We start from the raw sequence: 70,445 nt of genomic DNA on the forward strand, positions 1-70,445 counted from the left end.
GGTGATCCATCCGCCTCGGCCTCTCAAAGTGTTGGGATTACAGGTATGAGCCACCATGCTTGCTGAGAAATCTATTTTCTTACAAAAAGAAGTCTGGAGATAGGACAGTTTCAGGGACAGTTAATCCAAACCTTCAACGTCTTTAAAAACAATTTTACTGTTGTTTTGTTTTGTTTAATTCTGCTCACCTCAAGGTGCTGGATTTTGTTCTCCACTTTGTGCCTTCATAGTTGCAAGATGGGATAGATACAGCAGTTCTCAACATTATAGTTTCAAGTAAACAACATTCAAAGACAGCAAAAGGGAACAATGGCACAGAAAAAGTACTTTCTCTCTCTCTTTTTTTTTTTTTTTGGCTGAAGAGGTTTAAATTTTTTTTAAAGAGTTTTATGTTTACAGAAGAATTGAGCAAAAAATACAGAGAATTCCCATTCACTTCCTTCTTTCCCCTTACAGTTCCCCTATTATTAATATCTTGCATTGGTGTGATACATCCGTTACAGTTGATGAACTAATATTGATACACTATTATTAGTTAAACTCCACAGTTTACATTAGGGTTCACACTTGTTTGTAGAGTTCTGTGGTTTTGACAAATGTATAATGTCATCTATCCGTCATTACTGTAACATACAGAACAGCTTCACTGCCCTAAAAATTCTTTGTACTCTACAAGTTTACCTCTTTTTCTGTCTTTGCTAGCCCCCGGCAACCACTGATCTTCCTGTCTCCATAGTTTTGACTTTTCCATAATAATATAGTATGTGGGTTCAGATTGGCTTCTTCCACTTAGCAATATGCATTTAAGATTCCTCCATATCTTTTCATGGCATCACAGCTCATTTTTAAATTACTAAATAATATTTCATTGCATGGTGTACTGTAGTTTGTTTATCCATTCATATATATTAGGGATATTTTGGTTGTTTCTAAATTTTGGCAATTATGAATAAAGCTGCCATAAATATTTGTGTTAAGGTTTTTGTGTAGGCCTAAGTTGTCAACTCATTTGGGTAAATACCTAGGTGTGTGATTGCTGGGTCATATGGTAAAACTATGTTAGCTATATAAGAAACTGCTAAATTGTCCTCCAAAGTAGCTGCACTATTTCGCATTGTCACCAACAGTGAAGAAGAGTTCCTGTGGCTCCACATCTTCACCAGCATTTGGTGTTGTCAGTGTTTTGGATTTCAGCCATCCTAATAGGTGTGTAGTGATACCTTATTTTTTTAATTTGCAATTCCCTGATGACATATGAGGTGGTGGTTGGAGCCTGGGGTTTCTGAAACTATGATTATGGAAAGTGGAGTTATTGGTGATAAGGTAAAGGAAATACCAATGAAAGTGGGTGGCTGTCATGGGGTGGGGGAAATGTTACTGGGGGAGAGGAGGCTTAAGAATTGAGAGGCAAACAAAGACCAATTAAAAGTAAGAAACAGGCTGGGCATGGTGGCTCACAACTGTAATCCCAGCACTTTTGGAGGCTAAGGCTGGCGGATCATGAGGTCAGGAATTCGAGACCAGCCAGACCAACATGGTGAAACCCCATCTCTACTAAAAATACAAAAATTAGCTAAGTGTGGTGGCGCGTGCCTGTAACCCCAGCTACTCAGGAGGCTGAGGCAGGAGAATCGCTTGAACCTGGGAGGCAGAGGTTGCAGTGAGCCGAGATCGCGCCACTGCTCTCCAGCCTGGGCGACAGAGCAAGACGGTCTCAACAACAACAACAAAAAAGTAAGAAACAGTGAGAAATTTATTTTCTTAATAAAGTTCAGATTATCAAAGAACCAAATTTCCACCAATTGAGTTTGAAAGATCTAGTTGGCTTTTATTAGACCTCATCTCTACAAAAAAAACAAAAAAAAATCCAAAAATTAGCCAGGCATGGTGGTGTATGCCTACAGTCCTAGCTACTTGGGAGACTGAGGCGGGAGGATGGCTTGAGCCCGGGAGGCGGAGGTTGCAGACAGCCGAGATCATGCCATTGCACTCTAGCCTGGGTGATAAAGCCAGATTTTGTCTCACAAAAACAAAAATGAAAAATTTTGTTGCATCAAAAGATACTATAATGAAAGTGAAAAGACAGACCACAGAATGGGAGAAAATATTTAAAAATCGTATATCTGATAAAAGTCTAGTATTGGGAATGTATAAGGCACTCTTACAATTCAATAACAAAAAGACAACCCAATAGTTTAAATGAGAAAAGGACTTGAATAGATATTTTTCTAAAGAAGATATACAAACAGCCAACAAGCACATAAAAGGATGCTCAATATCATTAGTCATTAGGAAAATGCAAATCAAAATCATAATTAAATACCGCCTCACACTGACTAGAATGGACATAATTTTTTTAATGGAACATACGTGTTTGTGAGGACGTGGAGAAGTTGGAACCCTTGTACATTGCTGGCAGGAATGAAAAATGGTGAACCACTGTGGAAAACAGTTTGGTGGTTCAACATCGACTTACGATATGACCTGGCAATTCTACTCCTAGATATACACCCAAAAGACTTGAAAGCAGGGACTCAAACAGATACATGTATACTGATGTTCATAGCAGCTTTATCACAGCAGCCAAAGGTGAAAACGATCTAACTAGTGTTCATCAACAGGTGGATGGAGAAACAAAATGTGGTAAATCCATGCACAGAAATATTGTCCAGCATAAAAAGGAATGAGGTACTGATGCATGCTACAGTGTGGATGAACCTTAAAAACATGTTCAGCAAAAGAAGTCAGACACAAAGAAGGCCATATATTGTATGACTCCATTTATAAGAAATGTCCAGGACAGGTGAACCCATAGAGACAGAAAGCAGATTAGTGATTGCTAGGGACTAGGGGGAAGGGGAAAAGGGGAGTGACTGAATAAAGGGTACAGAATTTCCTTTGGAAGTAATAAAAATGTTCCAGAACTACATAGTAGTAAAGGCTGCACAAAATTATGAATGTACTAATGTCATTGAATTGTACACTTTTTTTTTTTAGACAGTCTTGCTCTTTTGCCCAGGCTGGAGTGCAGTGGCATGATCTCAGCTCGCTTGCAACCTCTGCCTCCCAGGTTCAAGCAGTTCATGTAGCTGAGATCACAGGTGTGCGCCACCATGCCTGGCTAATTTTTGTATTTTCAGTAGGGATGAGGTTTCACCATGTTGACCAGGCTGGTCTCAAACTCCTGACCTCAAGTGATCCGCCAGCCTCGGCCTCCCAAAGTGCTGGGATTACAGGTATGAGCCCATAATCAGTGTACATTTCATCCTAGCCTGAATTGTACGCTTTTAAATGGTTACATGATTAATGTTATATTATGTGAATTGTACACACCCCTCCTCCAAACACACACACACACACACACACACACACACACACACACACACAGAAGGGGCATGGCATGGATTCTGAAACAGTGAGGGGAAATTAGCCAGCCCAGGAAAGCAAGGAGAAGTGCTTCCCTTGGAGCAGCCCAAGCCAAGGTGAGTGGACTGGGCTGGGGCACCTCAGCAGTAGAAAGATACCTGTGGCCAGAGATACAGGAGGGCAGAGGCTACTGCTCCCATAGGACAAGGCAGTGTAATCCTTAGGCGATTAGCACAAAGCACATCAAAAGGCTTCAACAAATACCCATTTAAAGGCTGGAGATATGAATGAAAAGAAATTGCAAGCCTTTGCTATGAAGAGTGGTTCCCTCTCCTTCCCCTGCAACAGAACAAAGCCTTCCTTGGTGTGAGAATTCCAAGTGTGGTCTGGAGAGTCTAAACCTGTCTGTTGAAAGAATGGCTCTTAGAGGGTGAAAAGCAGGGATGTTGTCGCCCTCCTCTGGTCACTGAGCAGCTTTGGTGTCCCCCCCTCTGACTGAGGTGGCCACCACTGCTGTGAGTGCAGAACCCAGGGCTGGAGATGTTTGGCAGCCAAGGTACCGGGGCTGTGAAGGCAGCTGGCCCTCCACTCCCCACTCACCCCTCTACAAATTCTTTCTCAGTTACTCAGGAGGCTGAGGCGGGAGAGTGGCTTGAGCCCAGGAGGTGGAGGCTATAGAGAGCCATGATCAAACCACTGAACTCCAGCCTGGGTAACAGAACGAGATTCTGTCTCAAATTAATTAATAATATAAATAAGTTTTTAAAAATTAAAAAGGCAGCATGTAGACCAGGCGTGGTGGCTCACACCTGTAATCCCAGCACTTTGGGAGGTAGAGGCAGTGGATCACTTGAGGTCAGGAGTTCAAGACCAGCCTGGCCAACATGGTGAAACCTTGTCTCCACTAAAAATACAAAAATTAGCTGGGCATGGTGGTGCACACCTACCTGGGAGGCTGAAGCAGGAGAATCACTTGAACCTGGGAGGCAGAGGTTGCAGTGAGCTGAGATCGTGCCATTACACTTCAGCCTGGGTGACAGTGAGACTCCATCAAAAAAAAAAAAAAAGCATCATGTAAACGTGTAATGTTTCCACATCGATGTGAAAAAAAATACCTATATTCCAATGTGCTTATAAGTGCATAGAATATGTCTGGAAGGATAATGAAGAAACTAGGTAATGTGAAACTGGGTAATATGATTTTTCTGGGGAGAACTAAGGGACTAGGAAGACAAAGGCACACTTTAGTCAACACCCCCTTTTTGATTGTGGTAAAATATACATACATAAAATTTACCATTTTAACTGTTTTTAAGTGTACAGTTCAGTGGCATTGAGGACTGATATGGTTTGGGTGTGTGTCCCCGCGCAAATCTTGAGTAATCCCCAATGTTGGAGGTGGGGTCTGGTGGGAGGTGATTGAATCATGGGGGCAGATTTCTTCTTTAGTGCTGTTCTTGTGATAGTGAGTGAGTTATTATGAGATCTGGTTGTTTAAAAGTGTGTAGCGCATCCCCCCACACCTGACTCTCTTTTCCTCCTGCCCTAGCCTTGTAAGATGTGCCTGATTCCCCATCGCTTTCTGCCATGATAGGAAGTTTCCTGAGGCCTTCCCAGTCATGCTTCCTGTAGAGCCTGTGGAACTGTGAGCCAGTTAAACCTCTTTTCTTTATAAATTACCTAGTCAGGTATTTCTTTATAGCAGCATGAGAACAAACTAACACAAGCACACTCACATTGCTGTGTAAATATCAACACCACCCATCTCCAGAACTGTTTCATCTTCCCAAAGTGAAACTCTGTACCTATTAAACAATAACTCCCCATCCACCCTCCCCCCAGTCCTGGAAACCACCATTCTATTTTCCATCTTTATGAATTTGACTACTCTAGGAATCTCGTTTAAGTGGCATCATACAGTATTTGTCCTTTAGTTTCTGTTTTATTGCTTTTAGCATAATGTCTTCATCAATACACTTTGATAGATTTTTAAAGCTCTTGGGGAGCTTTTCTAAAAATATTGATACCCAGATCTTACCTCTAGAAAGTCTGATTTTTTTTTTTTTTTTTTTTGAGATGGAGTCTCGCTCTGTCACCTAGGCTGCCTAGGCTGGAGTACAGTGGCGCAATCTCGGCTCACTGCAACCTCCACCTCCCGGGTTCAAGCAATTCTCCTGCCTCAGCCTCCTGAGTAGCTGGGACTACAGGAACACGCCGCCACACCCAGCTAATTTTTTATATTTTAGTAGAGATGGGGTTTCACCGTGTTGCCCAGGCTGGTCGTAAACTCCTGAGCTCAGGCAATCTGCCTGCCTCGGCCTCCCAAAGTGCTGGGATTACAGGCGTGAACCACTGTGCCTGGCCAAAAGTCTGATTTTATAGGTCTGTGGGGCAGCTTGGGCATTGGCTTTTTAGGTGATTCTAAGGTGCAGCCTGGACTGTGAACCACTGCTCACTCCCAAAGCAGGCTGTGCACCAAACTCACCAGGAGCTTTTCAAAGCTCACCCTTATAGACTCCCTTGTCCCACCTCTGACCTACTCATTCAGAATTTTCAGGAATGTGCAGTTTTAACCACCACTCTGAGGGATTCCTAAGCAACCAGCCTGGCCTGCACTGCAGAGAAGCCCCTAGGAAGCCGTGTCCTGGATAAAGCTCTGGCTTTCGATGCTAGGAACTGTAAGTGCAGCCTTTTACTCAGCTGCAGTGATTGATGCACATGGGGCGCTGTCCCCACCAAGTACTGAGGAAACAGAATAAAAAATAATTGCTAATCAAAAGAGAAGAAGTTCCTAATTTTAAAAATAGTAATAGGCCCGATGCGGTGCCTCACGCCTATAATCCCAGCATTTTGGGAGGCCGAGATGAGTGGATCACTGAAGGTCGGGAGCTCCAGACCAGCCTGGCCAACATTATGAAACCTGGTCTTTACTAAAAATACAAAAATTAGCTGGGCGTGGTGGCAGGCGCCTGTAATCCCAGCTACTCAGGAGTCTGAGACAGGAGATCCACTTGAACCCAGGAGGCGGAGGTTGCAGTGAGCCGAGATCAGGCCACTGCACTCCTGCCTGGGTGACAGAACAAGATTTCATCTCAAAAAAACAAAATAAAATAAAAATAAAAGTAGTAATAATGACTATTTTCACACTCGCCTGTGATAGTCTTGGTTCTAGAATGATTCTACTTAGAGAGGGAGGTACAGGAAGGGACAGCCTGTTTCTGGTAACCTCACACTGAATGAGTGGGCAGAAGCAGATCCATTAAGGACCTTACCCTCGACCATATAGGCCTAGTGGGCTCCATACAGCAGCTGAGGGCTAGGAGAGGCACGTAAGTGCATTGCCAAAAACCCTCACCTATATATTCTCTCCCCATTCCTGCACCCATCAGTCATTCTAGAAACAGCTGCTGCTCCACGGGCGGCTGCGGGAAGAAGAAAGAGGAGCGTTCCGTTCTTCAGCTCCCCCACCAGTCCCCTCCTGTTCAGTCCCCCCACCGCCCCGTTCCCACACACACCATTCGGTAACTCCTTGGTTTCTAGTCCCAGCTCTGCCACTGGCCTTGTCCCAGTTTGCCCAGGACTGTCCCAGTTTATTACTGAAAGTCCTGTGACCCAGGAAAACCCTCAGTCCTGGGCAAACTAGGGTGATGGGTCCCCTCAGCCTGGAGGTTAAGTGTTCAACTTTGTGAGAGGTGACACAATGATGCATGCACAGTCGGAGGGGTGGGGTCTTTGAACAGATTCATCTCCCTCAATTTAAGATCAGCAAAATGAAGCCCAGGGAAGAAGAGCACCCTGCACAAGGTCACAGAGCTGGTGGCAGGGGCACAGTGCCCCAGCCTGGTTCTATCCCCACAGGTGCCAAAATGACTTAGCTGATATTTTCCCAGGGGCAGAGGGACAGATTAGTTGAGCTTTCAGGCATTTTCTTGCACTACCAGCCCCCGCCCCCAGTTGATGAGGCCCACCATGCGTCAGGGCTGTGACTGTCCCATCCAGGGGCAGGAATTTCGGCCTCTGCCAATGACTTAGCTTTCTCTTTTACCTCCTCCCTCCTTGCTCACCCCACACCTCACGTTACAGGACAGGAGACTACTGCAGTAGCTCACGCCCACCAAACCCCCCATCAAAGCCACCCTTATTCTTGGAGGGAGCCAGTAAGCATCGTAAAAAAAATGTGCTTTCTCAGGATCCCTGCTCAAAATCTCTCCCCAGCTGCCTGGCTATTTATTTATTTATTTATTTATTTATTTATTTTGAGGTGGAGTCTCCCTCGGTCACCCAGGCTGGAGTGCAGTGGCACGATGTCTGCTCACTGCAACCTCCACATCCCGGGTTCGAAAGATTCTTGTGCCTCAGCCTCTGGAGTAGCTTGCCTGGCTTTTCAAACATACACTAGGGCAGCACTGTGTGAAAAGGAATATAATGCAAGCCACAAACATAATTTAAAATTTTCTAGATGCTACATTAAGAAACACTAAAAAGAAACAGATGAAATTAACTTTGAATATATTTTATTTAACCTGATATATGTAAAATACTGTCATTTCAAAATATAATCAATATAAAACATGATTAATAAGATATTTTTACATTCTTTTTTTGATAGTAGGTGTCCAAAATCCAATGTGTATTTCTTTTTTTTTTTTTTTTTTTTAGATGGAGTCTCATTCTTGTTGCCCAGGCCGGAGTATAGTGGCTTGATCTCAGCTCACTTTTACCTCGGCCTCCCAGGTTCAAGTGATTCTCCTGTCTCAGCCTCCCAAGTAGTTGGGATTACAGGCGTCCGCCACCATGCCCAGCTAATTTTTTTTTGTCCATATTTTTAGTAGAGATGGGATTTCACCATATTGTCCAGGCTGGTCTCAAACTCCTGACCTCAGGTGATCCACCTGCTTCAGTCTCCCAAAGTGCTGGGATTACAGGCGTGAGCCACCATACCCAGGCTTCCAGTGTGTTTTTCATATGCTTACAGTGCTTATTAATTTAGACTAGCCATCTTTAAATTACTCAGCAGTCACCTGTGGCTGGAGACTACCATATTGGACAGCATACACTAGAGGCCCAGGAAACAATGCAAATATCCTTTGGAAGGATCCTGCGCAATCACTGCACACACACACACACACACACACATTTTAGAGATAGAGTCTTCTCTGTCTTCCAGGCTGGAATGCAGTGGTGCTATTATGGTTCACTGTAGCCTCGACCTCCTGGGCTCAAGTGATCCTCCTGCCTCAGCCTCCCAAGTAGTTGGGACCATAGGCATGTGCCACTGGGCCTGGTTAATTTGTATATATACATATATATGTGTATATATGTATACATACATATATATGTGTATATATGTATACATACATATATATATATATTTAGACATGGGGTCTCACTGTGTTGCCCAGGCTGGTCTTAAACTCCTGGCCTCAAGAAATCCTCCCACCTCAGCCTCCCAAAGTGCTGAGATTACAGGTGTGAGCCACCACACCCAGCTTCACTGCTCACGTATAATGATCTGACAACTCTGTCTCCTTGGAGGTCAGGGTGAACAGGGCCCTCAGAAAATAGGATGTGGAATTATTGATTATTGATTACAGCAGAGAAAAGCCAAGGCCAGGCCAAAAAGAGCAGGTTCATGGAGGGTTGCTGCCACCCCCAACTCTGGGCAAGGGTCCCCCACACTGGGAGCTCTCCGCCTGCTCCGTGGTATAAGGCAGCAGGCTAAGGGGCTGCAAGGGGTACATGCGGGGCTGAGGTCCCCTGGTGAAAGGAAGTTTCAGAAGGGGGAAGTGAGAAGGGGAGTCGCAGGGTTCTACAGAGAAACAAGGAGTGCCACATGCATGCGCCATCCCCATGAAGCAGAGGCCTCCTCTGGCTGACGTCCCTGTCAGCCATAATTGCACCTAGAGCACCTGTCTCCCAAGGAACATTCCACAGCAGCTGAAGAGAGATGTTAGCTCATGCCAGGCCAACCATGCAAGTGGAATCTTTCAGACAGTCCTTCCAAATGGGGGTCCCAGGAAAAGATCAGCAGTTCTTAATATAGAACGCCTCCTCATGCAGATCAAAAGAATGCAAAGTCCTGGTGAGTCTCCAAGGGACTGAGTTCTTAAGAATGTAATTATGGATTGGAAGAAGATAAGTCCCTAGAGTCCAAAAGTTAGTTGTCAAATTGTAAGTGCCGAGAGAGAGAGAAGAAAGAAAGGAATCCTAGCTAGATTGGACTATTTGTCATGGTGGGATGGAAGTGGTTTAACAGCTGCTTTGCTGGATTTTCTAGCACTCCTTGAAATACAGGTTCCTTGAGAAGTAGTGTGTATTTGGAAGAGTTTCTCTTTCTGCAAAAGCATTACTTAAACCCTGTATTACACACACACACACACACACACACACACACACACACATAAAAATATGTACTCCCCAAATTTTTGGAATCAATGGCACCTAACAGTGTTGAATAAATCAGTCAAAGAAATATGCTTAAATTTGGTAATAAATGAGTCTCATGGCAGGAGGGAGATGTACAGCAATCCTAATTGACTATGATAATACAACTCATGCTGTTAAATTGTTCTAGAGAGGGCACAACAGCATGAGGTACTTGCAGTTCTTCCGGCAGCCTTCAAACCTGCTGTAACAGGCTATGGGCAGATAATACCCCAGCAGCAGAGCATGAAGACTAAGCTGAATAGTACATGTCCACCTAACAGAGCTTACCCCAAGTGAAAGGGCTTTATTAAAAAGAGCAAGGGATGTGCCTGATAGGCTCTGGGGGTGGCTATATTCACAGTAGGGAAAGAGGGATTACGTTTTGAGATGAGAAATGATTTCCACCTCCTCACCACACACGCCCTGCAGGAAATCCCATCCTAGCCAAACCCTCCATTGGGAGAAACCAGCTGAGATATCTTGCCCACTGCCTCTTTCTGCAAGACTCCACATGTCACACAGGCTGGATTTACTTCACCCAGTGGAGCCAGGGCAGGACCAGAAGGGGGAAAGCAGAGGAGTGAACTAGAGACTAGGCAATGGCTTTGCCTGTCTGTTTGTTGCTTATTTTTGATGATTGTTTAAAGCCCATCCATGAAAAAATACTGACAGTATTTCTTCAGTTAAGAAATCATCATGAACTGCTCTCTTATCTAAAGAACTTTGAAAGTAGAAGCTCTAAAGCTCAACTTTCTGCCACAGGCTGCCTGCCATTGGCCACACCACAGGCTCCAGCTCCAGAAACACACAGAAGCAGAGAGGGCAAGATTTGAACACCCCTTAGAGATGGATGAACCAACCCCACCAGCTCAGACTCCTCCCCATCCTATAGCCAGTTGGGGGCAGTCACACAGCCAGTTGGAGACAGTCTTGCGTCAATGCTGGGGAAACCAGAAGTTATAGGTTTTAATTTCTTAGGCAGACCTCATTTGTTCACATCTAAGTCTCCATCTTATTTAATGAAAAGGCTTGGGAAATCCAAAATGGTTGGCCAGCCCTTACTTTTCTTGGGAAAGGTAAGAGTGAGCTGGTTAATCGTTAAGTCCTGGTATAATCACAGATCCAGGTAGGGCAAAGGTCTTTTAAGATTAAACAGATTTAACTATGCAAATTCCATTACCTTCATAATAAAACCCTCTCTTTGTTTATTGATAGTTAATGGGAGGACACCAGACATAAATACAAATAGTTTAACCACGTAAATAAGCAAACCATGTTTACTATAGGAAATTGTGTTTGTTCCCTTAAGTCATAAAATTTTTATTTAGGAAATTGAATTTGTTCCTTTAAGTTGTAAAATGAGCTCACTAGCTTTGAATTAATTTAATCCACCACTCTGCACAGTGTGTAGATCTTACTCGTCAGAAAATCTCACATTCCTGGGCTTCCTCTTCTCAGGCTTGTTGGAAGCTAGTAAATCAACTGTCACTCTAGTAGATTTAAATCCAAACATATAAAATTTTCATTTTTCCCTAATGGAGTTTAATTAGTTTTTGACTTAAACTTTTTTTTTTTTTTTTTTTTTTTGAGACGGAGTCTCACTCTGTCACCAGACTGGAGTGCAGTGGTGCGATCTCAGCTCACTGCAAGCTCCGCCTCCCAGGTTCACGCCATTCTCCTGGCTCAACCTCCCAAGTAGCTGGGACTACAGGCATGTGCCACCACGCCCAGCTAATTTTTGTATTTTTAGTAGAGACAGGGTTTCCCCATGTTGGCCAGGATGATCTCCATCTCTTGACCTCGTGATCTGCCCGCCTCGGCCTCCCAAAGTGCTGGGATTACAGGTGTAAGCCACCACGCCCAGGCTACTTAAACTTGATCTTACTATTAGAGTAACTTAAAGGAAAAGAGTCAGGTTTTCCACAACTTCTGAATGTTATTCTTTCTATCATACCAAAAAATTTGGATATAACTAAATTGTACAAAATAGATAGGTATTAAACTTGTAAACTGAATCCTATTTGACATGTAATGGGTACTTAGTATCTGGAACAAACAGCCTTATGTAAAACAATGTATCTACCTAATCTTATTGCATTTATATTTTTAAGATATTTATGCATAGTGATTACTTGGTGCTTTTATTTTTTATTTATTTTTATTTATACTATTTATTTATGTTATTTTATTGTTTATTATTTATTTATTTTATTATTTATTTTAAATTAAAATCTGTGGCACCTGGCCACAAGTACGCTGGGCACAGTGGCTCACGCCTGTAATCCTAGTACTTTGGGAGGCCAAGATGGGCGGATCGCTTGAGGTCAGGAGTTCAAGACCAGCCTGGCCAACACCCCGTCTCTACTAAAAATACAAAAATTAGCAGGCGTGGTGGCATGTGCCTGTAATCCCAGCCACTTGGGAGGCTGAGGAAGGCGAATTGCTTGGACCTCGGAGGCGGAGTTTGCGGTGAGCCGAGATAGCGCCACTGAACTCCAGCCTGGGCAGCAGAGTGAGACTCTATCTCAAATAAATAAATAAATTGAGATCTGTGTTAACATCTTATTTCATTCCCTCCATCCTCCACCTTGTATAAATAGGCTCCAATCATGAGTGGCTACCATGTAAACAGGAACACTCCATTTGGGAGTAATGGTCCACAGTTTACATGGACTGTCTCATCTGATCATCAGAGTAACTTGTGCTGTGGGTTTTACCTCCACTTGACAAATGAAGACCCCAAGGCTCTGAGAGGTTATGTGACTTGCTCAAGATAACCAGCTAGTAAATGATAGAGTCAGACTATGAAGCCGGGTCTTCTGATACCAAATGTAGTGTCCTTTCAGCCCGCATGATGTCACATTTGAGAATTGAGCTTCTCTCCTCTTCCAGCGGCTGGTTATATCTGCTGATGCAGTCAGGCAGGCAGGTTGAAAAGCTTTGGATTTCTGATTGCATTTTTGCTGTGGCAGAGGCATGTGCCTCTAGCAGTGTCGCTTAGGAAATGACATTTTTAACTCTCTGATCCGCATTTCTGAAAAACATTTCCTTCTTGCGGGAGACATTTGGGCCATTACCTGGTTAACATTTGCAAACTGCTGTAGGAAATTCATCTGCTTGAAAGGAACATGATTAATAGCATCACCCTTGGAAAAAGAAGGTGGGGTGTTAATTATTAACAAGAGCTTGCTTAAAAGATACAATACAGAATTCTTAACAGAGCTGTTGGGAATATTAGGATGGAATGAACAGGGCCTATTGAAACCATCTCTAGAGCATAAAAATGCACTGCTCCCGCTCTGAGCAATCACAGCACCCCAAAGGGCCGAGAGGGAAAGAACCACTTGCTATTCTCATTGCTATGATTCTTATCTGTATTAAAATTCCAAAACCTATCAGGTGACAGATTCCTACTTGGTCAAAATGCCAGCATTTGCAACTCGAAGAATTCAACCAATCTTTACTGAACACCCATGTCAGGCAAGGCTCAAAGCCACATTCTTGGAGAACTAATAAAGGATACGGAGGCTACCTCCAGGACTGGTGGATCAGGGTAATGCTCAAATTACCAATGGACCTGTCTGAAGACCTGGGCAGCTTCAAGAAGAGAAGAAATAATGTCTGGAGAGTTTGTTAGGAATGAGGAACAAAAATAACATTTCCTGAGCACCTTCTATGTACCAAGCACTCTGCCAAGTGCTCAGTGTGACTTAATTGAATCTTTGCAGCCCAGCAATTCTATACATTGGGTTATTGTCTCCATTTCACATATCAGCACACTGAGGCTTGGTGCGCTGACTTGCCCACACTTGGCTAAATGGCAGAGCCAGGCTGCATTCTTCCAGCAGCTCTGCTCTACCTCTGAAGAAGAGGGCATTTGGAGTCAGTCCAGGGAATGGCTGATAGAACCAAGGAACTGGAAAGTATTCCAGACAGTAGGAATCGAGGAAGCATCATGGGAAATTCTAGGTTGGTGTTTATTATAAGGAATCTTAGAAGTCTGGCTTGGGAGCCTTAACTCCCAAGTGCTTAACTTGGTAAATAATAGGTGCCTTTGCATATCAAATCATCCCTCCTCAGTAAATTAGGATGTGTTGGCTTTATCTAGAACCCAGGGTTTTCCTGAAACCATTTAACATGTAAATAAAGGAACAAAATATTTACTCTACTGTGGTCAGACAAAATTAATGTAAGTTCAGTCACATAAATAAAATGATAATCAATCATAAGTCATTTTATTTGTTATCAAGTTATATTATCAACAGGTTATTGTCATCAACAGATTAAAACAAAATGTCTCAAAAAGACAAAGGCAAACACATACTATTGAGAGTAAACAATGACCGTCCCAGGCTTTCCAAAGCATATATATCACTTACACTCATGGACTTTTTTTTCATTTTAAAAGGGCATTTTGCATGTGTTTTATAACTATGAAAGTAATACATGCTCATTGCAGCAAACTTAGAAAATGCAGAAATGCACAAATATCTGTCTTCTGTACAACACTAACTGCTAGCTACCCTACACAGCTGTTGTTTCTCGCTTTCAAAACATTCTAGTGCTTTTTTATAACGTGTGAAGCGTTCCCCCAATTAAGTGGTCTATTAACTGGAAGTTCACAGGCTTCTGCTCTCATTCAGTAGCAGAATTGGTCACACCTGTTAGATTCTCAGCCTCCTCCTTTGTCATTTTCTCTCCTCTCTCTCCACCACTTCCCTCTCCCCTTTAAGAAAGACCTATCTCAGCCAGGAGCGGTGGCTCACGCCTGTAATCCCAGCACTTTGGGAGACCAAGGTGAGCAGATCACTTGAGGTCAGGAGTTTGAGACCAGCCTGGCCAACATGGTGAAACCCCGTCTCTACTAAAAACACAAAAATTAGCCAGCCATGGTGGCAGGCACCTGTAATCCCAGCTACTCAGGAGGCTGAGACAGGAGAATCGCTTGAACCCAGGAGGTGGAGGTTGCAGTGAGCCGAGATCGTGTCATTGCACTCCAGCCTGGGTGACAGAGTGAGGCTCCATCTCAAAAATAAAAATAAAGAAAGAAAGACCTATCTCATGAGCACCAGAGACACAGGGACCAAGCAAAGCTCTACCCTGGGCACTTAGCATGAGGGTCGGGGCACTTGAACATTCCTTTTTTCTTTCTTTCATTCAACTGCTCAATAAGGTTCAAAATTAATGTTCAAAATTAAGAAATGTCAAAACATTACCTTTGGGTTGGCATTCAGATAAACGTGGGGAAGGGGAAACTTGAAATGCACAAGCATAAAAGTAACCTGTACATTGGTTATAAGGAATGAAATTGGTGACCCTCATTTGTCAAAATGGGCTCCTCCCAGTAAGGAATGACAGCTTCAGATGACTTTCTGACATTTTTCCCCCTAATCAACATTCATTTACAGAGTACTTTTGCAGTCACCGGGGAGATACAATGATGTACAAGATACAGCCCTGCCTTCTGTAGTTTCAATCTAACAGGATAAAAAAAAAAACATAAAGCCATATACAAAAAAAAACTTTTCAGATAAGATATAAGTGGTATAATATTGCTAGAATGTTCTGGGAATTCAGAGACTTGAGCTCTCCCCTGATTGGGGGGATCAGGACTTTGACCTAGGCATTGGAGTACAGATAAGAGATACACGTGAAATGTGTGTGTGTGTGTGTGCATGTGATTCCAGGTGGGTGTGTACAGGTGAGCAGGGAGGGGACTCAACACAGAAATAGCAGACTGAGCAAAGGTGAGGGGGTATAGGAGAACAAGACATGTTGAGAGAAGAGAAAGGACCCAAACTTGTCTGAAGCAAAGAGAGTAACAGAAGAAAACGAAGGTTGAAAGCCTGAAATGGCAGACTGGACATTGGACTTTATTCCCTCTACAATTTGGAATCATTTAGTCATTCAGCAAATGTTCCTTAATCACATGGCCAGGCTCTGTGGTAGGTATGGTGAGAAACAGAAACAAACAAACAAAAAAACATAGTCCCTTGCTCTTGCCACCAAATTTCATGATAACATAAATTTCTGGAAATAGAATTTAAACTCAAAGAGGACTTATGAAGAGCAAAACAAAATTAGCCAAGACAACAGTTAATAATAAGGAATCTTCTCTGGTTACTTATTGCAGTGTGACAAATTATCCCAAAGGTTAATGACTTAAAACAACAATCATTTGATTCTTTGTTCATGCTTCTGCAACTGACACAGGCTTGATGGAGACGCTCGTCTCTTTTCCGTATGGTGTCAGCTGGAGTAGCTTCAACAGCTCGGGTCTGGCTGGAAGGGACAACTTGTGTCATGTGTCCGGGCCTCAGACTCTGCTGTGGGTTGGGTGTCTCCGTTCTCCTTCACATGGTGATCTCAGGCACTCTCATTTGTTCCTGGTAGTTCAACTCCTTATGTGGCAGCTGGCTTCCCCCACAATTCAAACGAGGAAACTGCCAGGGTTTCTATGCCCGGCACAGTGCCATTTATCACAATCTCCTGATTAAAGCAAGTCACAAAGGCAGCCCAGATTCAAACAGAAGGGACTAAATAAAGACATGAGTATCAGGAGGCATGACTCATTGGGGGCCACCAAAATAAAAGCCTACCATTGAATCTTAAAGTCAAATAATCCAACCGCATCTTCCACAATTTTAACCGACAGAGGGACATTAACTGCATAGGTTTTTCTACTCCAGAGCACGTAACCCCACCCATCTCACCCTATCCCCACCTTTTTGAATGCCAGCCACATGCAGCCATTTCTCAGACCACTCACTGATCACTTAATGGAACTGCATCAAGTTTAAACCAACCTTGCAACAAAATTTCAAAGAGGCCAGCATCCGGGGAGTGGGTGCTAGGGAGGGGCAGGGGGCTTACAGCTCAGAACCACCCATTTGCTCGTGAGCCTGTGTCCCTCCTAAAATCTCTTGCTGTCATGTTCTTCAGATTCAGAACAGGAAGGAAGAAAATCCATTCCTGCCTGGCACTTGCCACTCTGTCTGCCATCTCCCACATCCTCATCTCGCCTAGGTCTCTCCTCATCCCCGCATCTGTGTCACACCACCCTGTCCCTGGGAGCTACAGCAGAAAATTGAGTTCCTCATTCTCAGAATGCCACTTAAGATCCAGCTATAGCTTTTATAATCCCCCGTGTTTTAAATTGTCTTGAACAAAACGCTCCGGGTGTGGCCTGGATACTGAATTCAGGGGTGGTACCAGAGTTTCTATAGAAGCTTGGGATGCAATCTGGTTAGAGGGAGGGTGAGAGGGACTTAGAGATTTTTCTTGTAATTTTTACGAGTGATGTGACTCCTTGGATAACTAGGATTGATCACCAAAATAATTGACATTAATAGCCAAAAAGTAATTAATAAAAACACTCAGCTCACATAAATTAATAAAAATGTATACTTAGTACATATAAAATCAAAAGTTAACTGGGCTTAGTAGAGGAGCAGAAGCAGAGATGTTTGCATTTGCTTTGTTTTTAACATTTCTAACCATCCATCAGTTATTCCATGGAAAGGCAGGATGGCATGATTATTGAGTATGGGCTCAAGAAGTCAGACCGTACATGTTTGAATTCCAGCTCCACTGTTTACTGAGTTATCTGGGGAAAGTTACCTAATTTCCCTATGTGTTAGCTTTCTCATCTATAAAATGAGAACAATAATAATACTTACTATCTCAGGGTTGTCGCAAGTATTAAATAGAACTTACAAAAAGCACTTTGACCGTGCCCACTGAATTGTAAGCACTCGGTGTTACCTACTATTGTTATCCCGTAAGTTATCATGAGCCTGAGGATTTTCAACACATGCTTTATAGATTTTTTTCTCTCTATTAATTCTTGTTTAGCATGATCTTGAAAGCAATGACTGTTTAAAATTATGAGAAGCCAAAGATGCCCCTGCAAGCCACCTTCTTGGTATCTTGGCCAACTTTAAATAAATCTTGGCAAGTAAAGGTATCAATAGCAAAGTATCAATAGCAAATACACTAAAAAAAAACAAAACAACAACAACAAAAAAACAAAAAAACGCTTAAGGTAACAAGTATTCTCCTAAGCCTCAGAAATTGAGTATTAAAAATAAAAGCTAGGTGACAGAGATGAACTTAAGAAAGAAAAAGCTGAGAAATAAGCACTGAATCTATATACACTTGGAATGTTTTAAAGAAAGTGTGTACCTGCTCATCAAATTTGTATGGGGAGGAAATGAAATAAGTGAAAGCAGTCTAGAATTTTACTTTAGATAAAATCATACAATTCCATGTATTATTTTTGCCTTTGATTGCTCTCCCAGCACCCTCTTTCCCATTACAATCCCAAGAGGCAAGCAGTGAGAAGAGGCATCCAGTGAGATAAAACAGGGGAACATGATGGCTCAGCAATGCACTCATACAGAACCATTTCCCTGCTGCTCTGCGCTTACAGAATTTTATTTGCGTAGAAGAACTGCAGGATCTCTGGATGATAGTGGCTCTGAAAGAAATTAGCAAAGGTACGCGTGAGGGCAGGATTCAACAAACTTCCTTGACAATGTAACTAGTAGGCAGTGATCAGTGCAGGGCATGTGGATAAGCAGGAGAGGTGGAGGCATCATCTGTATCCAGCTAGTGACCTGAATTGGAACTGCCGATATATCTCGTGCTTGATCCTCTAGGCGTTTTGCCATTTACATTGTATGATGGGTCAATTACAATCAAAACACAGTTGGCTTGGCCGGGCATGCTGACTCATGCCTGTAATCCCAGTACTTTGGGAGGCTGAGGCAGGCAGATCACTTGAGATCAGGAGTTCAAGACCAGCCTGGGCAACGTGGTGAAACCCCATCTCTACTAAAAATACAAAAATTAGCCGGGTGTGGTGGTGCACGCCTGTAATCTCAGCTACTCAAGAAGCTGAGGCACGAGAATCACTTGAACTTGGGAGGTGAAGGCTGCAGTGAGCCAAGATGGTGCCACTGCACTTGCTCTTCTCAGAAAAAAAGAAAAAATAAAAAAATAAACATAGTTGGCCTGAGTCATTTTAAGGGGGTAACTCTTTCTTGTGCTTGGCCACCTTCCGTGTTAACCACCAGGAGGGCAGGGACCGGAAAAGAATTCTCTCCTACCCTGGCTCACTCACCAGCTGCTGGTAGAGCTTAGTGTTCCTTTGATCTTCTTCACTCTGGAAGCTGTATTCCTCCTTTAGTTTCAGATATGGAGAACAGGCTTGAAATGTTGTTTTGCAAGCCTGAGAAAAATAATATTACTATTTTATTTATTAGAGAGTTCCATAATCCCAAGCAAGGAAAAGTATCCTAGAGGATTGCACCCAATCTGTGGTCAGGGGCCCACTGAAAGTGTGAAAGTAACTTCCAGGTAGTTTCAAAATTTGAATCTTAAAGGATGTATGCTTATAAAATGGCCATGTCTATAATTTGGGGACTGGTGGGAAGGGCGTAGCTTTACAGTTTAGCACAGCCTTTGTTATTATCCCATCAAAAGTAGTACTGGATTCCTAAATTTAATCTCTCTCTCAGTAACTTAAAGAAGGCAAGTGGTTTGGTAGAAAGCTTTGCTCCCAATTGTTTTGAAACGTTCACCAAGTCCCACTCCAAAGCAGGCCTGAAGTTGATCCAACCTTGTTGGGATACAATTTTCTCCAAGAATAAAACAAAACTACCAGAAGAAATTAATAAGTCATGGGTGGAGCCCAGCAAGATGGCTCACGCCTATAATCCCAACACCTTGGGAGGCTGAGGTGGGTGGATCACCTGAGGTCAGGAGTTCGAGACCAGCCTGGCCAGCATGGTGAAATCCCATCTCTACTTAAAATACAAAAAATTAGCAGGGCGTGGTGGTGGGCACCTGTAATCCCAGCTACTCAGGAGGTTGAGGCAGGAGAATTGCTTGAACCCCAGAGGCGGAAGTTGTAGTGAGCCGAGATCACACCACTGCACTCCAGCCTGGGCAACAAGAGCAAAACTGTCTCAAAAAAAAAAAAAAGAAAGAAAGAACGAAGGAAGAAAGGAAGGAAGGAAAGAAGGAAGGAAGGAAAGAAAAGAGAAAAGAACAGAAAAGAAAAGAAGCCATGGGTGGAAATCTATACCAGGCACAATGACAAAAGCTAAGTGGGCATGAATAAATATCCTCATTATGTGGGCTGCTGCACCATTGATTAAACCTGTGCCTCTCTGCCCTCAACCCCATTACCCTGAGCTTATCTTGCATTGACAGGTGCTGGGCTTGGGCAGGTGGGGCAGATGGAAACCAACACTCTTGCTCAAAGAGAGATTACACACCAAAGAGGCACCTTGTCAAGGATGCACACAGAAACGCTGCTAAGTATCTACAGCAGTGCTGGCAGGAACCCTAGGGTCTGGCGTCTCAACTCGCAACTCCCTTTATGAATAGCATGGAGATGTCACTCTGTTGGTTGCAGAGTCAAGGTCTTACCTTGGCAACCTGGGGATTTCTGTCCTGTAAATGGATCAGGAGGGAATCTCGTGTCTGCTTAACCTGACTGGTGAAAAATTTTTTCCATTTCCTCCCGGCAAAGGCAGCCAATTGCCCAAACAAAACAAAGGCCGAGTATCTCAGACTGTCGTTCTCCTGCGGTCCCCATCAACAAAACAATAAGAAAGCCAGATCATTACCAAAAGGCAACTGCATCTGAACACATCACAGCCATCGGTCAGAACACATCACAGCCGTCAATCAGAACACATCACAGCCATCGATCTTGACTGTACATTACAGGGTGGGTGGTGAGATCTGGTCTAAAGCACTTAGCTGGGTGGGTGGGGGTGGCTTGAAGAGGGCCCAAAGGCTTCAATGAACCTCTTCTCCAGCAGACGAGAGGACTAGCCTGGGAAATCACTAGTGCTACTCCCACCTTCCCAGATTTTTTGTTCGTTATTTCATGTTTTGGAGATAGAATACATTTATAAACTTCCCAAAATTCAAAATAACCAAAAAGCTTTACAGGAAAAGTAGGTCTACTTCCTACTCCTCTCCATCAGCCACCAAATTTTCCTCCCCACAAGCTAATAAAGTTATGTTTTGTGTGTATCTCTCCAAAAAATAAAGAAGAAAGATGTATATCACATAATCCTTTCCCTCTTTTTTACATAATGGAAGCACATGCCACTGTTGTTGTGCACCTTGAGTTTTCATCAGTCTGAGAGCTCTTTCTACATCAATACATAAAAGAGTTTTCATTTTTCTTTTTCTTTTCTTTTTTCTCTTTTTCTTTTCTGCACCAAAATTCATTCAACCAGTTCCCTGTTTATTACTCCAGCATTTTTGCCAAGTCTCTTCTCTTTGCTTTTGGTTTGAGTTTCTCCTATCTGCAGTGGATATAATAATCATGTTTCTTCCCCCAACACCCTCCCACCTCTCCCTGCTTCCAGTCTGATTGGTTGGTTTGTCCCTGAGTGCATTTCAGTGGACTCCGCCCTCTCTTTCTTTCCAAGGTGAGCTGTTTGGTCCAAGTATTACATTTCCAGGTGAGGAGACCAAGGCCCAAGGCACTTAAGGAACTTGCCCAAAATCACACTGTCGGGTAACAGAGCCAGTATAGTAACCTAAACACCTGACTCATGGTGCACGGGTTTTTATATCAGTGTTTTGTAGTCTAAGTCCTCCTCCAGGTAAACCAGAGGGAGGAGGGCTGGGGTGGGCCTTCACAGCGGGGAAGAAGCACAAAGAACTGAGGGTCACAGAGACCCAGCAAGACTGAGGAACACTAATCATATTGTGAAGTATCTTTAAAAAATTTAGCACATGATGCATACAGAAATTGTCTTAGGGTTTTTGTTTTTTTTTGTTTTTGTTTTTGTTTTTGTTTTAGAGACAACATCTTGCTACATTGCCCAGGCTGGCCTCCAACTCCTGTGCTCAAATGACCCTCATGCCTCAGCCTCCTAAGTAGCTGGGATTACAGGCACACACCACCATGCCTGGCTTAGGGTTGTATTATCTTCATGGCTCTATTAGTGAGTGTTTGTGTATGTGTGTGTGTAGTGTGTGTGTGTGTGTGTGTGTGTGTTTAACAAATTTTAATGGAGAATGTACCCCATTCAAAGCCATACCCTAATGCTTTAAGATGTACAGACACGTAAGACAGATGCTCGCCCCGCTAGGAGTCTGACAACCATCTAACTGGGAACACACGCACGGGTGAGCTTCATGGCCTCAGATAGTGAAGAGTGCTATCTGTAATGGAGATGTAAACTATCAGCAAACAGCTCTGCATAAGAATTTCTGTGTTTCTACATGGCCGGGGATTTCTGCTCAAAAATTCCAGGCAACCAGGGTTTAAAAAAATGGTTGAAGGCCAGACACATGTCTCATGCCTGAAATCCCAGCCCTTTGGGAGGCCGAGACAGGAGAATCGCTTGAGCCCGGTCAGAGACCAGCCTGGGCAACATAACAAGACCCTATCTCTACAAAAACTACGAAAATTAGCCAGGCACAGTGGCATGCACTTGTGGTCCCAGCCACTCAGGAGGCTGAGGTGGGAGGATCAGTTGAGCCTGGGAGGTTGAGGCTGCAGTGAGCTGTGTTCCTGCCACTGTACTCCAGCCTGGGCAATACAGCGAGACCCTGTCTCAAAAAAAAAAAAAAAAGTGGTTGAATGACAAACAAGTCCTCGAAGTTCAGATGGCTCCTCCAAGAGATTTAGAGCCATCTCCCCGGAGACATCTGCTTACACTTCAGGGTGGTAAGTAGGGACCTTCGCCCGCTCCCTCCCCAGAGAGGACTGGCTTACATTCAAGAGCAAAAATCCCTCTGTGTCTCTGGAGCAGGTGAGACACATGTGCCCAGCTCCCATATGAGCTCCAAGTTACATAAGGTCAAGGCCTCTTCTCCCCTTCTGTCCTGCTGACACATCTGGCTCTCGCCACGTGGCTCCGGAGAGAATTAGGGCGTGGGGAGATGCAAATCTCTCTGGGAGTAAATAAACGGTCTGTTCGCTGTTCTGTAGGTCTTGTCTTTCAGGGACAGAATAACTGGCAGGCTAACTTGTTAGCTTGCAGTCAGGGTCTCTGACTCTTCTCAGTTTCGGGCTGAACGATGTGCCGGTGCACTTTTTGCTTAGCCTGATTTGTCATCTGGTAGTTGAGTGTAGCCCTATAGTCAGAGGAGCTGGTGGCATGTCCACTTCCTGGCTCTGTGAATTTGGGCAAGTTCTAACCTTTCTGTGCTTTGGTTTCCTTGTCTACAAAGTGAAGATAATTACAGTGCCCATCTCACAGGGTTATTGGGAAGATTATATGAGATGATTCATGTAAATTGCCTAGCACTGTGCCTGGCACACAGTGAGGGCTCACTAGACACTAATCATTGCTATTGCCACATTTATAAGACAGCATTGACTACATGTTAGTCAATCAGTGTACATCATCATCAGTGTAAATATACCCACTTCTCTGTTAAGATGAAAACTCACCAGGCACAGTGGCTTACACCTGTAATCCTAACACTTTGGGAGGCCAAGGCAGGTGGGTCATTTGAGCCCAGGAGTTTGAGACTAGCCTGGGCAATATAGTGAAAACCCATCTTTACCAAAAATACAAAAATTAGCCAGCTGCGGTGGCATGTGCCTATAGTCCCAGCTACTTGGGAGGCTGAGGTGGGAGGATCAATTGAGCCCAGAAGGTGGAGGTTGCAGTGAGCCGAGATCACACCATTGCACTCCAGCCTGGGTGACAGAGTGAGACCCTGTCTCAAACAGACAAAAAAACCCTTGAGGGTTAGAGATAAAATTCTATACATCTTTACATGTCCTCCCAACCCCTAGCACAGTACTAGTCTCTCAACAAGATGTGGTAATAAATAAGTGAATACTAGAGACCTTGTTCCCACAGCAACAAACCACCCGCAGCTCACATTTCTTTCTTTCTTTTTTTATTTGAGAGGGAGTCTTGCTCTATTGCCAGGCTGGAGTGCAGTGGCGTGATCTCGGCTCACTGCAACCTCCACCTCCCAAGTTCAAGCGATTCTCCTGCCTCAGCCTCCCGACTAGCTGGGACTACAGGCGTGCACCACCATGCCCAGCTAGTTCTTTGTATTTTAGTAAAGATAGGGTTTCACCATGTTGGCCAGGATGGTCTCGATCTCCTGACCTCGTGATCCCACCCGCCTCGGCCTCCCAAAGTGCTGAGATTACAGGCATGAGCCACCGCACCCGGCCCCACAGTCATATTTCTAAGCCCATTTTGATTTCAATAACCCAGAATTTTTCTGATTTACTTACGTCATCTAATAAAGTCCTGGTCTGAAGGGTGATATCTATGAAGAAGGAACCCAAACCTTTCCCCTGGATCTTGCCCAGAACGACGGTCAGAGTCTTCATACTCTCATGGATGACTTCCAAATTCACAGGGTCATACAGTCCATACACCAGCAGGTCGAGGACAATTTTCTTATACTTTCTCACCTGTCACCAAGGTTTGAAAAGCAGTAATAGCACAGGAACTGCTCCCCATAGGTTGAAAAGCAACCCCACATCTAAGCTACTAATAACCTAGGACTTGAACTAACACACCAGGGCTTTTTTCAAGATCTGCACAACTCTCATTAAAATACAAATGCTTCCATTAACCCAACCCAAGAGCCCAACTCAGCCTAGGAAGGAAAACAGAAAGAGCAATCTGGAGTGTGGCATGTGGGTGGGTGAGGCTCAGTGGGGCTCTTCAAATAGGGCAGCAGACCTGGGTGATCTCAGGGCCTGGGGAGAACTAGGTACCTTTATAGTGGGGAGGAGACAAAATGGACACTGAAGTTGGCGGATGGTAAAGGAGGAGGTGGGAAAAACATCTTTTATGAAACAAACATTAAATTACTAGAAAAAAAAATCACTTAAATTCACCAGGAAGGGTAACAGCTGTGAGTTTATCCTTCCTGCAGCTCTGTCTCTCACAGCTGATATTGCTGAGGTGTCATGAGCCTAAGATGACCCTGAATGAGTGACACCCTGAATGAGTCTCCTCCCCTTGAGTGCAGAAGGAACCTGTGACTCGCTTCCAGCCTACGGACATGACTTTACATTGCATAAGACTCTATCTTTTTTTTTTTTTTTGAAATGGAGTCTCGCTCTGTCGCTCAGGCTGGAGTGCCTGGTGTGATCTCTGCTCAAGCCTCAGCCTCCCGAGTAGCTGAGATTGCAGGCACATGCCACCATGCCTGGGCAATTTTTTGTATTTTTACAAAAATATAAAAGAAATGGGGTTTCACCATGTTGGCCAGGCTAGTCTTGAACTCCTGACTTCAAGTGGTCCACCCGCCTTGGCCTCCCAAAGTGCTGGAACTGCAGGCGTGAACCACTACGGCCCAGCCCATAAGACTCTATCTTAGCAGACAGGAGGAGGCGACACCCTCCTGCTGGCCTGGAGGAAGTGAGCTGCCTGCTGTGACAGAGTGGCCTGTAGGCATCGAAAGTGGCCCCCGGCATACAGCAGGCAAAAAAACAGAAACCTCTGTCCCACAATGGGAAGTAACTGAATTCTGCCAACAACGATGTAAGCGAACCCTGAGCTTCAGGAAGGAATGCAGTCTGGCAGACGCTTGATTGCAGCCTCGTGAGATCCTAAGCAGATGACCCAGCTGAGCTGCACCTGGACTCCTGACCCGCGAAAACCCGAGATAATCAACACGTGTTGCTGTAAGCTGCTAAGTGTGCGGTGGTTTGTTCCGGGGTGATAGATAACTAATACAACAGACACCATACTCCAGCCCTGGGAGTCTCCACACCAAGGTGGTTGGAGAGGCTTGGGGAGCTGGCTGAGCCCCACTCTCCTTCCCTACCTTGTCAGGGGCTTCATAGGCCATGGTTCCCAAGTTTCTCATTGCCATGTGACGCTTTTTAGCACTGGGGTCCCGAGCTCTTTCTGCCAAGATGAAAAACACATTCTTCAGAGGCTCCCGCTTCTGGAACCTCAGTTTCCAAGAGACCTGGGTGATGGGTCAAAAATGTATTAATTTGGGAGTGTTCAGAGTCATACCAATCCCAACCCCAATCTCTCCCTCTAAAGAAAATCCCGTGATTGCCTGCTCAATTTTACCCCTTCTTTCTCCTACTAAAGACGGCTGGGTTTTGTTGGAAATGTACTCATTTGGTCTACATAACGAAGAAATTGATGGAGAAAGAGGGCAATAAAGATAGTGCAGGCTGGTGTTGAGGTAGGTTTAGGAGATTAAGGGGAGAGGCTCTAGAGCAGCTATGGGTGTGATAGAAGTTGAAAAAAAGAGGACTTGATCAGTGTTGATGTGATGTGGGAATAGGGATCTGTTTCACAGGGAAAGGTGTGCCGTTACTCCTCAAAGAGCTCCCTTTACCCCTTCTTCTCCAGCTCTTTCCCATTTTTCTGCTCTCCTTTGTAGCCAAATGCCTTGAAAGACATCTATACTTGTTTTCTCCCGTTTGTCTCCTCCCATTGCCTCTTGAACCCTCTGCAATCAGGCTAATGTCCCCTCACCCCTACCCTGCCAAATGACTAATTCCAAGGGTCAGTTCTCAGTAGTCATCTTACTCAACCTCTCAATAGCACTTGACACAATTAGCAAAGCATATCTGCAAACATCTAGTACACATCTACAAACATTTCAGCACTGATCTAGTACACATCTACAAACATTTCAGGATTAATCTAGTACACATCTACAAACATTTCAGGATTAATCTAGTACACATCTACAAACATTTCAGCACTGATCTAGTACACATCTACAAACATTTCAGCACTGATGTAGTACACATCTACAAACATTTCAGGGCACTTAAAGGATGTCCCAACTCCAGAATGCATGCATCTGAGCATGCAGTTAAGAACAGGAAGAGAAATGCATGAATAATGCAAATTGGGGAACACTGTGTGTCTGATGCAGACACCTGTACTTTAAGAACTAAACTCTATCATGCCTGTAATCCCAGCACTTTGGGAGGCCGAGGCAGGCGGATCGCCTGAGGTCAGGAGTTCGAGACTAGCCTGGCCAACATGGCGAAACCCTGAAACCCCGTCTCTATAAAAATACAAAAAATTAGCTGGGCATGGTGGCGAATGCCTGTGATCCCAGCTACTTGGGAGGCTGAGGCAGGGAGAATTGCTTGAATCTGGGAGGCGAAAGTTGCAGTGAGCTGAGATCACGCCATTGCACTCCAGCCTGGGCAACAGAGCGAGACTCTGTCTCAAAAACAAACAAACAAACAAACACAAACACCAAACTCTAAGTAATTGCAGGGCCAGGGATGGGGCAAGAGATAGGCTAGTCTCTGAGCCTTTGTGGCAAGCCTATGAGCTCTCATGCAGGAAGACCCTGGTGTGCAGCAGGACCCAGAAGACAGCAACATGTGCTAGAGTCAGAATCAAGATGACGAAATATCCAGACAAGATCAAAGAAGACAAAAGCCACCTCCCTACCATCCTTAGAAAGGGGCCTAGAGGGGCAGACTGGCTTGAGATTCAGCTATCTCAGTGGTGCTATGGATGAGATTTGGTGATTTCAAAGCTTCATTAGTATTCCTGGATTTTCATTACAGTTCATTCCTTTTTTATCTTATCTTTTTTTTTTTTTTAATTTAAGACAGCGTCTCGCTCTGTCGCCCAGGCTGCAGTGCAGTGGCATGATCTCAACTCACTGCAGCCCCTACTTCCTGGGCTCAAGCGATCCTCCCACCTCAGCCCTGAGTAGCTGGGACTACAGGTGCATGCCACCATGCCCAGCTAATTTTTGTGTTTTTGGTAGAGACAGGGTTTTGCCACGTTGCCGGCTGGTCTAGAACTCCTCAGCTCAAGTGATCCGCCTGCCTCAGCCTCCCAAAGTGCTGGGATTACAGAGGTGAGCCACCACACCCGGCCTCATTCCATATTTGTATTATTGAGTTAGCAGCAAGTTAAATTATTCTCAACTTATCTTCCTGTCATCCTGTAAACATCCTATCCATGTTAAAAGAACTGTCGGCCGGGCGCGGTGGCTCACGCCTGTAATCCCAGCACTTTGGGAGGCCGAGGCGGGTGGATCATGAGGTCAGGAGATCGAGACCATCCTGGCTAACAAGGTGAAACCCCGTCTCTACTAAAAATACAAAAAAATTAGCCGGGCGTAGTGGCGGGCGCCTGTAGTCCCAGCTACTCGGGAGGCTGAGGCAGGAGAATGGCGTGAACCCGGGAAGTGGAGCTTGCAGTGAGCCCAGATTGCGCCACTGCAGTCCGCAGTCCAGCCTGGGCGACAGAGCGAGACTCCGTCTCAAAAAAAAAAAAAAAAAAAAAAAAAAAAACTGTCATCAAAGTTTTTTCAGAAGGAACTTCAGTGGAGCAGGCCTAACTAACCACAGACCAAGCAAACATACATCTTACAAAACAGCTGCTGGGAGGAGAAATTTGTTCATAATATTTTGTGTCAGACCTTGGAAAAGAAAGATATCATTGATGTCCTTTTCTGCTTGGGCTGGGAAGTAGGGATGGAAAGGGGCTGGCCCAGGATTCTCCTCTGTCTTTGGTCCATGGAACTAAAAACAAAACAAAACAAAATCACATGCGCCACAGACACTCATCATCAACAAACATTGTTGTACAATGCATTGTGCTGGGGTAAGAATATAAAGAGGCAGCAATCCTGAGGCCTGTCTTTAGGAACCTTCCACTGTGGTGAGATAGAACAGTCACACAGATGAATAGCAACCCAAGGCAGCCCAAGAGGAATAGCAGCTTGGGGGTCAAGGGGGATCTGCCCTCTAGTTCCCCACTCCATTCTGCAGATTTCTTTTATCACTGTCACCAAAGAAGTAAAACGCAGATTCCCAGGCTCTGCCCACAGAGTTCTCATGAATTGAAATACAGAGTAGCCTCAAATTTTGTGTTTTTAAAAGTTCTCTGAGAATGTAAATCAGTACCTCTTTTTAGAGAGGATTTGGCACTATCTCTTACCACTTTAAAGCACACGTAATAGGCAATTCTTTAATCCTATAGATATGAACACATCATATGTTCAAAGATATACACAAAGGATAGCCACCATAGCACTGTAATAAACAATATTGTGTTCTTTAATGGTTTGGGCAGGGGAAGGGAGAGTGGGGCAGGGGTTTGAGACAGGGTTTTGCTCTGTCTCCCAGGCTGGAGTGCAGTGGCAGGAACACAGCTCATTGCAGCTTCTACCTCCCAGGCTTAAGCAGTCCCCCTGCCTCAGCCTCTGAGTGGCTGGGGCCACAGGTGCATGCCACCACGCCCAATTAATTTTTATTTTTTTTTACGTTGTCCAGTCTTGTCTCAAACTCCTGGGCTCATGCAATCCTTCTGCCTCAGCCTCCCAAAGTGTTGGGATTATAGGCTTGAGCCACTGTCCCCAGCCAATGGTTTGAACATAAATAAATTACATATATTACAACTATACAACTTTACAACGACTGCTATGCAGTCACTAAGAAGAATATTGGGCAGATCAACATGTGCTAAAATAATCTCCACGATATACTGTTGAGTGAAAAGTGCAAATCCATGTGTACAGTATGTTACTACTCGTGTAAAATCAGAATGAGGGCAGGAAATACATATGTACGTATATGCTTGCATATGCATAGGAGAAGGAAAAATACACAAGAAACATTAAGAGAGATGGCCTCTGGGCTGGAAATCCGAGGAACTGAAATTGGAGGGAAACTTACTTTTTTCACCTTTTTTGTATATGTACAGCTTGTAATTTTACCATGCGCATGTATTATTGAAAGAATATAATATACATAAATGTAGCTTACCAAGTGATTCTGATCACAGCTTGACTTGGGTCCAACTAGTACAAACCAGCACTTCTCAAACTTTAATATGCACTAAAATAATTTGAAGATCTTGTTCAGTGTGTCTGCAGCGGGAACTCGAGATTCTGCCTTTCTTCCAAGCTCCCAGGGGATTCCAAACAGGGACTATGCTTTGAGTGGCAAGGGCATAAAGTTTGTTTTTTTAATTATTATTATACTTTAAGTTCTAGGGTACATGCGCACAACGTGCAGGTTTGTTGCATATGTATACATGTGAGGGGCATAAAGTTAAGAGCCACTGAAGTCGAGAGAGGACCGTGGGCTGGAACAGCTGGTGGAGACTTCCCAAAGCACACTGGTGAGCTTGGAAGCAGAGGCAGAGCGTATATGACACATTGGGAGTCAACGGGATCCCATGCAGTATCATGGTGATGGTAGCAGTAACAATTAAAATAGTAGGAGAGAGGTAGAAGATAGGCTACAGAGGCTAGCTAAAGGCCAGCTGTGGAGGACTCTGACTTCTAAAGAGCTTGATTTCAATTGTACTTTGTAGATATGAGTAACCTGATGATTTTCTTTTAATTTAGGTGAAATCCATGTAACATACAATTAGTCATTCAAACAATGTTCTGCAACCACCACCTCTAATATCAAAACTTTTTCATCACCCCAAAAGAAAGCCCTGCACCCATTAGGCATTCATTCCATATTCCATCCTCCCCCAGCCTCAGGCAATGTTAATCTGCCTTCTGTCTCTATGGATTTACCTATTCTGAATATTTCACATATATAGAATCATACATTATTGTGATCATTTATAACTGGCTTCTTTTTCTTAGTATATTGTTTTCAAGGTTCATCCATGTTGTAGCATGTATCAGTATTTCATTCTTTTTTATGGCTGAATAGTATTCAATTGTATGGTTATACCACAATTTGTTTATCCATTCACCTGTTGATAGGCACTTGGGCTGTTTCCCTGTTTTGGCTATTTTGAATAATGCTACTATGAATATCTGTGCACAACTATTTGTATCTGCTTTCATTTATTTGGGGCATATACCTAGGAGTAGAATTGCTGAGTCATGTGGTAATTCTTTTTTTTTTTTTTTTTTTTTTTTTGAGACAGAGTCTTACTCTGTCTCCCAGGCTGGAATGCAGTAGCTCACTGCAACTTCTGACCCTGGGTTCAAGGGATTCTCTTGCCTCAGCCTCCTGAGTTGCTGGGATTACAGGCGTACGCCACCATGCCTGGATAATTTTTGTATTTTTAGTAGACACGGGGTTTCAGCATGTTGGCCAGGCTGGTCTTGAATTCCTGACCTCAAGTGATCTGCCTACCTCAGCCTCCCAAGTGTCAGGATTACAGGCGTTAGCCACCTAGCCTGGCCATCATATGGTAATTCTATGTTTAACTTTTTGAAGAACCACCAAACTGTTTTCCACAGTGGTTACACCATTTTACATACCCACCAGCAACGTATGAGGGTTCCAATTTCTCCACATCCTTACCAACATTTATTTTCCATTATTATTGTTATTATTACTAGATCCATGTTAGTAGGTATGAAGTGGTCTATCCTTTGTGGTTTTTATTTGCATTCCCCTAATGACTAATGAGGCTAAGCATCTTTTCGTGTGCTTGTTGGTGATTTCTATGTCTTCTTTGGAGAAATTTCCATTCAAATCCTTTGCTCATTGTCAGTTGGGTTGTTTGTCTTTTTCTGAGTTGTAAGAATTCTTTATATATTCTGAATACTAGACTATTACCAGACGTATGATTTACAAATATTTTCTCCCATTCTGTGGGCTGTCTTTTCACTTTCTGGATAACGTCTGTTGTGCAGAAAAGTTTTTATTTTTAATGAAGTCCAATTTGTCTATTTTTGTTGTTCTTACTCATGCTTTTAGTGTTAAATCTATGAATCTATTGCCACATCTAAGGTCATGAAGATTTACCCCTATATGTTCTTTTAAGCGTTTTATAGTTTTCACATTTCTATTTAGGTCATTGATCCATTTTGAGTTAATATTTGTATATAATACATGGTAGGGGTTCAACTGCATTAGAACCATTGACTTGTATGTGTTTTGTGTTTTATTTTTTTTAATAGGAGAGATGGCAGGCAAGCAGCTGCAGCCATTCTTAACCCTGGCTACATTAGGATCACCTGAGGAACTTCTAAACCTCCAGACTAAGTCTGCCATTATCTCTGGAGGGAGACCCAGGCATCAGTATTTTTTAAAGCCCACCAAGTAATTCCAGCAGGCAGTCACTGAACTACAGTGACCAGTGACAAACTGCCTTGGTTTACCCAGGGCTGGGGAGCTTCCAGGGACATGGGACTTTCATTGCTAAAGCTGGAAAAGTCCTGGCCAAACCAAGACACACTCCTCTCTGATGCAACCTGACCCTTTTCAACAGCTGTACTTTGGAACATTTGACTCACTTGATCTGGAGGTGCATGGGGACTCGGTTTCTCTGCCATCCTTGCTCCCTGGGTGGATTTGGTCCATGAAACCCCAGGTGGATTTGCTCCATTCTGGAGAGGTCCATGAAAACACTCCCTCACCGCCTAACTTCCAGGACCTATATCTCCTTCATATCTGGCCAACAGGAATCTTCTCACCACTGCAATGGGGCACCAAAATAAAACCCCAGAAAACTGCACCCCCACCAATTAGCAAGAGTTTCTCTTTCCATCAGTTACCTGGCTGAACTGAGATTCTCTCTGTTTGATTGAAGGTATTCCCACAGGCTTCCTCATTAAACCAGTGGTTCTCACACTTCAGTGTGCATCAGAATCACCCGGAAGACTTGTTAAAACACACATTCCCAGGCCTAGGCCCCAGAGTTTCTGATTCTGTGCATCGGCAGCAGGGCCTAATAATTTCTATTTCTAACAAGCTCCCAGGGGACACTGGGATGTGGCTGGTTTGGTGACCACACTTGGAGAACCACTGCATTAACAGAAAGAAACCACAGCAGTACAGTGTAGCTTCTCTCCAGAATAAAGGGATTTTAAAATTCACATTAAGGATGGAGCTGGAGGTCATTATCCTAAGCAAACTAACACAGGAACAGAAAACCAAGTACTGCATGTTCTCATGTTCTCACTTATAAGTGGGAGCTAAATGTTGAGTACTTGTGGACACAAAGAAGGCCACAGACACCAGGGCCTACTTGAGGGTTGGAGGGTGGGAGGAGGGTGAAGATGGAAAAACTACCTGTTGGGTACCATGCTTATTACCTGAGTGACAAAACAATCTGTACTTCAAACACCCACAACACACAATTTGCCTTTATAACAAACCCACACATGTACCCCTGAAACTAAAATAAAATTTAAAAATTTTAAATTCACATAGAGTCAAAAAACATGCTTGGTTGTTTCTTTCTGGGGCTTTTCTTTTAACAACTTCATGTTTCAATAGAACCTAATGATTCTCAGGTCAGATGCTCCAGATCAGAGCCGACAGGTGCCTGACAATGGGTACAGGGAGACTAAAAGACGTAAAACTCCTGTCCCATGTTGAACGAGGGGTTGAACACAATCTTACTTTAGACAAATAGGATTGGTTATTTATATTAGCATACTTGTGAATTTTAATAGCATTAAGATTACCTTCAAAAAAAAAAAAACTCAAAGTGGAGGCAAAGCTGTCATCCGATTGCCCCCAGCCCGACTCGGGCCATCACCATCTGCCCCTGCAGCCAGTGAAGGTGGGGGCGGGGAGGAGAGCCATGACCCACGGGAATCAGGGCAGTTGAGAAAACTGTTCTTGGTGGCCTGAGCTTTGAAACTACAGAGGCCCGTTTAAGAGACCATTTTGAGGAATGGGGCACACCCACAGACTGTGTGGTAAGGAGAAACTCCCAAACAAAACATCTCGGGGGCCTTGGTTTTGTGACTTACGCTCATGCAGCAAAGTGTGCTCAACCACATAAGGTTGATGGGCATATAGCGGAACCAAAGACAGCTGTCTCTAGAGAGGGTTCTGTAAAGCCTGGTGCCCATCCAACAGTAAAGAAAATGTTTGTCGGGAAGTAATAAGGAAGAGACAGAAGAATATAATTTGAGAGACTCCTTTGAAAAGAGTGACAAGATTGAAACCACAGAAGTTATGAACCAGTCACGGTGGCTCACGCGTGTAATTTCAGCACTTTGGGAGGCTGAGGTGGGCAGATGACTTGAGCTCAGGAGTTCGAGACCAGCCTGACCAACATGGTGAAACCCCCGTCTCTACTACAAATACAAAAATTAGCTGGGCATGGTGGCACGTGCCTGTAATCCCAGCTACTTGGGAGGTTAAGGCAGGAGAATTGCTTGAACCCAGGAGGCAGAGGTTGCAGTGAGCTGAGATCATGCCACTGTTCTCCAGCTGGGTGATAGAGCAAGACTTCGTCTCAAAAAATAATAATAAAAAATAAAAAAGTTATGGAAGCCAGGCAGAGTGGAAAACAGAGAGGATTTGCTCTTGTAACTTTTGATGATCATGAAACAAATGATGAAATTGTTATTCAGATATACCACGCCATTAATGGGCATAATTGTGAAGTAAAAAGTGTCCTTTCTAAATGAGATGGAGTCTACCAGGTCATAAAGAGGTCATGGAAGTGGATCTGGCAACTTGGCTGGTCATGGAGGAAACTTTGGAGGTGGTGGAGATAATTTTTGCCGTGGTGGGAACTTTGGTGGAAAGGAGGCTATGGTGGTGAAGGTGATGGTAGCAGAGACAGTTATGCAGGAGATGACAGTGGATAGAATGGATTTGGAGGTGATGGTAGCCACTATGGGTGGTGATCCTGGTCGTAATAGTAGAGGGGGCCGTGGTGGTGGTGGACCAGGATATGGAAACCAAGGTAGTGGATATGGTGGCAGTGGTGGATGATATGATGGTTACATTGAAATTTTGGTGGTGGTAACTATGGTGGTGGTGGAAACTATAATGATCTTGGAAACAGCGATCAAATTATGAATGCATGAAAGGGGGCAGTTTTGGTGGAAGAAGTTCAGGCAGTCCCTGTGGTGACCGTTATGGATCTGGTAGTGGAAATGGTGGATATGGTAACAGAAGGTTCTAAAAACAGCAGAAAAGAAGGCTGGGCACGGTGGCTCACACCTGTAATCCCAGCACTTTGGGAAGCCGAGGTGAGCAGATCACCTGAGGTCAGGAGTTCGAGACCAGTCTGGTCAACATGGTGAAACCCCGTCTCTACTAAAAATACAAAAATTAGCTGGGCATGGTGGCGGGTGCCTGTAATCCCAGCTACTTGGGAGGCTGAGGCACGAGAATCGCTTGAACCCGGGAGGCAGAGGTTGCAATGAGCCAAGATCATGCCCCTGCACTCCAGCATGGGGGGTAGAGTGAGACTCTGTCTCCAAAAAAAATAAAAAAATAAAAACAGCAGAAAAGGGATACAGTTCTTAGCAGGAGAAAGAACAAGAAGTTTTGGGAAAGCAGCAAGTTACCTTGAAACAGTTGTCCCAAATGCATTAGGAACTAAAAATCTGCCACGGAAGAAACGATGATACATAGTTAGAAAAGTTACTGCAGCTTAAACAGAAAACCTTTCTTGTTCAGGACTGTCATAGCCACAGTTTGCAAAAAGTGCAGCTATTGATAATGCAATGTAGCATTGGCTAGATGAACATCCCTATGGTCTTTTATCTGCTATAGCTTTTTCTTTTTCTTTTTCTTTTCATTACATCAGGTATATTGCCCTGTAAATTGTGGTAGTGGTTCCAAGAATAAAAAATTAAGGAATTTTTAACTTTTCAATATTTATATAGTTCAGTTTTTCCACATTTCTGAACAGACACTTTAACAGAATAGTTTTGAGGGTGTTTCCTTGTGGGTTAACAAATAAAGAAGATCATTGTGAATTACTGCTTTGCATAAATTTTGCTAACGTTAGCTGTAAAGAAACACCAGCTGACTTGCAGTTTAAGGGAATTCTATTCTCCCCATTTCCAAACCATGATCTAAATGGGTGCTGACATGTGGAGAGAATATTTGTACGCTTGCAACGTCTATTTTAAATAAATAGGATTGGGTATTTAAATTAGCATATTTATGAATTTAATAGCATTAAGATTACCTTCAAATGAAAAAATCTCAAATTTCAAAATCAAAATAAAAGAAGCAAAACTCCCTCAAGCTGAGGGCCCACTCACCAAGGAGGGTGTGGGCCTCATTATAAAACAGCTGGTATCTCTGTTCCAAGGCATAAGAAAATCATGCCTGAAGCTCCTTTCCATTGGTAAAGAAAACAAACCTGCTACCCTGTTCTTTCTGCTTGACTTCTCTTGCAAGATTAGCATAACAGCTAAGGGCTTTAGCCAGCCAAGGCAACTTCCCCAGGCTTCAGAAACCAAGCAGCCAGCATCGCCTTCATAGGCGTAAGTAGAACTCAAGGTCATGCTCCCATGCACGGCAAAGTAAATGAGAACTGAGTGGCTCCACCTGGAAGATTCGATCTGTGATTAGAGAAACTCACAGAGTTACATCTTGAGCTCACTACCTCTTCTAGCAAACCCTACCTCCCCATCACAAGAGAAAAACTGTGATGTGGTTTAATCTTACAGGTTGTCAGGGATCATCTCAATCTTGGGTGCAGGAAAAGTAGAGCATTTCTCAGTGTTGGTTGCACCTTCTATATCAGAATTCCCCGGGGTACGTGTTACAAACTCCAAGCCAGAGGTGGGTGCAGTGGCTCACACCTGTAATCCCAGCACTTTGGGAGGCTGAGCATCCCTTGAGCCCAGGAGTCTGAGGCTGCCGTAAGCCATGATTGCGCCACTGCACTCCAGCTGGGTTGACAGAGCAAGATCCTGTCTCTAAAAAATAAAAATAAATAATAATAATAACAATAAACTCCAGGCCTGCCCCAGAATTATTGGATCTGAATCTCAGGGAGTGTCGGGCCTGAGCATTGCACTTTTTGTATGTGGTGCCTGGTGATGCTACACGCCTGTTGGTATAGAAGAACCTCTATCCTGGAAATTAAATAAAGCTAATCCGAGCCCATGCAGTAGCAGAAACCATGGAAGTCAGGGAGGGAGCTGGGGCCGAGGGATGAGAAAGAGAAAGAGGTCAGTGTCTTTGCAGAGAACAAGAGATTGATACCATATGTTTGTGAAGCACTTTGAATTTCACTTTAAAAATAAAATTAAAATCACAGCAGCTGTTTGTCTATGATTTATGCAACTTTTCTAGGATGCTATTCTTCAGTTAAAAGTTTCATTAAAAAATAAAACAAATTAGGAGTTAAATCAAGGTCACAAGGCCCCTCGCTGGAGCCTTGTGTTTCTTGTACTTGCAGCTTCTTAAAGAACTCCCACCCCCCGCCCCATGCCCTCCTTCCTGCCTGCAGTGCCTCCCTCCTTTCTAAAACATGAAGTCCTTTACACCCAATCCAACAAAAACAAAAGGATCATTCTCATCTGTTGCAACACAGGATCTCAGAGAGGATCGTTTTAAACACACTGTGAATGAACGTAGTATACAGATTCCAAGATTTCTTAGGATGTTCTAACTCCTTCTCCAAGCCCTCTCACCCGTAAGACAGGCATTCTTTCCTAGGAGAATTACATTTTCTGGTGGGTTTCTATGGTCACCACATATGCCTAGCCTTGTATGACCAAGACCAGGAGGTCACCTGGCCATTTGGAAGCCAAAGACACAGCTCTGCTTATAGTTTTACTCATCTCTGCACACGTTCTTCAACGAATTCTTCTTCCTCTGGAACATACCCCTGAGTGAGCTATGTGCAGACCCCTTGGTTTTCACGAACCCCAAGACCCCGGCTGGGGCTTGTGTTCATTGCCAGGTTGTGCTCTACCTGATCTTACTGAAGATACATGGATTTGGGGTAACTTAGAAGACTGTTTTATGCTTTACACTGACTCCCATCTGCTTTTGCAAACTTGAATGATTCTGACTCAAAATATTAGATTTTTGGTCAATAATCCTTTTATTTATTGAAGCCAAAAGGTATATTATGAAGGCCAAAATTATAAAACACTTTGATTTTATCTCATCTGTAAAATGAGCAGAAGAAACTGTTAGATTGCTTAAAAATCCTTCCAACACTGAACTTATAAATGACAATAGTAGGCTGCGTGTGGTGGCTCATGCCTATAAATCCCAGCATTTTGGGAGGCTGAGGCAGGCAGATTGCTTGAGGTCAGGAGATCAAGACCAGCCTGAGCAACATGGTGAAACCCCGCCTCTACTAAAAATACAAAAATTAGCCAGACATGGTGGTGCACACCTGTAGTCCCAGCTACTCAGGAGGCTGAGGCAGAAGAATCACTTGAACCCAGGAGACAGAGGTTGCAGTGAGCCGAGATCGGGCCACCGCACCCCAGCTTGGGCAACACAACAAGACCCTGTCTCAAAAAAATGAAAAAAAAAATTAATATTAAAAAAATCGTCTTCATTTTAGAAAAGAAGAAACTGGGCTTAAAGTAATGTTGAACAATTAACTCAAAGTCAAATACTGGCAGAGCAGATTTTAGGACTCTGAAAGATATCCTTTCAGTCACTGTGCTATAAGCCTAGGTTCAGCTCCCAGGCAATGTCCTGTGAGCTGAACGAGGGAAGACAGACCGCATAGACATTTCAGTTTAAAGTGTCAATATCTTCCCTGAGTCCCTGCCATTCTATTATATTGCTGACAATAGAATGATCTATAACCCAACTATTGATCGATTAACATAGTTTGTGAAAAGCAAACAAAATCAGCTTCCTGGTCAACATTGCCCACTTCAGTTTTACAAAGAGAACATTACCAAATCCTACCCCCTAGAGGTCGAGCTCCCATACTGGTGACCAGAGTGACATTCCAGAAAGGTTTTGGGAACCCAAGTGCAGCCAGGACGCCTCCCGCTGCATCTGGCTGCCCCGGCCAACAGTGTCCCTTACCTGCGGCTCCTGCAGGCGGCTGCCACGTGATGAACCGGAGCCCGTTCCTGACTCGGGAGGGCTGCTTTCCCGGGTAGTAGCCAAATGTGATGACTCGGCTAAATTTTCCCAGCCCTGAATTCCTAACATACAAGAAGGGAAATTAGGAGGTGACGCAGGGTCTGTCCAGGATAACGGGTCGGCACAGAGTGTTGGAAAGTGAGAATCAAATAAGAGGGGAAAGTCAAAGTTTATAGAGTATTTGGGCAGGGGAGGGAATTGTTCTGGAATGAAACCGACAAGAATATTGTAGGGTGGCACAAGCATGACTTGCTACCTTTGCTTCCCCACGCCATGCTGAGGTGTTTTTCCTTCTCCTTGCTGTGATTTCCCCTCCTTCTTCCCTCATGCCAGCCTGGTCGACACTTTCTGCAGAAATTCTGCAGATGGCAATTCTGGGGACCTTTCCTCTGCACCAAACAAAACCTCCCTGCCAAGGCCCGTTCCCCATGCGGCCGCGAGATGGCGGCATGACTCAATGGACGGGTTCCAGGCGACCCCTGCACAAAGCCGCCGCCGTGGCTGCCTCCTTCCTTACATAATCCTGTTAGAGCGCATTTAATCTAAGGATGGGACACTGTGTTCCATGCCAAGCAGCCTCATCGTGGCTGATTGTTGCACCAACAACAAGAGCTTTAACCGTTGACGTCCCTTCCTGCTCAAGAAACACCGTATGTCCCGAAAGGAGCGATTTAAGCTCTCAAAATGATTTATTGGTAAAAAGCAAAGCAAAATTAAAACCGGGGAATTACAGCACCTGCAGAATTTAGGAGCCTCTCTCTCTCATCAGCCCTCCTTCCCTGACTCTCCAAACACGTGCATAAATCTATTTAACAATAATTAGTTATCGTCTCGCTCTGCATTGGGTCATAAAGGGAGAAAATATGTCCTGAAAGGAAAAAAGAACAGTTATATTTTCAAAGACAGAGGCACTTATTGTTATGCTAATAGATAACATTCAATTAAAACTTCTGTGTGCCAAATGTTGTGATAAATATTACATAGACTATCTCATTCAATTGTTACATCAAACCAAAGGTTAATACTCCTACTATAGTCTCCATTTTAAGGCTGGAGAAACTGAGGCACAGGGAGATTACCTTGACAAAGGTCATGCAGTTAATTTGTGGCAGTTAAAATTCAGCTACAGGCAGGCTAATGTAAGAGCTTGGACTCAGCCATGATGCTATGCACTGGACTGGTCTAGAAAACCCAGGAGATAAACAGAAAAATATAAACCAGAGAACTATGTCAGAGTGGAAGATGAAAGAAAAAGGCAGAAAGAAAATCGATGCTGCTGAGAAAATAAGAAGAATGAGGCTAAAACACCACCCTCTTCAGATTAAGTTACAAGGGAACCACTGTGACATTTGAGGACACAATTTCAATAGAGTGACAGAGAAAGGAAGCTAGACTGCAAAACTAAGGGGCTATGAGGAAAGAGGAAATTGAGATGTCTTGCTGCAAAAGGAAAGCAATAAATAGACTAGAAGAGACAGCAAGGTCAGGCAAAAGCATTTTGGTTTTCTTGTGTGCTTTTTGAAATGGAATAAAGCCTGGCCTTGTTTGAAAGTGGTTGCAAGGGAGCCCTAATATGTGGCTGGTGCCAAGTAGTGGTAATAGGAAGAGGTGGAGGGGGCATCAAGGGCACGAGGGAAAGGGTTAGCTCTGGAGGAGGAAGAAAGATGGCTGCCTCTGCCTGCAACTGGGAGGCAGCCACAGAGATGAAGATACATCAACACAAAACTGAGAGGAATGGGCGAGTTCAATTCTTCCAAATTAGCTTTAATCTTTTCAGTAAAACCAGAGTTAGGTTATCTGCCAAGAGCGAGAATGAGGTTTATACGGCCATAATCTATATACTGAACTAATCCATGTAGTGCTTAGAATGACCAAAAAGGTAATAAGATTATCCGAAGAACAGAGGAGACTGGAGAAAGGAAGCCCAAAGTATGATTGTAAAGATTCTCTGCAAAATCTCCTTTGTGAATCAGAACTGAAATTTACATCCCCTCCTCCCCATGAACAGAAACACAACAAACTATTAATAACCCCTTGTGTCTAAAGTTTCTTTGTATTCATGTTTTAAGATATTTGACAGAGAAATAGTATCTTCTCTACTGTTAAATAGGAGAACTAATATGCAGATAAATTTTCCTGTTTGACTTAAAACTACAAAGAACATCAGGGCCAGAACTGGAATTGATATCCAGGAGCCTTTCTGATACTTGCACTGTGCTGACCTCAGCTCTACTAAACACTTCTCATAAACGGCCTGGATGCAGCTAACTGCCCCTAGAGAATCCCAGACACAGCACAAACTTGGGAAGCATCAAAATCAACGCATGATGCCCACAAGAGTCTAAGATTCTCCTTATGTGGCCCTGGGTCACAGTACAGTTCTTTGGAAATTAGAGGGCAAGTTTGATAATTTGATTGCAACATATTTGCATATCTATAACATGATGTCCTTAAAAGAACACACCATAATTATTTAATGTAAGGATTTAATGACTCTATTTTCATTCTCAATTAACATTTCCTTATTGCCAGAAGTACACTGGGGCTGGCACAACTGGAAAAAGCAAAGAGGGTAATTATTTAGCCTGCATTACTGATGAAAAGGGCAACAGGCAAAGCTAAAGCAATCCACAATTCACCTTGTATGTGAATTACATGTGTATTACAATGTGTAATCAGGAAATTTATCTTTTTTAGTTTATTTTATTTTATTTTTGAGACAGGGTCTCACTCTGTCAGCCAGGCTGGAGTGCAGTGGGGGGAACTTGGCTCACTGCAACCTCCGCCTCCCAGGTTCAAGCGAATCTTACGCCTCAGCCTACCGAGTAGCGGGACTACAGGCGCCTGCCACCACACCCGGCTAATTTTTGTATTTTTGATAAAGACGGGGTTTCACCATGTTGGCCAGGCTGGTCTCCAACTCCTGACCTCAGGTGATCTGCCTGCCTCTGGGATTACAGGCATGAGCCACTGGGCCCTGCCAGGAAATTTATCTTAAAGAGAGAGATTTAAGTTTCCTCCCTCTCATCTTCTTTCAGGAAATACATCCCCCGCCCCCCGCCCCCCGCCCCCCAGCTAAGCTAAACTCTGTCTTGATTTTCACTTCTAAAAAGAAGTAAAATCAGCCACCTCCTTAGCCACAGGTTGGGTTTAGCAGCTTCTCATTCTTTCCTTCTTTCTTCCAGTGTTTACTGAGATCCTGCTTCCATGGAGGCAGAGTGCTCGGCAGGTGGGACCAACACTCGGACTGCGCTCTCAAGGAGAATCAACCAGTAGAGGACTTGGGACTGGGGCTTACGTGCCCACAGCGCAAGGCAGGAATTGATAAGAGCCAAGGAGAGGAGGTGATAATGAGTCAAAGGGCAGTCACTCGGGAAAACCCTTTGTAGAGGATGGAGCATCTACTCCTGCGCTTAGTGAAACCTGTTAGACAGAGAGGCATATGAGAAATGCCTCCCAGGAGGCAGGCCCAGCGAGAACACGAGGCCATGAAAGCCCGCCAGCTAGCCACCCCATGAGCCACCTAACCTGACTCCTCCACAGTCCACTCGCCTCCAAGGCAGACAGCCTTGGGAGGCTCTTCCCAAACTTCATGCCACATTTGCTTCCTCCCACTTCTCTACCTATGTGTTTTAATCTAAAAACAAAGGTCTTTTGGCTGCTAATCTTTGAATGCAATAGATGCTGCAGGAAGAAGCACTGGGGTTTATCCCTCCAGCACATGGAGGCAGGAGCGCCCCGTGGCCTAGGTCTCCTCACGCCCAGATGCAGTTCTCCAAACTCTATAAACAGTAAGCTGTCTCATCCAACCCTCCATCTGGCTGTTATGCCTTCCATTTTCTCTATTTTGTTACTTGATAGTTATTGTTGGTACCAGAATGCAAGAAAAAATTCAAGCTCTTTCTGTAGCCTCTTGGCCAGGGGTAATCTCTGAAAATGGTTTGCCTATCCCTTGACCCAGAAAACTCCACAAAATCATGCAAACCAAGGGACTCAAATCTTTATGTTCGCTTTAAGAACACCCATGTAACTGTGCAGGCCATCAAGGTATGCATACCCAAAAAACCACCAAGTACCTGAAAGATGTCACTTTTCAGAGGCACTGTGTGCCTTTCCGTCATTACAAAGGTGGAGCTGACATGTGTGCCCAGGCCAAACAATGGGGCTGGACACAGGATTGGTGGCCCAAAAATGTGTTGAATTTTTGCTGCATGTGCTTAAAAATGCAGAGAACAATGCTGAACTTCAGGGTTTAGAGGTAGATTCTTGGATCATTGAGCACATTCAGTTGAGCAAAGCCAAGATATACACCATATTTACAGAGCTCATGGTCAGATTAACCCATATGAGAGATCCCCCTGCTACATGGAGATGATCCTCGCTGAAAAGGAACAAATTGTTTCTAAACCAGAAGAGATATTTACACACAAGAAAAAGGTATCCCACAAGAAACTGAAGAAACAACATGGCCTAGGAATACATTCAGTATAAGATAAATGCAAATAATAGTTTAGCCAGGCATGGTGGCTCACACCTGTAATCCAAACACTTTGGGAGGCTGAGGCAGGAAGATCACTTGAGCCTAGGAGTTTGAGACCAGCCTAGGCAACATAGGGAGACCCCCATCTCTATAGTTAAACAAAAAATTTAATTACCCAGGCAAGGTGGCATGTACCTGTGGTCCTAGCTACTTAGGAGGCTAAGGCAGGAGGATTGCTTGAGCTCAGGAGGTCAAGGCTAAAGTAAGCCATGATCATGCCACTGCACTCCAGCCTGGGTGATAGAGCAAGACACTGTCTTTTCTTTTTTTTTTTCTTTCTTTTTTTTTTTTTGAGACAGAGTCTCATTCTGTTGCATAGACTGGAGTGCAATATTGCGATCTCGGCTCACTGCAACCTCTGCCTCCCGGGTTCAAGCAATTTTCCTGCCTCAGCCTCCTTAGTAGCTGGGACTACAGGTGCGTGCCACCATGCCTGACTAATTTTTTGTATTTTTAGTAGAAACAGGGTTTCACCATGTTGGTCAGGCTGGTCTCGATCTCCTGACCTTGTGATCCGCCCACCTCGGCCTCCCAAAGTGTTGGGATTACAGGCATGAGCCACCACATTCAGCCAAGACACTGTCTTTTAAAAAAAAGTTCAAAAAAAAAAAAAGGCCGGCACAGTGGCTCACGCCTATAATCCCCACACTTTGGGAGGCCGAGACGGGAGGATCACCTGAGGTCAGGAGTTCAAGACCAGCCTGGCCAATGTGGTGAAACCCTGTCTCCACTAAAAATACAAAAATTAGCCAGGTGTGGTGGTGCATGCCTGTGATCCCAGCTACTTCGGAGGCTGAGGCAGGAGAACCACCTGGGAGGCAGAGGTCGCAGTGAGCCGAGATCGCACCACTGCACTCCACTCCAGCCTGGGCCACAAGAGCAAGATTCCATCTTAAAAAAAAAAAAAATTAAAAAAAAAAAGTAAGTTCAAGTTTAAATGCCTTTCCTACCTGAGATATTAATTACTCCCACACCATCACCAACACCCCTACTTCCAAAAGGTAATTATGAACTTCTGTAAACATTTTTCAGTTGAACTGGTTAAGTCTATAGCAGTCTATCAACTGTGTTGAACTACAGTGTCTAACAGAATCAGTTGAGTCCTGAAACTGTTCTGTGCTGTCTTACCTGAGCTAGGCAATGAGGAGCCCAGCGTGGCTAGCTTCTTGCTCTGTGCTCATCCTCATGAAGGGTGAATATGAATCAATCTAGAAACATCTCTGTCCTTTAAACAAGCTTGCAGTGAACAATAAGCCACATTTTGTCCTTAAGGATGAAACATAGGCCAGATTAGAGTTTTATCACAAGAGAGAAATACGTAATAAGGCCTCTGCTATCTGCCCCTGATAATTGCTAGTGATACATTCTAAATGATGCAGTTTTGCAAACTTCTAAGATTCTCACATTACATTTCCTATTTGTGCGAGGGCCCAGTGAGAAAGCTACACATGTTTTATTGTGGAAGAGAACAAAATCAGTAAACGGCACCACGAGACATCAAACCAATCCTGCAGACAACACTGCCTATGATTTCTGCTCTTAACACCTCAAAGTGTTCTTAGGCTATTTGTCATTTTCTCCTCTCAACCTTGGAAAGGTCATTCTTGTGCTTCTTTGACATATAGGGAAATTTGGGGGAGTGGAGAAGAGTGAGTGGGGAACTTCCCCAAAGTCCCAAAGCTAGTTGATGGGATTGGGATCTAAATGTTTGGCTTCCTCTTGTGCTTTGTCCAGCCAGTCATTCTATGGATTCTGCCTTTCACCTCTAAAGGCAGAGTTCTTATTCCCATGGCCTTCCTTCCTCCCACTTTTTAAAAATCTTTTCTCAACTTGTTTTCTTCTCTGCCCCCTCCCCCACCCCCACCTGCCTTGTTTCTATTTTAAGTTTGTTTTGAGCATTGCTTAACATATTCCTTCCTCTCATAGTCTTAACATTCCACGGCTTGTCCCTCAATTTTATACTTAGAGTAGAATCCAGTCGAATCCCACAAAGCGACAAACCTGTAGGCGTTTTATGACAATGAGTGTAATGTCAGGCACAATGTGACCAATAAAACAATAAACCCATGCCCAAAAGTGCTTTACCAGGCCTGCTGCCGTGATAAAGATCCAGTCCATTATTGGAACTGTTGACTCTTCCTTGAGAGATTGGAGAAGACTCTAAGAGTAGAACCTTTTTTTTATATACCCCACAATAGATACATTACAACAGTCTGTCTTTGATCCCATAATACCAGCTTCCCACCACAACTCCATCACAGCATTACTGCACCTTTCCCATTATTGTTCATTTAATTTCCCCAGTAAATAACAAAAGAACAGCCAGGCGCAGTGGCTCACCTGTAATCCCAACAATTTGGGCGGCCAAGGTGGGCAGATCACTTGAGGTCAGGAATTCGAGACCAGCCTGGCCAACATGGCCAAACCTCATCTCTACTAAAAATACAAAAATTAGCAAGGCGTGGTGGCAGGCACCTGTAGTCCCAGCTACTGGTGAGGCTGAGGTGGGAGAATCACTTGAACCCAGTAGGTGGAGGTTGCAGTGAGCCAAGATCATGCCACTGCACTCCAGCCTGGAGAACAGAGTGACACTCTGTCTCAGAAAAAAAAAAAAAAAAAAAAGAACAAAAGCAAACATTTTTATCAACATATATATGTTCAGGAACCAACTATGCAGGTTTCAGGTGCCCTGCAACTAGAGCAGATTATTTTGTCTCCTGCCGGCATCCAATCCTTCAAGGGATTGTGCATTAGATCATCCCTAGAAAGGAAAGGAAAACAGGTAACATGCAAATTACCTGATTTTCTCATTGAGAATTTTTGGGGAGGTAGCTTTTGGCTATTCCTATTCTCATTCTTTCTTACAACCTCAGGTAAATAAAAGTTGACCATGACTTAAAACAACACAGTATGTTTTAGATCTTAGAAATCAAGCCCTATTGTCTGTCAAAAATCAATCTCTCTTGGTACAAACATTTTGCAGGGAAAGTTGACAATAGTTTATCAAAAGTCCATGTGCATATGCCTTCTTTTTTTTTTTTTTTTTTTAGGTAGCTCCTGAGCAGCTGGGATTACAGGCATGCGCCACCATGCCTGGCTAATTTTTATATTTTTACTAGAGACAGGCTTTTGCCAAACTCCTGAGTTTGAGTTTCATCTCAGACTCCTGACCTCAGATGATCCACACGCCTTGGCCTCCCAATGTACAGGCATGAGCCACCACGCCTGGCCGCATATGCCCTTTGACTCAGTTGTTCTGTTAATATTGATTTACCCAGGGCCATGGTGACTTTGTTCAAATTAGAATAAAGTATCCCCTCATCAGGAGATTTTATGTCTATCTTCCAGAAGAGTATCATAATAACTATTTAAATTTATGGTGTCTACAAACTGAATGGTGCCCTCATAGAAAAGGCACTTTATGCAGTGTACAACTTATCTAACTACATGCAACGGCCCAGTGACCTCATGAATTCATATGAAAGAAGATATCGAGTTATATGTAAAAGGGTATTCATTGTAACAGCAAAATAAATTATCACAAATGTCCACCAGCAGGGCACACTGTATATAAATAGATTAGAATACCTTTATACAATAGAATACTAGGAAGCATTATAAAAAGAATATGGGAAGATCTATACTGTAGACACTGATAATGAAAACATGTTCAAAGTTTATTAAGTGAAAAGACCAAGGTATAAAATAAAATATATTATAATTCAATTATGTACATTTCAAAAAGAAATATATGCTGGTACATAGCCCTTTTTTCTGAAAAGACACTTGAGAAATTATTAACAGGAGCCTTCTAGAAAGAGAGTAATTGGGTGAAGAAGGAAGCTTTCAGTTCAAATGTTTACCTTTCTATATTATTTGAATTTTCTCACTGAAAGCATTTATTACTTTCTTTTTTTTTTTTTTTTTTGAGTTGGAGTTTCACTCTTGTTACCCAGGCTGGAGTGCAATGGTGTGATCTCAGCTCACTGCAACCTCTGCCTCCTGGGTTCAAGCAATTCTCCTGCCTCAGCCTCCAGAGTAACTGGGATTACAGGCATGTGCCACCACGCCCAGCTAATTTTTCTGTTATTAGTAGAGACGGGGTTCCATCGTGTCAGCCAGGCTTGTCTCATACCCCTGATCTTGGGTGATCCACCCGCCTCGGCCTCCCAAAGTGCTGGGATTACAGCGTCTCAAAACAAAACAAAAAACAAGTCTAAGAGGTGTTGTTTAATTTCTGTGTACATGCCCCCCAACAGAATACATGAAAAAATAGACTGCAGGGGTTTTTGATATAGCAATGGGGCCAAGGAAGGGAGGGAGGCAGGAGGCAGGTGGTGAAGGCTGGGTGCTGACCCAGGAGACACACCCTCTATGCACCGCTGTTCTCTAGGGGCATTTCTACCTCACAATTCTTGCTTCTGAAAACAAACAGATGCTACATTCATGTATCTATTGGACAGTGAATATATTTAATCATAGAAAAAGAATATCATTAAGCTCACTTTCTTTTATTAATTCGGTCCTAGTGGAGGATAAATACAGTGCAAGCAGAGCTGCCCATCACCTAAAAACCCAGGGGCTGTTAGAAACCTACTGTCCTTCCTTGATTCTACCATACTAAATGGGTGTAGAAGAATGACATTTGCTGCCTTTCTCATTTTGATTTCAGTCCCCAGATAAAGAAGAATTCTAGCTTTCTGTTTGTTTCTGAAATGTAAACCACCGTTATGATAAAATAAAGCTGAATTCATTATAATAAATTTTATGCTAAGAATATATTCTCTCAAATGACTTTTTTTTTCTTTCTTGAGACCAGGTCTCACTCTATCACTCAGGCTGGAGTGCAGTGGTGCAATCATGGCTCACTGCAGACTTGACCTTCCAGATTCAAGCGATCCTCCTACCTCAACCTCCCTAGTAACTGGGACTACAGGCATGCACCACCATGCCCAGCTATTTTTTTATTTTTTTGAAGAGATAGGGTCTTACCACGTTGCCCAGGCTGGTCTTGAACTCCAGGGCTCAAGTGATCTTCCAGCCTCAGCCTCCCAAACTGCTAGGATTACAGGTGTGAGCCACTGCGCCCGGCCTCAAATGAATATTTACTTAGACTACACATACATTATTCCACAAAAAGAGGGCAAAAAAAAAGATTTTCTTTCGATTAACAGAAGTTACATTTAATGTAAGTAAGTAACATAGCAACCTCAAACCTAAGAAAAGAGTGACATTTATATGTTTATTTTTAAGATGACGTATTTGTATTAAATGACTTTTAAAAAATTCCCTTCAGTAAAGATTGTCAGAGGAGAGCATTTTAACTGTTACAGATTTTACAAAACATTTTTCTGCTTTGCAGTTTTGCCTTTTGAATCATGTATTTTTCCCAATGTCAAGGCATCAGACCTTGAGTTTGATTACAACTTATACACATTTTGATCCAAAGTTATACACATTCCATTCTTCTACCCCTTGGAAAATGGGTTTTAAATACTGAACTCATTCCAGGCCAAGGTCTTCTCTTGACACATTAACACAACAAATACTCTTTTATTGCTGAATTTCTATTTGGAGACTGATTATTTAAAACTCCACTATTCATTTGCTTACCAGATTTGCCTTGGTTACCCTGTGTCATTAAACAAATATTTATTCATTTGATAAACATTTTTGAGAATCTTCTAGGTCCCAGTCTCTCTGTCCAGCACTAGAGCACAGGGAATAGACAGATAAATGTAAAATTGAAAAACGCTGGGCACGGTGGCTCAAGCCTGTAATCCCATCACTTTGGGAGGCTGAGGCAGGTGGATCACCTGAGGTAGGGAGTTCGAGACCAGCGTGGCCAACGTGGGGAAACCCTATCTCTACTAAAAATAGAAAAATTATCCAAGTGTGGTGGCACGTGCCCTTAATCCCAGCTACTCGGGAGGCTGAAGCAGGAGAATCACTTGAAAGGCAGAGGTTGCAGTGAACCGAGATCCCACCACTGCACCCCAGCCTGGACAACAAAGGGAGACTCTGTCTCAAAAACAAAACAAAACAAAACAAAATCTGGGTATGGTGGCTCACACCTGTAATCCCAGCACTTTGGGAGGCCGAGGCGGGCAGATCACGAGGTCAGGAGATGAAGACCATCCTGGCTAACACGGTGAAACCCCATCTCTACTAAAAGTACAAAAAAATTAGCTGGGCGTGGTGGCGGGCGCCTGTAGTCCCAGCTACTCGGGAGGCTGAGACAGGAGAATGGCATGAACCCAGTGGGGCAGAACCTTCAGTGAGCCAAGATCACGCCACTGCACTCCAGCCTGGGCGCGGAGCGAGACTCTGCCTCAAAAAAAAAAAAATTGAAAAAACGATATGATTCCTGCCCTTAAAGAAGTTGCAAGCTGGGCTCTTCTGTCCAGTGTTTATCAAGATGTTTGTTCTATAGAATCGGGGGCAGGACTAAGGCGAGACCAGAAAGACACATGTCCTAGGAGAATTTTAGGAGGTGTTCACTCTCGGGGTTGCACAGGCCTGCCAGTGTCCTAACCCAGCCACATGGCTGCCCCACATCATATCTGCTTCCCTTCTGCTGTCCTCCCAGCTCAGAGACATCACAGACTCACACTTTCATTACAGTCAGCTCCTTTCACTTCCTCGAAAATGTCTACATTTTGTGTCTATTTTCTTTTTTTCTTTTTTTTTTGAGACAGAGTCTTGCTCTTTCACCCAGGCTGGAGTGCAGTGGCACTATCTCGGCTCACTGCAACCACTGCCTCCTGGCCTCCAGCAATTCTCCTGCCTCAGCCTCCCCAGTAGCTGGGATTACAGGCACCCGCCACCACACACGGCTAATTTTTGTATTTTTAGTAGAGACGGGGTTTCCCCATCTTGGCCAAGCTGATCTCGAACTCCTGACCTCAGGATCCACCCACCTCAGCCTCCCAAAGTGCTGGGATTACAGGCATGAGCCACCGCGCCCGGCCTCTTGTCTATTTTCATGTCTAGGACTATGCAACCCTCTCTATTGCTCCCCCACCTCACCCCAATTAAGCATTTTTTCCAGGCCTTGTTTAAACCCCACAAGGAAAATCCTCCCTAGATCTTACAGCCTGACCAATCTCTCTCCATGCCCTCTGCAATTCTGAGAAGGCCTGTAGCACTAACCAATTTATATTCAAATTATCACATGGGAATCTCCTGCCCCTGGTCTGTGAGCCTGTGGAAAGCAAGGCCTGTGTTTCAGCTTTCGGAGGACCTGACTCCAAACCCATGGCCCCCAGCACAGTACTTGGCACATGATGGGCTTTTAGCAAATTATTCTTTCATTTATCTGAGTCTTTAAAATCCTTATCACATTTTTAGTGTTTCTTTTCACTTTCACGGAAGCAAACAATTGTTTGAGGCATTCGTAACACTTGAATGTGATTCTACAGAAGCAAGACAGGAATTATAATGAGTTAGCTTGTTAGAAGATGCATTTCTTATTTCCCAGCAACTAATTAAATGTAATAGTAGCTTAAGTAAATAGACATTTTGTTTAGTACTACTGTAATTTGTGTGTGGTAGGGTGTTAACTTGTTTATGACAATAGACTTTCTCTGTTGTGCACAAGATGGTCACTCATTGGGTGAAGGTCTCCACAGCAACTTCTTGGGGTAACACCACTATTCAATGAGTTATAATTAATAAAGAATTATGGTGGTGACACTCTTCCAGTTGGGCAGCTCCTAATGATAGCATGATCTCTTTACTGATGATAAGAATGTGGCCTTACCCATCACTAAGGCACACCACATCATCAGTGTAGGAAATTATTTACAACTCCCCTCCCAAACATGTACCCCAAATGGTCATCTAAGAGTACAGTTAGGATACTTCTTGAGATGATGTGCTGAAAGAGTTAGTGGCCTGGGAGCCTTTGCAGAATTGCACTAATGGTCATGAAAGGGACTGATCTACCATAATTATTTTAGTGGCCCCCCTACCCTGGGCATTTGTGATGTTGATGGGCAATTAATTTAATAGCCAAAGCTTGGCTATGACCAGTCATTGGCAGTAGGGAGTAACCCTTCCCCCTTCCCTTTGCTGTTTCCTTGCAAGGACCTGCTACACGAGATGTTTGTCTTCATGGTGTGACTTGACAATGCAGCTTAGAGCTATAGCAATTTTGCTAAAATATTTTAGACAAGTAAACTCCAAATACTGAATGGAAAGCCGTTGTCTTTCTGGAAAGCTCTTAGCTAGAGTCCTTCATGATGTTTTTCCTCCCTCCTCTCCCCACATCCAGCCATCATTCCTCTTCCGCCTAAAATATCTAGCAATTACAAACAAAATGAGCTTCAGTTGCTAAAGTGGGAAGCAGGGGATTTCTAGTCCTTGGTGACTTTACTGCTGCAATCAAAATAGGCATTATCAACCAGAAAGCTTCCAACGCTGGAAGCTCCAGGGCACACCCAGGAGATGTGCTGTGGAGTGAGGCTAGGTTGTGGGCAGGGGGTAAATAAAGACAACACACACTGTTTAATCAATAAGCTTCTGGAAAGGTGACATAAAGACGGAAACTGTAAAATCAATGAGATTTTAAAGTTAGGTAATAAGAGTTGGTTGTTTTACAGGAAATACAAATGAAAAATCATTTTCTATTTTTTTCTGCTTTCAAGTTTTGAATTTAGGGCTTTCTAAAAGTAGCCAGCCAGTTCTTTGAGGCTGGGGTTCCACAACCTGCAGATCTGAACAAAAGAGAAAGTAATGAAGGGGAACCTATACCGATGTTACTCAGCATCATGTGCTTTGGGGCCACATTATTCATTTGAACTGGTAATGGCGGAAGGAAGAACCACCTGCCCTCTGTCTTCCAAGTTATCTTTAATATCAATTAGCAACAAGATTTGCAGGCCAGGTGCAGTGGTTCACACCTGTAATCCTAGTGCTTTGGGAGGCAAATGCAGGCAGATCACTTGAGTCCAGGAGTTCAAGACCAGTCTGGGCAACACGGCAAAACACCATCTCTATAAAACATTTTAAAATTAGCTGGGTGTAGCTATGCATGCCTACAGTCCCAACTACTAGGGAGGCTGAGGCAAGAGAATTGCTTGAGCCCAGGAGGTGGATGTTGCAGTGAGCTGAGATCGTGCCATTGCACTCCAGCCTGGGTGACAGAGAGAGACCCTAGAAGATTTGCAAAAATTCCAGAGTCTCATGGCTTCAACCTCGAGCATATGTTTCTTGGTAATCCTGTCACTTCATTGGTTTGGGTTCAATAAACAATTTTATATATAGATACACATACACATATATATATGTATAAATATATGTATATGTAAATATGTGTGTGTGTGTGTATATATATATATATATATATACACACACACTTTTTTTTTGAGGTGGAGTCTTGCTTTGTCACCCAGGCTGGAGTGCAGTGGTGAGATCTCGGCTCACCGCAAGCTCTGCCTTTTGGGTTCTAGCAGTTCTCCTGCCTCAGACTCCTGAGTAGCTGGGATTACAGGCATGTGCCAACGCACCTGGTCAGTTTTTGTATTTTTAGCAGAGACGGGGTTTTGCCATGTTGGCCAGGCTAGTCTCAAATTCCTGAGCTCAACTGATCCACCCGCCTCGGACCCACAAAGTGGCTGGGATTACAGGCATGAGCCACCACACCCGGCCTTTAGAATATTTTCTGAATGCACATCTTGGGCACAATATGGCCAAGGAGATCAAATAGATGAAAAATAAAAGAAGTTTATAAATTAATTAAGGAATCAAAACAAATTGCCCTGATTTTATTCTCTGTGCACTTCACATCATTTCACATCTTGCGGATCTTCCTAGAATCCTCAAGAACTTTTTAAGTTCAGGCTCCTCATACAGATCCTCAAAGCTTTCCAAGCTCTGCCCCACTTTATTTTTCTAGCCTTATTTCTCCTAGCCCTGTCATCTGCACACGTTCCACTCCCCAGCCCCCAAGGCAGGGTCTCCCTCTCTCTCCAATACCATCTGCTTAGCTCAACCTGCCTGTTATTGTTCATAAACCATCACCACAACGGTACAGGTCAGGACGGCTTTATGTAAGCAATGGTTTTGGAAAATGAAAGACAATTTCAAAGATCTCCTGTCGTGGTCTGAGCCAATTAGCTTCCATCTCTTCACTTTAGATATGCTCATCCTCATCCAAATAACAATCTTTTATATGTAGTAAAAGTTAATTGACTCTCATAATTTTGAATATATGGTAATTCAGACAAGGATTAATTTGAAGTTTGACTTTTGCAACTGACAAATGGCAGTAATTGGTATACAAACAAACTTGATGTGGGAAAGGTTTAAATATCTTAAAAGATCTAAATTTTTAGCACCTTCAAGTATTTGAGGAATATCCTTTCTGGTATACCAATAGAAACAAAGCTTTTCTATTTACCACAGTAAAATCCATGTAGATCATAGAAACAAAGCTTATCTGTTTATGAAAGTAAGATTCACATAAGTAATCTACAAAGATTTTATTAACTTAATTGAGATACTGTCAATACTTCAAAGTAATCAAAATGCTATTCCTTTACATATTAAATAATTTAACTTTTTCGTCAGGTTGCTCTCAATTTAGTGCAAGTGAAAAAGACATTGAGAAAGAAAAGAATATATATAAATACTTCTTATTTAAGTAATGTGACCCCTTTTAAATTATCAGGCCCAGAGAGGCATTAATATGAGACAGCAGTTATGTCCTACTTCTTCCCACCCCGACTTGAGCTATGTAATTGTCTCTTTTTTTTTTTTTTTTTTGAGACAGGGTCTCCCTCTGTCGCCCAGGTTGGAGTGCGGTGGTGCAATCTCGGCTCACTGCAACTTCTACCTCCCAGGTTCAAGGGATTCTTGTGCCTCAGCCTCCCAAGTAGCTGGGATTACAGGCGCACACCTCTGCGACCAGCTAATTTTTGTATTTTTAGTAGAGATGGGGTTTCGCCATATTGGCCAGGGAAAGGTCGAACTCCTGGCCTCAAGTGATCCGCCCGCTTCAGCCCCGCAAAGTGCTGGGATTACAGGTGTAAGCCACTGCACCTGGCCTGTAATCATTTCTTGAAACTGCTTGCTATTTTCACAAGTAGCTATAAATTAACCTAGCAATGCCACACACAGGACGCCATACCCATACCCTATAGTTCAACAATATGTAGCCAATCTAATCCATGTTATTTCTTTTAACCAGTGAAAATTCCTGACAAACAACTTTGTATCAGTCCACTCTTTGTCCCCCAACTCCCCTTTTTTTTGGCCTTTGAAAACCTGCTTGTGACAAAGGTTACTGGAGCACTCCCCAAGGCAAGTGTGTCCAGGGCAGTGGTCCTCAACCTTGGCCCAGATAAACTCTCTCTATTAATTTTGCCTCAGTTTTTTTTTTCCTTAGGCTCACATTATTCATTTGAAAGTCATTAAAATTCTCTAGACCCAATTTCTGGCTCTAAGATTTACTGTGTGACTTTGAGCAAGTTATAGTAACATGTCTAAGGCTCAGTGATCTTATCTGTGAGATGGGGAAAAGCTCTTGTGAGATTTGTGAAAACTGAGTGTGAAGATATCTGGTACTGAGCCCAGCCAGTGGTAGGCACTAAATGAACATCAGTTTCTTTTTCCTTACCTACTTTTTCAGTGATTCTCAAAGGAAGTTCTGCGCATATGTTTAGATTGATCTTTTAGTACTCCATTTTTAATTGAATGAAAAATAATGAATTAATTACTTTTTTAAAACCAAAATCCCCATATTGGTATTTTATTTAGATAAATCCAATTGTTTTCCATCCTAGTAAGTTCTTTTCTTTTTTTTTTTTTTTTTTTTTGAGATGGAGTTTCGCTCTTGTTGCCCAGGCTGGAGTGCAGTGGCACAATCTCGGCTCACTGCAACCTCCGCCTCCTGGGTTCAAGTGATTCTCCTGCCTCAGCCTCCGGAGTAGCTGGGATTACAGGAGCCTACCACTATGCCCAGCTAATTTTTGTACTTTTAATAGAGATGGGGTTTCACCATGTTGGCCAGGCTGGTCTCGTACTCCTGACCTCAGGTGATCCACCTGCCTCAGTCTCCCAAACTGCTGGGATTACAGGTGTGAACCACTGTGCCCAGTCCCTAGTAAGTTCTTTTGATAAGACTGAGATCTGGTCATTGATGTATTCCTACTGGCCGTATCAATTAGGAAGGTTTTAACTGCAATCAAGTATCAGGATATCTAACTCATGGAAGAATCTTGTTTTTGTTTTTATATATTTTCAGTTTTTTAACACAACACAGAAACCCAAACATGAGGGTCATTAGCATTGGTCGGCTGCTCAGGGGTGACATCAAGGATCTCCATTCTTTCCATCTTTTTACTTACTCTGCTGTCATCATTATGCTTGTCTGCGATACTTACCACGTCTGCAGGTATCATTCTACATTCAAGGTTGGATGAGTGGGAAAGGGCAACACTAACCACATTTTTTAATCAGAAAAGCCAAGTGTTTATGAGAAGTCCTTCAGCACACTTCCTCTTACATATTTTTAGCCACAACTAGCCATATGGGCACTTCCTTCCAATTGCAAAGAGAGGCAAGGAAATCAGATATTTGGCAAAAGGAAGATGGATTGCCATAATTTGCTTAAGCTAATAATAAATGAGTCATCAACTAAACCACCTGGAACAAAATCAAGAATTTTTTCTGCTCAATGAATCTGTCATCTGAAAAATTCAAAGCATTCTTGGTCCTGGGTCTGCTACCCTCAGCTTTCATCAGGTACAGATATCTCAGATACACTTCCACAATTGAGATTAAACTTATATAAATCTCCAATTTTTTGGTATGTTTGCTTTATCAACCAAAAAAAAAAAAAAAAACTCCTCTCTGTAGAAGCAGGAAGCTGGATTAGGTGATTTATTGAGATTTCTCACAGGTTGAAGACCTATGATGCAAAATTCAACATAAGAATGGCAAGGGTCGGGAGGCTGAGGCAGGAGAATCACTTGAACCTGGGAGGCGGAGGTTGCAGTTAACCAAGATTGCACCACTGCACTCCAGCCTGGACAACGGAGGGAGGCCCTGTCTCGAAGAAAAAAAAAAAAAAAAGAATGGCGAGGGTCCTGTGTGTACTTCTTATGTAAGTGTAAAATCACAATTACTATGCCTTTATCTGAACCTTATTCAACTTATGATGTGTTAGAATCCCAAGTTCTATTTCAGAAAGCTCTCTTTCTCTTTTTTGCAGCTCAATTTTCCTTCATAAGTAAACTAATCTGTACTTTTCATTATTAATACCGTTCCAACCAATTTGAACCAATTATCATTCAATTATTCTACAAACATTCACAAAGCACTTACTTTGTGTCTAGCACTGGGAATATAAAGATGCAGAAGAAACAATTTCTTATCTGCAAGTTTATAAACTAGGAGGGAGAAAAATTTGTGAGCCGGTAATGTATAAGCAATAGGATGTCACAGGTGTAATCATTTTTAAAATATATATAAAGGTGAAGGGAGAAAAAACAAGGCAGGAGTGGTCAGTCCTTGATGGGTGGAGTCAGAATTCTAAAAATCTGATTTAACATCAGAGACTTTCTCCAGAACTAGCATCTTCTGGATTGCTCCAACAGTGTCAGCTCTAAGTATAAAAAGGATCTGGTCAGGTGCAGTGGCTCACGCCTGTAATCCCAGCACATTGGGAGGCTGAGGCGGGCAGATCACGAGGTCAAGAGATCGAGACCAGCCTGGCCAACATGGTGAAACCCCGTCTCTACTAAAAATACAAAAATTAGCTGGGTGTGGTGGCGCGCACCTGCAGTCTCAGCTACTCGGGAGCTTGAGGCAGGAGAATTGCTTGAATCCAGGAGGTGGAGGTTGCAGTGAGCCGAGATCGCGCCACTGCACTCCAGCCTGCCAATAGAGCGAGACTCCGTCTCAAAAAAAAAAAGGATCTGGTTTTGCTTAATATTGCAAATGAGATGTTTAGTTAGGAGTTGAAATCGTATTTTCAGGGGGTTTGTTCAGATGTGTTTTCTCTTGGTTAACAATCACATGTGTTCTAAACTCTTTAAGGATTCGTAAATCATGGGGGTAGCATTTCTTTGTTTTCAGTGATGACACAGACATTCATCATCACCTACCGTGCTGATCTCAAGTTTGTGGGAAGATAGCCAAAAGAAAAAATATTGATTCCCTACTTTCCTTTGGGCTCAATGAGACGTCACTCTTTTTTTTTCCTTCTTGGTCACTTAGCTCCACTGACAGACACATTTGTACATGATACTGGGAAGTGAGTGAACATCTACCACAATCACCAAGCTTCTGTATTCATTTCCTCAACTTTTAGCCAGGTAAAGATGAGATTAGAAATTCAGTAACTTCATGTATCACCAATGTCTTCCAAACTGCAGACTCTGACTCACTGGTGGGTCATAAAATCCAATCAGCGGGTCTTCATCAGTCTTTTTTTTTTTTTTTTTTTTGAGATGGAGTCTCGCTCTGTCACTAGGTTGGAGTGCAGTGGTGCGATCGCGGCTCACTGCAACCTCCGTCTTTTGGGTTCAAGCGATTCTCCTGCCTCAGCCTCCCAAGTAGCTAGGACTACAGGTGTGCACCACCATGCCCAGCTAACTTTTGTATTTTCGTAGAAATGGGGTTTCACCATGTTGGCCAGGATGGTCCTGATCTCTTGACCTTGTGATCTGCCTACCTCGGCCTCCCAAAGTGCTGGGATTACAGGTGTGAGCCACCACAACAGCCTTAATCAGCTTAAAAAAAAAAATAGAAAAAAGAATAGAACAGGAAAATATCAGAACGCATTTCACCTAGTAAGGTAAAAGTTAGCTCATGAAATTTTTGTTGCAGTGTGCATGTATGTGTGTATTGAGTCACAACATAAAAGATATTTCTTACTGTGTCACTGTCAAAAAATTAAACCACAAAATCAGACACTAATTCCCATGAAGGCACTTATTAGCCATCTAGCAAATATTTGTTGAATTAAACTGATTTGCATGTGTGCTTATATATCTACTCAACAAATACTTACAAAGACTGTGTACACAACATTGATCATTACAATCCTTCATTTAAATTTTGTGAAAATGTAGGACACCAACAGGCTGTCAGTTAGTCAGACTCAGTAAATGTTTTCTAGGAACAAATCATCCCATTTACCAGGACTGTTTCATAATTTTTAATCCAGCTTAACCCCCGCCTGCAGTATTAAATAGATTTTGAGATATCTAAACAGGTATCCAGGAAAAAGAAAGCTATAAAAGCATCAGGTGCAATGGATTATCAGCAAACAAAGCTTTCTGATCCTTATTAGTCTCAGGAACACAAGTCATGTCCTAGTTCAAACTCCTCTCATAATCAGGGCAGGCTGGCACAGTGTCCTGTGTCCCAGCATGGATGATGTCACAGGTCCTGGCCCCCTGTGTTCCTTTTTCAGGCCTTGGGTACTGAGCACTTACCTGTTCTGACTACAGTGAGCCCCCTCCCAAGCCAGCAGGGCTGCCACTGGAGGTTTTGCCTTCCCTGGAGGCCACACTCTCACCACCCCTCGGTGGGCACAGCTCCTCACTGTCCAAAGTCATCACAGTTCTCAGTGCCCAAGATGTGCCCTGAGGGTCTCACACCATGCCCAGAAGACTACCACTTGCCAGATCCAGGCCAAGCCCACAGACGCTGCACCAAATGCTCTTTCGTCTCTTTTGTCTGCATGAAATAGAGCCTCCTATGGATTCCAGAGTTCTCTACCTGCCTTGGGCAGGGGACCACGTTCGGTCAGGGGCATCAGGTGAAGAATGCACCAATGCCTAACACTCGCCTCTGACCTGCTCACAGCCTGGTACTGTGATGCTCCACAGATACATCAGAGGTGGGGCAAGTTTCTTCTCCACTCACCCTCCCTACACCAAAACAGAGGATACACCTGTTCCCATCAACAGTGAACTGGGGCTCTGCGATGTTCATGACCTCTGCCACAGTGTTCAAGTGTTTTCTGAAGCAGGGGCTTATCACGTCCCTGTGCCTGCCTCCTGAAAGTCAGACATTGTCCTGTAATCTAAGCTCCATAGCCTCTGGGCTACGCTTGTGGAAGTCCAGCCTGGGTCAGTTAGATAAAGGGTGAGCACTTACTTCCACAGGAAGCAAACAACATCCTGAAAGTCATCTTTTCCTCTGTCCTAGACTGGATCTACCTGACACTGAAGTTTAGTGGATCTGTGGGTGTTTCTCTCTCTTGCTCTCAACCAAAGCCTTTGCCATGGGCTTGTTCCCCTTCCTTCTGTCTGCCTAAAATTCCCCAGGACCTGGAGCCCCAGGGACCAGAGCTACAGGACAGGCTCTGGTTGCCTGCCCCTTGTGTGAGCTCATTCCTATTGCAGATTCAGGAAAAGAGCACCACAGTCAATGGGCAGCAAAGGCTAAGGAAGCACAACTGGATCTTTCTTCCCCCCCTTCCAAACCCTCCCTAGTGGTTTAGCATTATGGATGCTGTTTGGTTTGTTTACAGAGTCCAGCCCTTCAAGGGGCCACCAGATTCCTGTGGGGAGTGTTAGAGAGGGGAGGGCATGAGTAGCTTCAGTGGGATGGGACACAAGAGCTGCTACCCAGGCAGAATCTGCAAAGGGCTCCATTTTGGTACCCTTGGTCCCAAATCCAAACAGCCCACCCACCAGTGTCCATCTCTCAGAACGATCTAGAGTTCCAGAGCCCAGTCACTGAAACTCAAGGAGATCCAGAGACAGAAGAGAAGTTCTTGGTCATCTCTTGTGATGTGGAATATCAGTTACTTTCCAGGATTTTCTTCTAATTAAAAAAATCCAGCAAGCAGCAATGAGTTTTGAGGCTGCCAGTTGTCTGGTTTGGGGTACTGCAGCAAAATGATTAAAAACTTGCTCTTAGAATGAGATCTGGGATCAAATCCCAGCTTTGCCACTTACCACATAACTCTTGAAACCTCAGTCTCCCTGATTATAAAATAGGGACAACACCACAGCCTACCTTATCAGGCTGTTATGAGGATTGATTAAGAGAACCTTTGTTAAGCTCCGAGTATAGTATCTGGCACACAGTAAACATTCAATAAATGTTAACTGTTGTTACTATTACTTTTTTCTTTTTTTTGAGATGGAGTCTCGTTCTGTCACCCAGGCTGGAGTGCAGTGGTGCGATCTCGGCTCACTGCAAGCTCCACCTCCCGGGTTCATGCCATTCTCCTGCCTTAGCCTCCCCAGTAGCTGGGACTACAGGCGCCTGCCACCACACTGGCTATTTTATTTATTTATTTATTTTTAGTAGAGATGGGGTTTCACCGTGTTAGCCAGGATGGTCTCGATCTCCTGACCTCTTGATCCGCCCGCCTCGGCCTCCCAAAGTGCCGGGATTACAGGTGTGAGCCACCGTGCCCGGCCTATTGTTACTATTATTATTGGCAATTATGAGAATTAGTGAAAAGAGCAGAATAAGGTAATTAAGACTAAGACAAACCATATAGTATCTACAAAGCTACATCCTTACTTCAAAGTAAAAATGAAATTGATTCTATTTCAGTGTATTCTACTTGTTTGCTTGTCCACTTGACAATGCATTGGACACACAGAATATGGTATAGTGGAAAGAATATGGACTCTAGCGTCAGAATTGTGCTTAAATCCCTTTCTTCTACTTCTCGAGAGGTTTGGACAAATTTTTTAAGCTCTCTGAAACTTAGTTTACTCATCATAAAATGGGAATTACAATTATAGCTTGCAGGGTTGTCCTAAGGATTAAAAAAGCCTCTCCTCCTGTTTCCATCCCCTGTGGGCTGGCAGCCTCTCTCATGCGCACAAATAGCTCTCTTGGCTTTCTCCATGGGAGCCCTTATCACATTGGACCACATTGTTCTCTCCCCTAGAGTGTACACGTCTTTTTTTTTGAGATGGAGTCTTGCTCTGTCACCCAGGCTGGAGTGCAGTGACACTATCTTAGCTCACTGCAACCTCTGCCTCCCAGGTTCAAGCGATCCTCCTGCCTCAGCCTCCCAAGGAGCTGAGACTAGAGGCATGCACCACCATGCCAAGCTAATTTTGGTATTTTTAGTAGAGATAGAGTTTCACCATGTTGGCCAGCCTGGTCTGACCTCAAGTGATCCACCCCCTTCAGCCTCCCAAAGTGCTGGGATTACAGGCATGAGCCACCTCGCCCGGTCAAGTGTACACTTCTTAATTGTCTGTTTGTTTTCAATCTCCGGCATCTAGTACAGCCCTTGGACACAGCATATGTTCAGTAAAAGCTTGCTAGCTTATTAAGTAAAAAAAAAACTGAAAATGGCAGAAAAAATAGATTTCGTAGGAAAAATAAAATTCCTTTATTACATATATTCTAGGGAAGAGTGTTAGCAGATATATCATAGCTGTGTTCCATGTTGAGATTTTTTTTTTTTTTTTTTTTTTTTTTGCTGTAGTACTTGTAATTTGATTTGGGTGCCATTCAAATCTTCATAATAAGTGGTGTTACATCTCATCTTACCCCATGTCCTCTAGCTCTGTATTAGCTAATCTTGCTTTTAAACATTCCTCTGAATGGAAATCTTTTCTTACATTATCATTACACAAACAACACATGGTCACAAAAAGTCACAAGTACAGATAAACTAAACAAAAAATAAACCTAAAACAAATTCTGCCATCAAATAATTACTGTTAACATTTTGGATGCATCCTTCTAAGTTTTCTTTTAACACAGACTTGAGATATAATTCACACACTGTATTAGTTGGCTAGGTCCATATGTTAGTCAGGGTTATCCAGAGAAACAGAACCAAGAAGATGTGTATTGAGAGAGAGAGAGGAAGAAATATATATTTTAAGGAATTGACTCACACAATTTTGTATATGCAAGTTCAAAATCTGCTGACAGGCTGGAGACCCAGGGAAGAGTTGCAGTTCAAGTTCAAAGGCAGTCTGCAGAATTTCTTCTTACTCAGGGGAGGTCAGTTCTTATTTTCTTAAGGACTTCAACAGATTGGATGAGATTCAACCACATTTTGGAGGGTCATCTGCTTTACTCAAAGTCCGTTGATTAAATGTTAATCTCATTTAACAAACACCTTCACAGAAACATCCAGAATAAGGTTTAACTAAATATCTAAATACTGTGGCCCAGCTAAGTTGACACATAAAATTGATTATCACAGACTCCCATAACAAAGTACTACAGACGGGGTGGTTTAAACAACAGAACTTTATTTTCCACAATTCTGGAGGCTAGATACCTGAGATCAAGGTGTTCATATGGTTGGTTTCTTCTGAAGCCTCTCTCTTTGGCTTGAGTCTTTTCCCTGTGTCTTCAAATGGTCTTCCCTCTGTCTGTTTCCTAATCTTCTTCTCTTCTTGTAAAGAAACGTATCATGTTAGATTAGGGCCTAATGACCTCATTTAACTTAATTAATTCTTTAAAGACTCTATCTTCAAATATGGTCACATTTTGAAGTACTGGGTGTTAGGACTTCAACGTATGAATTTGGGGAACCTGTGTCAGCCCGTAACACTTAAGGTACAATTCAATGTTTTTAACACTGAAGAAGGAGGATCACAGCCCTATTTATAATTGAGGAAACTGAGGCCTGGAGATTAGTCCACGGCTACACAGCTAGAGTCCAGCAAAGGAAAACCACATGGCTTCCTTCAGGGGGGAATTTGAGATATTCAGTCACTTGCTCAGTTGTACTTTTTTTTTTTTTTTTTTTTTTTGTTTTAGAGACAGGGTCTCACTCCTATCACCCAGGCTGCAGTACAGTGGTGTGATCTCAGCTCACTGCAGCCTCGACTTCTCAAGCTCTGGTGATCCTCCCACCTCAGCTTCCTCAGTAACTGGGACTACAGGCATGCACACGCACACCTGGCTAACTTTTTGTATTTTTAGTAGAGATGGGGTTTTGTCATGTTGGCCAGGCTGGTCTTGAACTCCTGGGCTGAAGTGATCTGCCCACCTCAGCCTCTCAGAGTGCTAGGATTACAGGTGTGAGCCACTGTGTTTGGCTTGTACTGTTTTTTCAAGTGTCAAAATTAGAATTAATATCCTCAAGAATTTTTCCAGTTATGTAATATAAATTACACTTGTATAATTCTGCCATGGCATATCCCATAGATATACCAACTGTATGATTTGTGCTGCTAGATATTTGCTTCTTCTCTCTGGTTCATCAGCATGTTACAGTCATATCCTTCAGTGTCCTATTTATTACCCCTTGGTTATATGTACAAATCACCCTTCTCAACTAGTGGAGAGCTATCCAAATTAAAGCATTAGCTTTTCACCCATACACAGAAAGTTAGCTCCTAACACGAATATCAGGAAAGAACCACAATATTAATTGTTTGGAAATGCTCCAACATTATCCTCACTTGGAAGAGACAAACCAGTTAGTTGTATTTGCATTATTTAAAAAGGACAAAGCGAAATGTCAAGGTAAATTATGCAATGGGTTATGTAATTTTTTAATTAAAAAACAGCAACAACAACAACAACAAAACAGAAGGGGAGAATTTCCTTCCTAGTTATGTGCATCCTTACTGGTTACTCTGACTTTTTGTTACTTATTTACTAAAATGACTTCAAGGACAGCATTTGGCAGTCACTCGCAAACCTCTAGCCCCAGAGTTTTCAAGCAATATCACTGTACGTTTTGAAGATGCCCACCTCGGTATACTACCGTTTTAATAGGACAAATAAATAAAGTTGTTCTTGGGCGGGGTTTCCCAAAGAAAGCATTGTAGGACACAAAGATTACAAAGGATTGAAAATGCTATTCACAATTTTGTATGACAGGGTAGCTGCTGGTAAGAAAAAGCAGGCTAGACGAATGTATTTTTGGTGGAATCTAGTTTATTGCATTTAAGGGCCTCAAAAGTTAGCAACACTATATTCTGCATTGTTATAAACACAACTGTGTATGTTTGTCCTCTCTGTAATTATATCAGAACAACCCTAACATCAAAGGATTGCAGAATTACATAGCAAACCCAGAATAGCCTGTGGTTTGGAAGCTGAATAGAGAGCCCAATTACCCAGGTCAAATATCTACCAGTGATATCAGTTTAGGGCCACGCTCTGGCTTTACTTTCTGGTGCAAGGATATTCCAGGCCTAAAATCTGGGGACAGGCCACTACTTCTTGGGGCAAAAGTCACAGCCTGCTCAAAGTTGTTGCTCTTGTCGCATTCCAATTTATTCCCCTTCCAGCTTGATAAGCCAGTCTACACCCAAATTTCCAGCTCTTCAGTTTCAAGAATAGAACCAGATGGCCGGGCACGGTGGTTCATGCCTGTAATCCCAGCAGTTTAGGAGGTCGAGGTGGGTGGATCACCTGAGGTCAGGAGTTCAAGACCACCATGAGCAACATGGCGAAACCCTGTCTCTACTAAAAATACAAAAATTAGCCGGGCGTGGTGGCATGCGCCTGTAATCTCAGGTATTCGGGAGACCGAGGCACGAGAATCACTTGAACCCGGGAGGCAGAGGTTGCAGCGAGCCAAGATCATGCCACTGCACTCCCACCTGGGCAACAGAGCGAGCCTCTATCTCAAAAAAAGAATAGAACCAGAGATGTGAACCATTGACATTCTAGACAAAAACGTGGATGCTACACAGGTATATGCATCTGCCTATTTGCTACACTCACCTCCCAAAACAGAAACACAAACCTTGTCACTTCCTCACATAGGCAGCTACGAAGAATAGACTAAGCCAATTACAGATTGTTTTTTGCTTATCTACGATGTAATTATCAATTAATAATAAAATTAAAAAGCTACCTGTATTAGAGTTCTCCAGGGAAACAGAACCAACTGTTCTGTTGGTAGAACAACTGATAGATAGATAGATAAAGAGACTCTTTCTTGCAACCTCTGCCTCCCAGGTTCGAGCAATTCTCATGCCTCAGCCACCTGAGTAGCTGGGATTACAGGTGTGCAGCATCACACCCGGCTAATTTTTGTATTTTTAGTTGAGACAGGGTTTTGCCATGTTGGCCAGGCTGGTCTCGAACTCCTGACTTCAAGTGATCTGCCCACCTCAGCCTCCCAAAGTGCTGGGACTACAGGCATGAGCCACTGCACCCAGCGCTTCCTTCCTTCCTTCCTTCTTTTTCTTTTTCTCTTTCCTTCCTTTTTGCCATCCATCGTTCCTTCCTCTCTCACTGTCTCTCTTTCTCTTTCTGTCTTACAAGGTGTTGGTTCATGTAATTATGGAAGCTGAGAAATCCCACAATATGCCATTTGTAAGCTAGAGACCCAGGAAAACCAGTGGTGTGGTTTAACAACCTCAGCAAGTCAATTGTGTAGATTCCAGTCTGCATCTGAAGGCCTAAGAACCAGGAGCACTGAAGATAGAAGATCAATTTCCCAGCTCAAGGGTCAGGCAGAGAGTGAATTCAGCCTTCCTCTGACTTTTTGTTCTACTCAGGCCCTCAAGGAGAATGATGTCCACCCACATTGGGGAGGAACAACTGCTTTAATCATTTCACCAACTCAGATACTAATCTCGTCCAGAAACAGCTTCACAGACACACTCAGAAATAATGTTTAATCAACTATCTAGATATCCCATGGCCCTGTGATGTTAACCCATACAACTAGCCATCATACTACCATTAAGGACATAAATTGGTTTTCAGATGAACTCATTAAAATGTAGAATCCTGGCCGAGCATAGTTGCTCATGCCTGTAATCCCAGAACTTTGGGAAGCTGAAGCAGGCAGATCACGAGGTCAGGAGTTCAAGACCAGCCTGACCAACATGGTGAAACCCTGTCTCTACTAAAAATACAAAAACTAGCTGGGGGTGGTGGCATGCACCTGTAATCCCAGCTACTCAGAAGACTGAGGCAGGAGAATCACTTGAACCCGGGAGGCAGAGGTTGCAGCGAGCCGGGATTGCACCACTGCACTCCGGCCTGGGCAACGACAGAGTGAGACTCCATCTCAAAAAAAAAAAAAAAAAAAAAAAAAAAGCAGAATCCTGAAAGTACAGGACACATTCATATCAACAAGGACCCAGTTTCTTCAGCTCAACTTAGGGTTGGGGCTTCCTTCCCAATTCTCCTGTCTTGATCTAATACCATCACCAATGTCTCAATCAGCCAAGCTTAAAATTCTAAAACTTGGTGTCATTTTTGACTCACTCTTCTTTTTTATCTCTCTTATCCCATGAGTCATCAACTTCTGGGCATCATTTCTTTGAAAAGTGTGATGTTTTCTCTTCTTCCGTTCTTTGCCAGTGCAGTCCTTAGTAACCACACACTGATTATAACGTCGCTTACTCTAGGCTCCTCTGCATTCCAGCTGCCCATCACATCCTTGCCAAATATCCCTAGAACACCATCCCCATTGAGTCATTCCTTAGCTCAAACACCTAGAATGGTGGCTCCGTGGGACCTCTACAATATCAGTCTATAGTTCACTATCAGCTTTTCAAGTTTCTTCATAATTGAGCTTCCTCCAGGAGACTTTCTCCTTCTGGATGGCAAAGCTGGTCTTGCTGACCCTGTGTTGTAAGCCTGCACAGTAGGTAACACGGAGTAGGTAGTGAGTAAATTACAGCCAAATGCATGGAGAAACATTGAAGCCCATGGAGTAGGTGACATCTCCCATTGCATTATAATTACTGATGTAATGTAATGAGTGGTACAGATGTTTTGCTTTTGTACAGGTGAGAAAGCACAGAAAGAGCATTTTGACAGGTCAGCGCTCTGCATGATCTTGTAAGTTGTGAGATCCTTCTTAGATGCGGGACAAGAAAACACAACTATTTCATGAGTACTTAGCAGTAATAGCACAGACTTAGAGAAAGTGATGTGAGACTTTTTTAAAAGTTTATGATACATAATTTGATTTTATGATAAATATCCTGATACGAGCTCATCGACCTTTTTTTGTCAGTTAGACTTACACACAAATCACGGTCACTATAAATAGGACCACTTGAAAACAAAAATAAAGGACAAATGATTTTGGGCAAGCCACTTAACATTTCTGGGCCGCACATTCCTTTTTTTTTTTTTTTTCTTTTTTTCAAGAGAGACAGGATCGCTTTACAAACCCGGCTGAAGTGTGGTGGTGTGAAGTGCACAGCTCACTGCAGCCTCAAACTCCTAGGCTCAAGCAATCCTCCTGCCTCAGCCTTCCAAGTAGCCGGGACTACAGGCACATGCCACCACGCCCTGCAAATTCCTCATCTTAAAATGAGGAGGTGGCACTAACCAGATGATCTCTGTGTTTCCTTCAGTTCTGACATCATTTGGCTCTGTATGCAAAAAACTACCCCTCTGCTCCTTAAATCAGCAAGTTTATTAGTCTGAGCATTCAGTTTTAAGATTTCATAGGCCAGTAAAATTCCCTCGCCCCCAGTTTTTTTCCACAGGATTTTCAGAGGGTTAGAAGTCTTTTATTTTTGTTGTTGTTGTTTCCACAGGGTTAGAAGTCTTTTATTTTTGTTGTTGTTGTTATTTTTATTTTTATTTTTTTGAGACAGAGTTTCGCTCTTGTCACCCAGGCTGGAGAGCAATGGCACAATCTCGCCTCACCGCAACCTCCACCTCCCAGGTTCAAGCGATTCTCCTGCCTCAGTCTCCCGAGTAGCTGGGATTACAGGCACCTGCCACCACGCCTAGTTAATTTTTGTATTTTTAGTAGAAATGAGGTTTCACCATGTTGGCCAGGCTAGTCTTAACTCCTGACCTCAGGTGATCCGCCCACCTTGGCCTCCCAAACTGCTAGGATTACAGGCGTGAGCCACCGTACCTGGCCAGAAGTCTTTTATTTTGACAAAAGAAGGAGTTTTTTATTCCTAGTCCCACCATCCTACAAATCATCACCATCATGTCATTTTAATAAACCATGTTAAGACCAGAAATTTAATCTCTGGATAAAAGATAATTATTGTGTTTAATACATTTTAAGTTTATGAAAAACTCATTGAAGCCACCTTATTTTTCGCATTTCACCATAGACTAGTGAAATCTTTGTCACAGGCTGATTCTGTTGTCATCCTGATTCAACACTTTTTTTCTCTGTGTGACCCAGGATTAAATCCAGCTTCCCCTTTGCTACATAGAGATATGAGGAAATTCACCATTTTATCATCTATATATTATAAAATCTAAAATATCAGCATTGGAAGGTTTATTAAATATAAATCCATCAGAAAGATATTTGCATTCTTTCTACCATACCTCCACCAGACAGTTATCACACTGACAGCTGATAGCCAGAGAGCTGTCTGGTTCTGAAGGTGAAGGATGGAATAATAATAGCCGGCTATATTTTAACATACGCATTTTACCAGCTTCCCTTTTACAAATCCCATATCAGTGATTTATGCACTCTGAAATGAGGCTGAGAAACATGGACATGGCTAAGTGCATACCTCTGATGTAATACAGTTGAAATGTTCTGTCTCTGAAATGTCTAGATTGTCTCCATTTTTCAATGTTCAGTGTAAGTGTCTCCTCCTCCAGGAAGCCTTCCCCACCTCTCCAGCCAAAAGGAATCTGCCCTCTTTTGAACTTCCAGAGTATTATTTCACCCTATCATATGACACTTTCCAATTTCCTCCACTTTCGTGTTATGGTGAAATATGTGGAAATCTTATTTCCTCTACTAGATTGTAAAGTCCTTGGTGACAGGAATTACATCTTTGGACATCATGTCTAGCCAGACACAGTTAGCCATGTATCCTCTAGGAAATGGGTTCTCAGTAAATCAAGGAAGAGATGAAGCAAGTGAAGAAGAAAAACTCTGTTGCATAAAGGAGAGGCCCCCCTGCTTGGAAAAATCTCTTTAAAGGGAATATTCAAGAGAAAGTGAGGGAGAAGGCCAGGCACAGTGGCTCACGCCTGTAATCCCAGCACTTTGGGAGGCTGAGGCGGGCGGATCACCTGAGGTCAGGAGTTCGAGACCAGCTTTGCCAACATGGCGAAACCCCGTCTACTAAATATACAAAAATTAGCCGAACGTGGTGGCAGTAATCCCAGCTGAGGGAGGCTGAGGCAGGAGAATCGCTTGAACCCAGGAGGCAGAGGTTGCAGTGAGCTGAAATCATGCCATTGCACTCCAACCTGGGTGACAAGAGCAAGACTCTGTCTTAAAAAAAGAAAGAAAGTGAGGAAGCAGAAGGCAAAAGTGAGTTGGGTTAAAAGCCAACTGATTAAGGAAAGAGATTGTGTCAAACCTAACAAGGAGCAGAGAGGAGTGAGAGGATGGCCAAGAGCCTATTATCTAGGTGGGTGATACTTGGCCCCATAGCCTGTGCTTCCACTTCTTCTCTCACCTGTTGCTTTTCAAGTCCTCTTACTGAATGGGTTCACTTGATACCCTTAAAGAAGCCAGAGCTTGGTCAGGCACGGCGGCTCATGCCTGTAATCCCAGCAATCCCAGCACTTTGGGAGGCCGGGGAGGGCAGATGGCTTGAGCTCAGGAGTTAGAGGCCAGCCTGGGCATTTGAAAAAAAATTAGTCAAGTGTGGTGGTACACACCTGTTGCCCCAGTTACTCTGGAGGCTGAGGTGGGAGGATCATTTGAGCCTGGGAGGTCAAGGCTGCAGTGAGCTGAGATCGGCCACAGCACTCCAGGCTGGGACAACAGAGCAAGACCCGGTCTCAAAAAAAAAAAAAAAAAAAAAAAAAAAGAAGAAGAAGAGGAAGAAGTCTGAGCTAGGCATGTGCAACTACCACAGGCAGACTTAAGCTCCAAGAAGCCATGTTAACTCCTTCCCTAGAAAATCAGTATGGTCTGTATGAGAGCAGGAGAGCAATCAGCTGGCTCAGTAGAAACCTCTCCCTACTGCACATGAGCAGAATCCTTCCTGCAACAGAAATCTGGAACATCTTGTTCAGTGAAATCATTTCTCCTTCAAGAAAACCTATGCCAGTGCTTACGATGACAGACTATCCATCCCTGACATAGGACTCTGCGTTGACACGGAAATGTGATCTGAGTCTGCAAGGGCCTTGGGGCAGGACCCTCTGTCTCTGATAGGACTAGAGGTCACTGCACTCATATATTGCCTATCAAGACCACCCTTCCTAATTTAGATTTTTTTTTTTTTGAGATGGGGTCTTGCTCTGTTGCCAGGCTGGTCTCAAACTCGTGGGCTCAAGCGATCCCTCCACCTTCCCGAGTAGCTGGGATTACAGGCTCAAACCACAATGCCCAACCCAATTTAGATCTTATTTTCTTTTTCTTTCTTTCTTGTTTTTTTGTTTGTTTGTTTGTTTGTTGTTGTTGTTGTTTTGTGACAGAGTCTCACTCTGTCCCCAGGCTGGAGTGCAGTGGCACGATCTCGGCTCACTGCAAGCTCCACCTCCCAGGTTCACGCCATTCTCCTGCCTCAACCTCCTGAGTAGCTGGGACTACAGGCGCCCGCCACA

The 70,445-nt window shown here is 43.4% G+C and overlaps 1 protein-coding gene and 2 pseudogenes across 12 annotated transcripts, besides 3 other annotated features; 2 read left to right on the top strand and 1 right to left on the bottom strand.

Moving 5' to 3' along the window:
- Nucleotides 1–14,010: 14,010 nt before the first annotated feature.
- On the bottom strand, nt 14,011–44,261 carry MRO (maestro). 12 transcript variants are annotated; one of them, NM_001369508.2, is made up of 8 exons: nt 44,190–44,261; nt 38,462–38,583; nt 28,183–28,285; nt 25,585–25,731; nt 24,035–24,217; nt 20,230–20,385; nt 18,917–19,024; nt 14,011–18,271 (listed from the first exon to the last, which is right to left on the bottom strand). In NM_001369508.2, exons 3-8 carry the CDS (start codon nt 28,279–28,281, stop codon nt 18,218–18,220), a joined length of 747 nt encoding a protein of 248 aa, NP_001356437.1. In that variant the 5' UTR covers nt 28,282–28,285; nt 38,462–38,583; nt 44,190–44,261; the 3' UTR covers nt 14,011–18,217. The 12 variants fall into 12 exon arrangements, with proteins under 12 accessions (NP_001356437.1, NP_114145.2, NP_001356439.1 ...); NM_031939.6 differs by lacking the exon at nt 44,190–44,261 and adding an exon at nt 38,778–38,897; NM_001369510.2 differs by lacking the exon at nt 38,462–38,583.
- On the top strand, nt 33,269–34,420 carry HNRNPA3P16 (heterogeneous nuclear ribonucleoprotein A3 pseudogene 16; annotated as a pseudogene).
- Nucleotides 38,582–39,215: an enhancer, noted in NCBI's record as "H3K27ac-H3K4me1 hESC enhancer chr18:48346071-48346704 (GRCh37/hg19 assembly coordinates)". NCBI's record gives its function as "activates a minimal SCP1, AML or CMV promoter by ChIP-STARR-seq in naive H9 embryonic stem cells {active_cell/tissue: H9 hESC(naive)}" and the evidence as "EXISTENCE:reporter gene assay evidence [ECO:0000049][PMID:30033119]".
- Nucleotides 39,052–39,101: an enhancer, noted in NCBI's record as "active region_13321". NCBI's record gives its function as "activates an Ori minimal core promoter by ATAC-STARR-seq in GM12878 lymphoblastoid cells {active_cell/tissue: GM12878}" and the evidence as "EXISTENCE:reporter gene assay evidence [ECO:0000049][PMID:35858748]".
- RPL17P46 (ribosomal protein L17 pseudogene 46) lies at nt 42,458–42,985 on the top strand (annotated as a pseudogene).
- Nucleotides 51,475–51,584: an enhancer, noted in NCBI's record as "active region_13322". NCBI's record gives its function as "activates an Ori minimal core promoter by ATAC-STARR-seq in GM12878 lymphoblastoid cells {active_cell/tissue: GM12878}" and the evidence as "EXISTENCE:reporter gene assay evidence [ECO:0000049][PMID:35858748]".

This window comes from Homo sapiens, chromosome 18 (assembly GCF_000001405.40).
Source record: "Homo sapiens chromosome 18, GRCh38.p14 Primary Assembly".
NCBI lineage: Eukaryota > Metazoa > Chordata > Mammalia > Primates > Hominidae > Homo > Homo sapiens.

Excerpts from the sequence above, each read along its gene's own strand:
- MRO (NM_001127176.3), bottom strand. Across the intron at positions 25,732-38,461 it reads GCCGCCTGCAGGAGCCGCAG|GTCTCTTGGAAACTGAGGTT; the intron begins GTAAGGGACACT and ends CCCATCACCCAG. Across the intron at positions 20,386-24,034 it reads CCAGGACTTTATTAGATGAC|GAGAACGACAGTCTGAGATA; the intron begins GTAAGTAAATCA and ends TGGGGACCGCAG.